The sequence below is a fragment of the Balaenoptera physalus genome (assembly GCF_965194825.1).
Source record: "Balaenoptera physalus genome assembly, chromosome: 17".
NCBI lineage: Eukaryota > Metazoa > Chordata > Mammalia > Artiodactyla > Balaenopteridae > Balaenoptera > Balaenoptera physalus.
The window spans coordinates 77,904,821-77,976,909 of NC_138895.1; positions in this window are offsets into that span (position 1 = coordinate 77,904,821).

Sequence of the window (72,089 nt, forward strand, 5' to 3'; positions counted from 1 at the left end):
CCGCGGTCCACAAGTTCCAATTTCTCCACATCCTCTCCAGCACTTGTTATTTTGTTGTTATTATTATTTTAGTCATCCTAATGGGTGTGAGGTGCCAAACTGGGTTTTGAGACATGGAAAGGAGCGAGAAGTGGTCAGGAACAAATTTACTCTGCACTGCCTCACCCCATCCCATTGTTTCTGGGCATCGGCTGTAATGGTGGGTGCAAGGGAGCCAAGTAAACTCTGCATTGCTGTGCAGACACAGGGATGGTAACCTAGGAGGGAGAAGGAGTGAGGATAATAGAGGCAAGATCTGAGTCAGGGTGGTTAATAGAGTCGGGCGTTTTGACTTTTTGGTCTCTTCTTAGTGACCCTTGGACCTACTGCACTACCAGAACCACATCCAGAAATGTACCAGGATCAGGCACTGAACCCCGTTGCTGTCCTTTTGTAACTGCTTGCTCCACACCACCCAGAGTGCAGGTGTGACTGGTTAACCTACTGAGAGTCACATCCTGAAGGAAGCAAAGGGCCCAGCCAGGTCACTGCCAGGGCCAACCTGGGCACACCTTGGCCCCAGAAGCAGAGGCTGGGGACACTCTAGCACAGAATGTCAGAAGACCCAGGAACAAGCCCTAAGCCTATTGCCCTGGGTTTCGGACTCTGTTAGGAGCCAGGATGCAGGGTGAACAAGAAGCTCTCTCTGCCCTGTACTGACTTGCAGTCTGGCCGCATAAACACACAATTATCAATATAAGCATGCAGTTCCTCACCATGCAGTCAGTACCGTTGGCAGGCAGCGGAGGGGAGCTGCCCTACACAGCCCAGGGATGGAGGTCAAGGAGGTGGAGGCTGGATAGATGGAGTGCATATGTGCCTGCATGTGTGTGTGAGTGTGCATGTGAGTGTGTGTGTGCGTGTGTTGGGGGGATGGGTGGTGACTGGAGAAATAGGTAAGTGTCAGGTCATCCAGGGCTAGGTTAAAGAGTTGTGTTTACTCTTATTTGCGAAGCACTGGAAGACTTGAACTTGACTGTACTGAATTTTGGAAAGACCATAATGGCTGCTTGGTGAAGAAAGAACAGCCGGGGGCTGGAGGCTGGGAGACCAGGCTGGACACTATTGCCATGGTCCAGGCAAACAACGCAGGGGCCTGATGCCGGGAGGTGGCAGTGGGGATGCAGAACAGAAGCCGAGAGCTATTCCGAGGGCCTGACTGATTTGAAGCTGTGACTCCCAATCCTTGATCACTTGGTCCCGCCTTCCAGAGAAATGATAATTCAGTCAGTTCATATGGGTTCACAAGGCATGGTTTATTTCTGGGTGTCTCACTCCAGCTTCTCCTTGACCCCTTTTCTTGATGTCAGTGAATTGCATTGTTATTGGGTGCATCCCATTTTATAAACACACCATTAGGTTGGGTAGCTGTCTTAGCCAGGGTGATTAATGTTAGTTGTTATAACAAACAACCCCATAATTTCAGTGGCTTAACACAATCAAAATTTGTTTCCCCCAACATTAAGTCCAATGGGGTTGGATGGCTGAATTTCCTAAGTCCAGATGACTCAGTAGTCCAGGTGCCACTTGGTCAAGGGCCCAGATGTCCCCAGAACCTTGGAGTCCCTCTGGAGCCTCAGAATCCCCTACTAGACCTTCTACATCCAGCTAGCACATGGTCAAAGAGAAAGAGCACGGAGAATCACGTGGGAAGTTTGAGGGGACAGGTTTGGAAGTGGCGTAGATCATGGGTACCCATAGTTCATAATTTAGAACCAGCCGTATGACTTGGATCAAAGAGTCTGGGAAATATAGTTAGACTGTGTGCTCAGGAAGAGGAGGGCGGATCTGGTGACCATCTGGCCAGATGCCACCATGACGTCAGAGACGTGAGCAGCAGTTGGATGAACTGGGAGGGGTTCACGTCAACCACATGTCCTTTCTTGAATCCAGAGTGCTTTGGTTTCTTCCTTCATCTTAAGTAACTCCAGCTCTTAAGCAAAGTGAATAGAATAGCAAGTTCCAGGTGTGTTTAAAGCTGGCCTCATCCTCTGTTGGGTGTTGTGTCAGACCCAGCGGGCGCTGTGGGGAATGCCAGTGGGTGCTCACGTTCACGGCAGAGGGAGGCCACGGGCTCTAGTGTCAGCTTAATCCATGTACCTATCAGACACAAAGACCTTGGTTTCCTTGTCTTGCCAATTGCTGGGCTGGTCCAGGCAAAATCGCTCTGTGATTCCTGGTGGTGTGAGTGGATCCTGAAGATCTCCACACCTTTCTGGGGGAAAAAAAAATGCTGTACAGGGCAAGGAATAGGAAGGCAAAAGAGAAAATTAGGGGTATGTGATGGAAGATAAAGTCGGTGGGAGAGGGAGGTTTGAAACTGAGCTTTATCCTTTATCAGTTAAGCGCTGCCAGCCTAAATTAGTTATTTCCTGTAGTTTATCTTCTCATTCACATGCTTATCTAAAAGTCCGACAGCCCTGTTTGGCTTTTGGAAAGCCCCTTAACCATTTTAAGCTTCTCTTTTCTTATTTCTAAGTCAGATTTGACGATTTCCAGATGCTGATCTTTTATGTCGCTGTAAAGGAATCCCGAAAAGGGAAAAAGTGAAGGAGAATGACTAAGAGTCACAGTCTCCATCTTTACTGGAGAACACGTTAGGCAGACTGGCATTCCCAGAAATGCTTGGGATCTAGTATGTCATTGATTCAACCATGGCCAAGGGATAAAACAATCTGTCCCAAGCCGATACCCCCAATCTAGCTAGATCACTCTATGCCGGGTGCCATGGTCTCTCATCTGTCCTGGCAAGACCACGTGGGTGAAAATGCTGGTTTCACAGTTACAAAGAGGAATCCTTCATTGCACAGGGTCGTGTAAAGGAGTCCTGGGCACTTGACTGCTGGTTAGATTTCCACCCAGGACTCGGGCTTCAGAAGGGACTGTGGAAACCACTAACGAGCGAATCCCCCTCTGTTCTAAGCAAGCGAAAGGACCTGTGATAAAGACTTGGCTCACCAACTGCTCAAAGGAGAAAACACTACCAGGAAAAAAGGAGCACCAAAGCTTCAGCATCAGGTAGAATGGGCACTGGTTGTTTCACCTGCATTTCTCCTTTCTTGTGAAAGAGCGCTCTGATTTTCCTGGAAAACTCCCCCTTTCCCCCTGCCATCCTCTTGGTTCTGGAGGGGTGGGGTTGACTTCATCCATTAACCCCAGCCCAAAGCCAATTACACTGGTCAGAAGGATTGGTTCTGAGGATGGTCAAAGACATGTCCTAGAGCTGATGGAAGCAAATGTCTCTTTGCTGGGGTTGCTTAGAGGCAGATGCCTGAGAAAGGAGCTATAAGAGAGGAATGCCAGCCAAGAAAGGAGAGAAACTGAGTCCTGAGGACCTGTCCAAGACCCCGAATCCTGCCATCCCTGAGTCTCGTATGCCCAGTCGACTTTTGATTCCCCTCCTGATTGAAGATATTTAAGGGGGCAAGAAGAGGGTCTGTTTCTTGCAACAGAAAGGGCTCTGAGTAATGCAAGGGGGCACAAGATTGCCCAAGCCATTGGAATAAAAGTAATTATAATTACATTGATACTAACTCCTCTCTGAGACGCTGGTAAGCACTTCACAAGTATTGCCTCTTTCTTTCTTAATAACTTACAAGAGAGGTATAATTCTTACCATTATAGAGCTGCAATCATTACCGTTCTGTTAGGTTGAGTGACTTGGCCAAGGTCGAATTGTTTGTAAGTGGTGGAGCAGGGATTCAAACTCACTTCTTTTTTTTTTTCTTATTTATTTATTTATTTATTATTTATTTTTGGCTGCGTTGGGTCTTCGTTGCTGTGCACGGACTTTCTCTAGTTGCGGCGAGCGGGGGCTACTCTTTGTTGCGGTGCACGGGCTTCTCATTGCGGTGTCTTCTTTTGTTGCGGAGCACGGGCTCTGGGCGTGCAGGCTTCAGTAGTTGTGGTGCACGGGCTCAGTAGTTGTGGCTCGCGGGCTTCATTGCTCCGCAGCATGTGGGATCTTCCCGGCCCAGGGCTCGAACCCATGTCCCCTGCATTGGCAGGCAGATTCTTAAGAACTGCGCCACCAGAGAAGCCCCAAACTCACTTCTGCTTATACCAAATGCCATGGGCTTGTCACTTATCATGTGGTCTCTCCTGTAGGGAGGGGCTGAGCAAACACGGGGACAAAGAGGAGACCCAGACCACAGAGTTCCTTTAGATATCCATGTTGTTGAAAGGATTTTCCATTAAAGATACGAACATCTAGGAAAGGAGTTACTGTTAGAGGAAAGAAAAAGATTGAGTCAACGAACAAATGAAAACAACACAACCGCAACAAAACAAGTGCTACTTGCAAAGAGCTCACTCCTAAATAGAAAAAACAGGAGCTAGCTAAGGTTTATTTTGTGCTTAACACGTTATTTTGTCTTTTGGTGCATGAAATAGAAACAAACTAGAACTAATGTGTTACAAGGATACAGTCTTACAGAGCCCGAGGTCCTGGATTTAGCTGAAGTTCAGACAAGGTTTGGAAGTGGGGAACAGAAAGACCTCAGGCTTCTAACTCTTATTTCTACTTCCCTCTGCTTGTCTGTTTTAGCCTTTTCTTCCTCTGTGGACAGGCTTCCCCTAATCTGCAATCCGTGGGGCAAGACCTGGCTGTCCCATGAGTTCCTGGTTGGCATGTTTCACAGAGACCCAGCCACCCCCAGAGGCTGACTTTCTGTCTCAACTCCCACTTACTGCCATGTCCAAATTTCTCCAAAGAGAGTGACTGATTGGCTTGGTGGAGTAAGCCGTCCACCTGTTCCATTCAATCCTGGCTCTCCATTGGTCGAAGTGGAGAGCAAGGAGTGCCAGGCCACAAGAGTTAGGACCCCACGTGGGAGGACCCTGTGATGCCCTGCCCAGGTGTCCCATCAGGAGTTGAAGACCTATCAGCCCCCTTCTGATATTGCCTCACCTGCAATCATGCCCCTTTTATGGGGAGGGGTTCCCCTTCCCCCATTTAGGTCATGTCTGAAGGCCACTCTCAGCTCCAGAGGTCTTTGTGGGCTGCCTTAGGCCTGTTTGGGTCTTGAATCACAGCTTAACTTCTCCCTCTCCTCAATTCTACGTCCCTCCCTTCTAGCCTGCAAAGGCACTCTTCAATAAATTTCCTGCATCCAAATTTCTGTCTGCATCTGCTTACTGGAGAACCAAACCCATGGCAGTTGGTTGCAAGAGTTGCCTGAGAAAGAACGCACTAAGGTGAGATTCTGGAGCTGCTTGTCTGGGGATGAGGACTCCATCCCTGGTGTTTGGTGGAGCACAGAGGCCCCCAACACCAGGCAAGAGAACATTCACTGCTGGTAAGCTGGGGCGGTTATCAGTGGGGGGGGGGCATGCACTAGTTGGTGTCATGTATCAGATGTTTTATAGATATGGGGCGAAGAGTAAATAAAAGGACAATGAAATGGAGTGGCCATTGCTAAGCTCAACTGATACTCTGGAAAACCGTAATGAAAAGGCGAGAGTGACTAATTAGCAAGTAAGAGCTAAGTGTGAAAGCAGGGACTCCTGATCAGCATTGCAAAGAGGCTCTCAGGTCCTGAGCAATAGGGCAGAGAAAGCTGAAGACTTATCAGAATACCTGAAAGGAAAAGTAATTCCCCACTCAGGCAGGTCTGCCATGCCAAGGTCTCCTGACTTTGCCTGGGAAACACTTGGGTTGATGTGTCCCCAGACCTTGAATCTCTAGATTCCCCTGAATCTCTGGGCCTCTCATCCTTATTGAGGAGTAACATCCCCTCTTTCTTTGCTTGAAGACGATGGAGTGGCCTTGCCCCTGCGAGGGAACATCAGCTGCTTCAGGGTCTACATCCACTTCTCCCCATCCCTAGCTGCTTGGCTAATAACCAGGGCTAATTCACATCTCATCTGGGGCCATGCCGAGAGGGAGGAAGGGAGCTGAAGTGGCTGCAGGGTCTAATCCGCCTGTGTCAGCAGGAGCTGGGGGAAGATGCACGAGACTGGGTTTTGAGGGTTGTGATCAAGGAGGAGTGGGAACATCAGATTGGATAAGCCAGGGTTTATTGATCTGGGAGCAGTCTCCTGGGAGACAAGAGTTAGAACTCTGGAAAGAACTCTGGGGGCTGCTGAGAAAACACTGGCTCCAAGAAGCAAGGAGAAAACAGTGGCCCCCATGCCCTGACTTGGGACAATGCTGAAGGTTTTTCCATTTTCCAGGCCCCCCGGGGCAGGGGCGTCACCAGAGACCTTGCTTGGCGAGAACTGCAGAGTAGCTCAACTTCTCCCTTTGCCAAATCCTGCTTTCTCCCTCTCTAATAAGTATTGATTGTAACAGCAAATTCCTAGGTACCTTAATTTTTAAAAAATTGAACTACTGTTAATTTGCAATGCTGTGTTAGTTTTAAATGTACAGCAAAGTGATTCAGTTATATATATATATATTTATATAGTATATTCTCAGTACATATATATATAAATATATATATATTCTTTTTCAGACTCTTTTCCATTATAGGTGCTGACAAGATATCGAGTGTAGTTCCCTGTGCTATATAGTAGGTCCTTGTTTACCTATTTTATGTACAGTAGTGTGTATATGTCAATCTCAAACTCCTAATTTATCTCTCCCCCACCACTCCCTGCTATTCCCTTTGGTAACCATAAGTTTGTTTTCTATGTCTGTGAGTCTATTTCTGTTTTGTAAATAAGTTCATTTGTATCATTTTTTCAGATTCCACATATAAGCGATATCATATGATATTTGTCTTTCTCTGTCTGACTTACTTAATTTCACTCAATATGATAATCTCTAGGTCCATCCATGTTGCTGCAAATGACATTAATTCATTCTTTTTTATGGCTAAGTAGTATTCCATTGTACATATGTACCACATCTTCTTTATCCATTCATCTGTCGATGGACATTTCGGTTGCTTCCATGTCTTGGCTATTGTAAATAGTGCTGCTATGAACACTGCGTGTAGCTTTTCGAGCTAGAGTTTTTTCTGGATATATGCCCAGGAGTGGGATTGCAAGATCATGCAGTGGTTCTAGTTTTAGTTGTTTAAGGAACCTCCATACTGTTCTCCATATTGGCTGTACCAATTTACATTAGGTACCCTAATTTTTATTTCAAGGCCTGTTGCCAGGGGAACCCAACCTGCTACAGGCACCATCCCTCCTGGTGGGGCAGAAGATCCCAGAGTATAGTTGCTGGACATCTGCTCCCTGGAGTGTCTCTCTGTCTATACAGGCTGGAAGAGCAAAAGATTTGCCCAAAGCAAATTAGTGCCACCAGGTTTCAGATCCAGCTATGTCTGTCTACAAAGCCATTGTTCTTCTTTTTACACCCTGCTGTGTTTTCCTATTTAATACATAATTTTAGAATCAATCTGTTGGCAAAGTGTCTAAATTTACAGGCAGAGCAAAACTGAGCTGATAGACATCAACTGTAGCGTGTAGTTGGAAACAGTTGGAACACTGTGTATAAGACAATGAGCTAGGGCTTCCCTGGTGGCGCAGTGGTTGAGAGCCTGCCTGCAAATGCAGGAGACATGGGTTCGAGCCCTGGTCTAGGAAGATCCCACATGCCGTGGAGCAACTGGCCCCGTGAGCCACAACTACTACTGAGTCTGCGCGTCTGGAGCCCGTGCTCCGCAACAAGAGGCCGCGACAGTGAGAGGCCCGCGCGCCGCGATGAAGAGTGGACCCCGCTCGCCGCAACGGGAGAAAACCCTCGCACAGAAACGAAGACCCAACACAGCCAAGAAAAAAAAAAAAAAAAAAAACGATGAGTTAAATGTCTGTGATTTGTTCATTCATTCTTTGTTTTATTCATGTAACAAGCTTTTTGTTAAGCCCTTACACTATGCCAGGCCCTAGGCTATGTACTGAGGATACAGCAAGGATTAAAGCTTAGATTCTGATTTCAAAAGTTATGGTCCAGCAGGACAGAATGCCATGTAAACAAGTAAGTGCAATAAATCATTTAAAGGCAGATAAAGAATGGTTAAAGCTTCCACTTATAACCTATGAGAATAACTGAGCATGGTGTTTTGACGTCAGAGGCCCGCAGGGCTACTGTGCCCACCAGGGTCAGTAAAATGCTGGCATCATCTCGTATAGAACTGGCAATTAAACTGATAACCCCATCTTTCCCTTGTGCAGCTGATCCTGGTGTGAGCCCAAATACCAGGAGCCGTCCTGTGTCCCATGTTACAAAAATCACAACCAGAGCTTTGCGTGTGGTAGCTCGGGCAGGTGTGGCTTACTGACAACTTTTGAGCAAAGCAGGTTGTATTGGAAACATTTTCATTTTAATTTACAAAGCCAAGTAGGATGGGATTCAGGATCCCTCCACTCAAAGATGGAAAGAGTACTATTGTGTTGGGTGCTTATAAAACATGAAGATGTGATCCACTTTTTTTCTAGCACTGGTTACCATATTTCCCAGTAATCTATAGCTGCCCTCCTACTCAGTGGGAGTCAATCAGAGCTTCCAATGGTAAAAGTTCATGGAAGAAGGGCAAACCCAGTGGTTTTAAAATTCAGCACAGTGGAGAAGGATTCGAGATAGAAAAAGAGGATGGAGAGGGAGACAGTTAATAATTAACCAACAAATGAGTACTGCTGTTTTCCATTAAAAATAGAAATGATAATATGCTATTAAAAGGCTTATAGTGGGAGAACAGATGAATGTGGCAAGAAAACTGACAAGAGGGGTTATAATCAAAGCTATAATATTAAACAAATGGGAAATTCTGGGAGAACAAATATAGGCTTTACTCTTTGCTACATCCCTAGCATCTAGCCCAGGGAGTAGGAGCACAGAGTATCTAGCACACAGTAGGAGCTTAATACATGTTTGTTAAATAAATTAATTAATGATTGACTGGCTGAATGAATCCCAGACACTTGACTCATCATCTTATATGTAGTGTTTTAATTGTTTCCAACTACATGTTTAACCTTTGGAAAATCATCCCTCCGGTGATATTTATCATCTTGGTTTTTCTCTACCTGAAAATTTAGACGCTTTGCCAACAGATTGACTATAAAATTAGGTGTTCAGGAAAACACAGCAGGATGCAAAAGGAAGCATGGTGGCTTTAAAGGAAGACATATCTGGGTTTCAAAATTGGCAGCAGTTCCAAGACCGGGCAAATCATCTTCTCTCCCAACGCTATGGACTGCTTCCTCCCACTGATGTTAGGACTAACTGAGATCATGTATGGATTTTCTCGTCGTTCCAAAGAAGAGAAAGGGGTAAGGGAGGGCTGATTTTTAAGTGTTTATGGACACATGAAATGACGTGGTTTAAACTTTGGCCATAACCCAGAGGTTGTTCAGATTTTGGCTCTATTTAGCTCGAGGGTTAGATTTAGATCCATCCTTGCCATGCAGACCCTTGATGGGTTATTAGGTCAGGTGAGTGGCCCATATGGAGGCAGCGGAACTAATCACAGCTGCCTTTGGTGACCTTTGACTATTCTATCAACCATATGCCACCCTGCAAAGCCCAGGGCCCACAGTAGCTCTTGAGCTAATTTAATCATCATCACTTTCCTCTGGAAGTATGATTACTTTTATTCCCATTTTACAGATGAGAAAAATGAGGTGCAGATAAATTCTTAAAGTTGCTCAAGACCAGACCTCTGGTGTGTGGAGTAGCCTGCATGTCAGGGCAGGGGTGCCTGCCTGCAAGGACATTCCTGATGTGTCATAGCCTTTCTTCTCTGCCTGAGCACTGGCTAGGGGGCAGGAGGCCGACCGCAGCCCTTTACAATCCCAGTTCCCCACAGAGGAGAATTCACCACGAGATTTACGGATCAAGACATCGGGCTTAGCTGCAAGATGAGGTGCATGGCATTCACAGAAAAACATGGGAGGACCATCATAAAAACAACTGTCACATTATAAGGAACACATCCTGTGATTATTATTATTGTTGTTGTTTTTGCTATGACATTTACTTGCACCCTTTAGCCCTGTTCTAAGCACTTTCTGTGTATATCTAATCCTTTTAACCAGTCATGATGTAACTTCTGTTATAATTTTCATATCACATAGGAAGGTACTGAGGTCAAAAAAGGAGATGGCTTCCCAAGCCAGTGAGGATATCTTATTTAACCTGGACCACACTGTCAAATGAGGAGACGGAGACTTCTAGCGGTTGAGTAGTTTTTCCAAGCCTCACAACCAGAAGGCAAAGAAGTGGGAATCATCTCAGATCCCTCTGCCCTGAGGCTGTATCTTCCCACCAGGCACGCTCCAGCTGCCACCCCACCATCCTGGAGAGGGAAGCGTGGAGGCTGCTTCCACAGCCCCTCAGGGCATCATCTACCCACCGGGTCACCTGCTCTCCTGGGTGTTTGGGAAGGGGTAAATGCTCTAATGCTGTAGTTCACGGAAGTGGACGCCGATTTCCAGGAGCCTGCCAACACCATCGGGTATTGGCTGGTGGGATACAGGCAAGAGGAAGTGAGTAATGTCCTCCAAGCCCTGCTGCGGTGCGTTCCTCCCATCAGCCCTGAAAGGAGGTACTGATAAGTCTGCACCCGCAGGTGGAGGATGTGAAGCTTAAGGCAGTCCCGTTGCCTCTGCCTGGTCGTCACGCTGGTGACCCTGGGAGAAGCAGCTTCCTCCCAGACCATCCTTCCCCACTGGCCTCACCATCAACACCACCACCTTCCAAGGAGCTGCCCGGTCCTAGCGACAAGGCTGTTTTCGACAGTTCTTGAAGTGTATGTGCCTCGGAAGTCCTTCTCAGTCAACGTGGACGTGGCATCTTCCTGATCCTAGAGCCCACATTCTTGCCTTTACAGCATTTTGCAGGAAAGGAAACATAACTCACCCTTTCCCCAGCTACTGCCCATATCCCTTCCGGCTGCCACGTCCTACTCCCGGCCAAGGAAGGAGGAGGAGTCTGGGCACAGTTCAGCCTGTGGGCTCTGTTTGTTAGCTGCCAGGGTACTTGTGGTAAAGAGTCAAAGCATCCACATGCCTTCCCTTCCATTCAACCTTCTCCACGTGCATAGGTGGCTGGAGAAGTGAGTTCAGGGTTGATCGTGTGCAGCTGAACAATGTGCTTCCTCCCTGTGCTCCGTCTCCCTCCAATGTGCATCTTCCGTGCAACCAGAGGTTGAAAGACTCAAGCTTTAGATTTCAGTGGGTGCAGGGGTCCTGTCGGCCTCAGGCGGCTCGTCTATGCTGTGGATTCGTGACAGGGACTCGACTTCCGAGTCAAGTGGTCCTTTGCCTTTCATTCTGCTATTATGTCTTGTGTCTACAGATTTCTTGGGATCCAGGGGAGGGAGAGGGGTCATTGGCAGGGCAGAATTCAGGCATTGATGGCTGTGTGTCCTTAATACTTAACAGCAATTTCATTCTTAACAGCCATGACGAGAGCACATGAGTAGAGGGAGAAAAACAGGCATGCAAAGATGGGCATGCCAAAATGCTGGCGTCCAATAAGGACTGGGCCTTGTGCCACCCTGGGCACACTCATGAGCTTCTAGCCTGGATGGACTTGTCCTTGTTAGAGCCAAGACTGCATGGGTCTTACTGCCATGCTTGGCACAAATTCATTGCTGAATTTAAAAGGTGATGATTATTAGTGTGGTTTAAGACTAGATGCTTAACAGACTGTTCCAAGAAGGTTGATCACAGATGTGACTTGGATGGACCCTGCCTTTTGGGGGGGCCCCAAACTGCTGTAGGAGGTGACAGCCGGGACTGCGTCTGTGAAGGCAGAGAAGGGGGCCCCTGGGAAGACGCAGAGCTAGTCACGCCAGGCTGGAGCCTTAGGAAACAGGGATGGTTTGGGCTGAACTTCTTCACGGCTGTGGGATCTTGGCCAAGTCTTTGCCTCTCTGGGCTTTCATTTCCTCTCCTAACTTAGGAATAGCCCTTCTCTCTCCATGAGTCTCTCACAAGCACTAAGTGATATTAATTGCTGTCTTTTATTGAACACCTACGATGGGTAAGAGATGGGATGGAGAGATGGGATCTATGAATCCATAAGACATCATCTCTGACCTTGAGACCCAGTTGAGTGGCAGAGACAGGCACCCAAACTTGTATAAATCGTATGTTAATGATGTAAATGGAAAGACCCACGGGGAGCTGCAGAAGCCCAGAGCAGGAGTGCCGTCCCACCGGGATCTCATTTCACCTTTGCAAATACCCCAGCGGTGGATGTGGGTATCGCCCAGCCTCATTTATGCAGGGGAGGCTCAGAGGGAAGTCGTCACCCCAAGTCACATCGCCAGGAGTGGCCTAATCAGAAATTGGACCCGCGTCTGCCTGGCCCCGCTTCTGTCTCCCTGTGTCTCACCCGTGACTGCGCTAGGCTTGGCGCTGGCCCTGCAGCCGCTGTCCCTGCTCGAGTCCCAGCGCTTTGCTTCCTCTCCTCTCTGCACCGCAGTCTCCTGGGATGTAAAACAATGTGGTTGGGCTGGACGGCCTCTGCCGCTGTGGGATTTCAGCTGCTCACCTCTGCTGCTCATGGATGTGACTCGACTGTCTGTTTCTTGATTTCCTGTCTTTCAACTGTACACTGGATGACCTCTGAGAAAGGTGGCCTCTTCCAAGGAGAGGGGAGACGCTGCTTGATCTTCAGTCCCTTGAGGAGATTTCCCAAGGGAGGGAAGTGAGGCCAAGGAGGAGGGATCTCTGAGAAGAGGCCACTTTGCTGATGGCCAATGATGTCAGGGGCTCTGAGGGGTGTGTGTGTGTCTCTGTGCCTGTGTGTGTCTCTGTGTGTGTCTCTATGCGTATGTCTCTGTATTCTGTGCACACATGTGCATGTGTCTGAGGCTCCCAGGAGGAGGGAATCACTCCCACAGAGAAGGAGGCTGGGATTGGCATTTCTGTGAGTCCTGGGCTATTGAGACAAGTACCGACCTGGAAAAGGATTTAGATACATCCTCTGAGAATAAGCTAGAAGAAGTTCCACCGCAAAGAGGAGGAGAAAGTGTCCACCATGGGGGAAGACGGCCCCAGCCTCCCCTCCAGCTTCAGCCCCCAGTGCCCCCTGCCTCACCCGTCCCAGTTCCGGATTTACCCACAGACCCGTGGTTCTCCCACACCCGACTCTTCCTCCGACTTTCCTTGGCTCACCCCGTTTCCCTTCCTGGAAGGCCCTCCTGTATCCTCACCTCCGTCTGACTAGTGCCCCCTCACCTCTGCAGCAGATGCTGTGGTCGCCCCGCTCCGGACCACCTTGGCCACGTCTCAGGTCACCTGCAGTGGCACTGAGCGGTCACAGCCGCTTCCAGCGGCCAGCACCTCCCGCCGTCTGCTTCTCTGCCCGAGGGCTCCCTTTGGCAGAAGCTGGCTCCACAGGGCACAAGGCAGGTGGGAAGAGCCAAGATTTGCACCTCTCGCCCTGGAGCAATCTTCAGTGAATGAGGGACAGGAGTGTGTGAATAAATGCCCAGCTTCGTAGGCCCTTGAGAGGACAATTCTGAGATGTCTTTTACACAATTGTCCCTCGGTCACAGGGTCACCTGCCCACAAATGCCCCTTGAATGGGTTTTGTCCCCCCTGGCATCACCTTCCCCTTGCTCTTGCTTCCTGGGATCGCCTGCCTCGTCAGCCACCTACTCCTGGGTCCTCGTCTCAGGTCTGCTTGGGTACTGAGACGCCAGTTAAGGCCCACACATTCCTCACAGCCTTACCTGGTGATGCCACCTGAGAGTTGGCGAGGGCCCCTCCTCAGAGCGCCATGGCATGTCCCCTCACCCCATGATTTCCCCTTCACAGCACGCAGTTCCAGGCATCACAGCAGCCTGTTTCCTGCCCTGTCTCCACCTCCAGACCAGGTATTCCTGGAGGGAAGCAGCTGTATCTTTGTCTCTCTAGACTCCCAGTGCTTGGCAAACAGGAGATTCTCAGTAAATATTTGCTTTTTAAATCAATGATTCACCAACCATGAGGTTCAGTTTCTCCCTTTATAAACGTGCCTATAATGCCCTGACTTTATGAGTTTCCGAGAAGACAGCAGGTGTCACATAAGGCTCCTGGCACAAGGGGGTGTCCTGATATATTACAACCACGTGTTATGGGCTGAACTGTCCCCACTCCAAATTCAGAGGTTGAAGCCCTAACCCCCAGCATCACAGAATGTGACTGTATTTGTGGAGAGGGCCTTTAAAGAGATGTATTTAAGGTAAAATGAGGTCATTAAGGGTGGGCCTTAATCCAGTCTGACTGATGTCCTTAGAAGAAGAGGAAATGGGGACACAAGAGAGCCACCAGACATATATGCACACAGAGGACACGGAGAGAAGATGACCGTCCATCTGCAAGCCAAGGCGAGCAGCCGCGGAAGAAACGAACCCAACCCATGTTTTAATCCTGGATTTCCAGTTTCCAGAGTTGTTAGAAAACAAATCTGTTATTTAGGTCATCCAGTCTGGGATATTTCGCTACAGCAGCCCTAAGAGACTAATACACTATGGTTATCTACGGTTATAATCATAGGTGTGGGAAGAGCATACCCCAGGTCCAGAAGAGCTAGCTGGCTTATGTTTCTTATATTTTTTTAAGGGCTCTAATGTATCTCAGATTTTTAATGATCTTTTCTAACCTGGCGTTTTTTTCTTTTTTTGGTATAAATGCTGCTTCTAAGGCAGGATTAAGATGTGATTAAAAACAATCTGGATCATCATATATAAACACACACGTGCTGGGTCTGCTCTCCTGATCCTGGAACCTTCTGCCCAGGCTGATGGGCTGAGTAGTGTAGCTACAATCCAGGCCTGCCGCGTATATCCTCCCACTGCAGCTCAGGGGGAGTGAGCGACAAGGCCAGGATGCGGCCTCAACAAAGCAAGAGGACAGGACAGGCCTACAGGGACAGAGGGTACCTTGCCTAACACAGTGCCCTCCTGTGATCTGTTCAAACTCGGTCAGCAAGGAGCTCACCAACACCGAGATTGGCCGCTGTTCCCATGCCTCCCACCAATTTCCTCTACAGATATTTCCTTACCAGAGGAAAAATAAAAACCACTTGGCAGTAAGATGAGCTGGGGGGGGAGTGTAGATTTTAGAAACTACGGCAATTCAGAGAACACCACGCCTTACCCAGACTCCAATCTCTAGAGTGCTTTGAGCACATAATATTTGAAACCCACTTTCAAAAAATTTTTTTAAATTATTATTTTATTTATTTTAAAGAAATTTTTATACAATTTTTAAAGGTTACTTTCCATTTACAGTTATAACAAAATATTGGCTATATTCCCCTTGTTGTACAATATATCCTTGTAGCTTATTTTATACCTAATAGTTTGTATCTCTTACACTACTACTTGTATATTGCCCCTCCTCCCTTCCCTCTCCCCACTGGTAACCACTAGTTTGTTCTCTATATCTGTGAGTCTGCTTCTTTTTTTGTTATATTCACTTGTTTGTTCTATTTTTTAGATTCCACATATAAGTGATGTCATACAGTATTTGTCTTTCTCTGGCTTATTTCACTTAGCATAATGCCCTCCAAGTCCATCCATGTTACTGCAAATGGCAAAATTTTGTTCTTTTTTATGGCTGAGTAGTATTCCATTGTGTGTGTGTGTGTGTGTGTGTGTGTGTGTGTGTGTGTACCACATCTTTTTTAACCATTCATCTGTTGATGGACACTTAGGTTGCTTCCATATCTTGGCAATTGTAATGTAAATAATACTGCTATGAACATGGGAGTGCATGTATCTTTTTGAATTAGTGTTTCTGTTTTCTTCAGATATATACCCAGGAGTGGAATTGCTGAGTCCTATGTAGTTCTATTTTTAGTTTTTTGAGAAACCTCCATACTGTTTTCCACAGTGGCTGCACCAATTTACATTCCCACCAACAGTGTACAAGGAAACCCACATTTCTTGATGTCTATGGGTCCCAGGTCCCCCTTTGGGAATCTGGTGACAGCTGCAAGTCCTTTGCTTCGACTGCACACATACCTGGTTATTGGAGACAACCTCAGGGATTCCTGGATCCCCTGAAACCCAGCTGGGTCACTCTGGATGGGGCCCCTTCCCAACTACATAGGGCTCCCAGGAAGGGGTGAGCTGCCACATCATAACCTACCAGGCACAAGCCCAGACACGCAACCAGGAGACCTGGTTCCCATCCTCGTGTTCCCTCTCATACGGTACATTCACTGACACCACCATCGCAGACATTTAACATGTATCCAGGTTCAGGGCCAATTGTATTTTAAAAACAGTTTTCTTGAAGTGTGAAATTGCATGGCATGAAATTCATCCATTTTAAGTGTACAGTTAAATGATTTTTCAAAAGTATATTTACAGAATTGCGCCATCATCGCCCCAATATAATTTTGGAACATTTTCATCACCCAGAAAAGAAACATCACATCCATTATCAGTTGCTTCAGTCTTCCCTCCACCTAAGTGACTTTCTGTCTCTCTAGATTTTCCTTCTCTGGACATTTCATATCAATGGAATCATGCAATATGTGGTCTTCTGTGTTTGGTTTCTTTCACTGAGCATTGTGTCTTTGAGGTTTATCTATGTTGGAGCATGTCTCAGTACTTTGTTCTTTTTGATTGTCAAATTGAATTCCCAGGGCTTATTGCTTTTAGTTATAGTGTGTGTGTGCATGTGTCTGTGTAGAGATAATAGGAGTTGGGGACATGTGGGGTGGGTGGGAGTGGCTTGTTATACCTTAAGGTATTTTAGTGTCTGTTCATTTCTAAGACGTAGGTGACCCGTATGCCGGGGCTCTGAGTTGGGCCGGGGCAGGGAAGGTAGTTGGTGGCTGTTTCTATCTCAGAGGCAAGGGCTGTGGCCACAACAACCTGTTTTCCCTCCTTCCCAAGGCTTTGGCATATTTCCTCTGTAAACAATAGAGATTCTCAATTGCTAAACTGTAGGACCTCCTCCCCCAGAGGTGAATTTGTTTTGTGCTTGACTCGCCTGATTTCAAAACCTCAGTCTCCTTGTTCTCATCAAGACTAAGGTCAAAAGGGCCTCATTATGCTCTGTCCTGTGTTGAAAGATCTGGGGCTTGAGCTGATTGACGAAACGCCACCCTGTGAAACACCTGCCAAAACCCTCCTGCCCCATGGGAGGCCTCATGGGAGGTGTAAGTGGTACCCAGGGCAGGCTCCACTCCATCCTCAGCCAGAGGACCCAGGCACTGCCCAGAGGGATGCTGACAAGTTGGAACTTATTCCAAAGAGGCCAGCCTGATAGGTCTGGAGACGACCATATTCAAGCAACATGTTCATCCGTGTGTTCAAATCCTGAAGGGCCACCATATGGGAGAAAGGATCTGGGCTCATCTGTTAGGGTCCAGAGAGCCAGACAGAGAACCGTGTGTGTGAGTTGCAGTGTGTGGATGACAGGAGGGTGACCATGGCAAGGGAAGAGTCACGTGGGCAAGGGGCTTGATGTCTGGCCAGAGCATCATTCCCAGTAGGTGATCTAGATCACAATTAGGGATTTAGATAGAATCCTGATCATGTCAACTGGGAACTCAGCTTGGGCTGGGAGAAGGAAGCTGCTGTTTGTGCCACGGACCCACTTCTTCTGCTGCTGAGGCTGAGGGCGAGGAGGTGCCAGGATTCTGCCTGCCTTTGGCCAGGACTGTTGAGTCACTGGGCACGGCTGACCCTTCTGGGAAAAGCCTCTGGCTACTGTCGAGCAAGTTGAGGGCAGTAGGGGTTAATTTCTTTTTTGTCACTGTAAGCGTTTTCCCTTTTCCTTGAGGTTAAATGGCTGGGGTTAAGTAAGAGAAGGAAGTAAATCCCTGAGTCATCCCCACTGAGGTCTGAAGCTCTATTTGTTCCCAGTAAGTCCTCCTTAACATTCCCAGGGTTATTGAGGCAGTTTAACGGCTCCTGTATTTCAGAGGGACAGCGAACGTGCCCGGCAATCATTTTTATAAGATCCTTTATGAACAGCAACAATATCCGCATTACGATTTTACATTCTGCTTTAATAAGGATCGAATCGCCATGGGCCATCTTGAATGAGCTGGTCTTGTCTTCCAACTGCGGTAGGGTCTTCTGCCAACAGGCCTGCTTTACTTCCTGCATCCTCACCAGATTAAATTAACTTTCTCCACAGTTCATCTCTTAACCCTCTCTGGGTAGCAACCCAGATGGACAGATCAGCGGATGGTCTAATCTCTGCTGGACACTGTCAAGGCTGGGCTTCCCTATTACAGCAGCAGGCAGCTCTTGTGCCCGATAGTTTCACAGAAATGCCTCCTTGTACTGAGTAGAGCGCACCAGGCAAAGGGGTCTTAGAGGCAAAGAGATCTGGGTTCAGTCTGAGTGCGGTGGTTAATTTTATGTTACTTGACTGGGCTGAGGGATGCCCAGAGAACTGGTAAAACATTATTCTGGGTGTGTTTATGGGATGTTTCTGGAAGAGATTAACACTTGAATTGGTAGGCAGGGTAAAGCAGATCGCCCTCCCCAATGTGGGTGGACATCGACCTGTTGGGGGCCTGAATAGAACAAAAGCGTGGAGGAAGGGTGAATTTGCTCTCTGTTTGAGCTGGGACAGCCATTTTCGATTGCCCTTGAACATCAGCACTCCTGGTTCTTGGGCCTTTGGACTTGGACTGGGACTTACATCATTGGCTCTCAGGCTCCTTTTATCTGCAAACCATACTTCAGGGGTAGTTATGATGATTCTTGCTTACTATGTGAATAAACCAAGGCTCAGAGAGGTTGAGCAACTTGCCCAAGGCCACACAGCTAGGACATGATATATCCAGGACTCGAATCCAGATTTGTCCAATTCCAATTTGTATTCTCTCCATGCATTAGTACGTTCTGTCCCTTAGGTTCCTCTCCAGCAGATGCTGAATTAAAACTTTTACAAATATGTGTATATTTTTAAAAGGTCCAAAATCAATAAATGCAGATTAATTTGACATTATTTTTAAAAATATTTCTCAGCTAAGGAACAAAAATCCTGCCTTGAAAATTAACGTCATAGAATAGTTACAGGGACACTCATAAAGCTCTTCAGTATTTGTTCCTGAACTTGAAAGGGAAGAACTATTGAGAGCTGCTGTAGATGATTGAAAAGGTGACCTGGGGCCTTTCCTGAGATTAGCTCAAAGCAGATAAGGATAAAATGTTTACTTTAAGGCTATTAGTGTTGGCTGGGGACACCACCCCTGGGGCACTTTAGCTATAAGGCGGAGGCATTTGACGACCACAGGACCTTAAGGCAGAGGGGTGTTCAATCTGTCTCTAACTCTACAGTGGATTCAGCAAAGAGGTCATCCTCCACTGGTCTACTTTAACATTGCATATGATTCATTCTTATTCCTTCCCAATGTCTAATGTGTTGCAAGGCATGTCACATGTCTAAATAAAAAGCAAGTAGAGATGAGAAGGGTACTAAATGGTGCCCAAAGGTTTGCAGTCCTTACACTGTTCCCTTAATAGGACTCTTACATTATGTGGGTATGTGTTTTTAGATAGTCTGGGCACGGCAGGTGATAGACATGAGAGATAGGGGCTAGATCGTGGGCGGCCGTGAATCCTGTGTTAAGATAACTGGATTTTATGGATAATGGATACCCTTTAAACTGGGGAGGGACACTGTCAGATTCACGTAGTACCTAGTTTTGTGGAACAGAAATGACATGAGTTCCTGTGTTTGAATCCATGTGTTGGCCACACAGTGGGTGCCTGGTAAGTACTTGTTCAAGGACTCCTGACTTTTCTTACCATCTTTTGTTTTTTTTTTTATTGGAGTATAGTTGATTTACCATGTTGTGTTAGTTTAGTGAACACATAATTTTTTCAGCTGCCCACCTCCCCCACATTATAAAAAATACAGTATTTTGCTGAGCAGTGTAGTGGGGTCTCTGAAGCTTGGGCCAGATGCTATCTCATCCCCTTTGCTGACAGAGGATGGAGATGTAGCTGTGGTCGGTGGTCCTGTGGATGGCTTTGGCCATCTGGCTCTGACCCAGAGCATGGAGAGTTCACAGAACCTTACCATGTTGTGTTAGTTTCAGGTGTACAGCAAAGTGAATCAGCTATATATATATATATATATATATATATATATATATCTCCAATCTTTTTTAGATTCTTTTCCCATATAGGCCATTACAGAGTATTTGAGTAGAGTTCTCTGTGCTATACGGTAGATCCTTATCAGTTACATATTTTATATATAGTAGTGTGTATATGTCAATCCCAATCTCCCAATTTATCCCCTCTCCCCACTGCCTTATCCCCTGGTAACTATAAGTTTGTTTTCTACATCTGGGACTCTACTTCTGTTCTTATCACCTTATCTGAACATCTTTAGGCAAGAAATGCAACATTTTGGGGCCTTGATTTTCTCGTTTATCAAAATGAGAGTAAGGACATCTATCTCTGTTTATTTAAAAAAATGAGAATTTGATGAGATCACTTACATCAATGCCAGGCACATGGTAGGCAATAAATGCTTATCATCAATAACTGGACTAACTTTGTAATGAATGTCCCCAAGAATTTACAGCAGAAAAGAAAAAAGGAAGGCAGCATCAAGAAGTCCCAGGTCCTTCCACGCACAGAAGGACGTCCCCCACACACATACATCCTTAACCTCTAATCCCTCCCCCACGTTTCCCATCACTTTCTGCAGCTGGTCACCCTTCAGGAGAGATTGGCTTTCTTGCTGGGAACAGTTCCCATGTATTTTCAGCTGTGACTGAAGCACTGAGAGGTAACTGAGTTTGTGAAGCTGCGCACGTGTCCAGCTGCGGTGCTGCCTCTCAGCAGACGCTGAGCCAGCGCCTCCTTCCTGCCTGTGCCGTTGACCTGGTACCCTCAGCTCTACACAGCGTGCAGCACAGAGGAGGTGCCCTGGGCAAGTCTGAGCTAAGGAGACAGGAAGAGAAGAAAGGAAGGGAGAACGCGAGGGAAGAAGGGGAGAGAGGTTGGCGTGTGTGTACTTTTGCTTTCTGTCCAGGCGCATTGGTGCCACTAGGTGCGGGTTGAAGGACAGCACGGGGCACGGGGGAGGCGTCAGAGCGCTCGTTGTCTGAAGCAGCCTCACACCTTTAATTTACGATAAACACCATGTGGTACCCCCAAATGTTGGCTTGGGATGGTTCCATGTGGCCTGCTGTGCCAGAATGTTGATCCTGCAGCTGTTGCTAAATTACCAGGGGATCCCGGCCACCTCCTCACCACTTGCCAGACTCTATTAATAGATGCGAGAATTCAGTGATCTTCTCACACATGGTAAGAAGCAATGACAACTCTTCCCTTGGCACAGCACTCTGGAGTTACACAACTCTCTCTGCAGACCACCACTCTCTCCTGAGCCACCTCCTGGATGTCTCAGCATGAATAAAAGGGATCACGCTGTCTCTCAGGTCTCTGCCTTGCCCCTCCTCCTGCACCATCCAGCTTGTCAACTGATAAAGCTGCTGGTGCCTGGAATTTGGGAGTCATCCCGGAGGCCCACATCAGTTGGTTTCAGGCTGACCTGGATTCAAATCCCAGCTCTGCCCCTTATCATCTCTGTGACCTTGAGCAGATGACTTAACCTTTCTGAGCCTCAAGTTTTCCCACCTGCAAAATGGGAAAGAGTGGACCTTACTCATTCAGAGCTGTTGCAAGGATGGTAAAGGGTCATGCTTGCAAAAGATCTAGCCTCGTACACATGAGATGGTCAACGAGACTTCTCCCTCCTCCTCTCTTCCATGGACGTGTCCCAGAAATGTATAAATCATCACAGGGTGGCTGTTTTTCTTTGTGTTTCTCTCAGGGTCTTAGTGCATAGTAGGGCAGCAGGTCTCAAACCTTAGTGTCCATCAGCGTGACCTGGGGCATGTTAAAAACACGGGTTCTCAGTCCTGCTTGTGATGATTCTAACGCCGTAAGGCTGCAGAGCCCAGGAGTCTGCATTTCTAAAGAGGGGCCTCGGGTGATGTAGGGGTCTCCCCTCGGGAAAGCCCCATTTTCAGTAAAGACCTGGGGTTTCATTGGAGCTCACCTGGCTGGCTGTGGGTCTGCAATGCAGAGGGAAAAGAAAGAAGGGGGATTTTTTTCAAAGGTTGAGGAGGACAAAGAGGGAAGGACCCTTCACAGCTGTCTTTCTCTAGATGGGAAAGGTTTACAAAGCTTCTGTCTCTTTTTGCCCATAAAATAGCTATTGTGCTTAAATGGGCAATGTTAAGTAAAAGAGGAATGCCACCTTGGCTCTGAGTGACTGTAATCACGGCACTCTTAATTAAAGGCTGCGGGCAGGAATGCCCTCCTGGCATTGGAAAACTCCCTCTGGGGTGACTGCCCAAGTGCCAGCAGATGGTTGCTGGAACTCTGGGGGGAGGGCTCCCTGGGGGTTCCTGGAGAACTTGGTTCTCGAAGATTCTTTATATCTCCTGATCGGCATCAGAGAGCTGTAGGGGGGAGGCCAAGGGGTTCTCAGCATCCAGATGCCCTCCAGAAGCCGCTGGAGGCCTTCAAGGACTTGTGTTGCTGAGAGGATAAACTGCCCTCCTTCCTCATCCTCTCTTCTGTTTGCACCCGAAGACAGTTTCCAGGAGGAGAAGAAAGTGGCCCAGGGGCTGAAGCAGAGGTTAGAGCTGCAAACACCAGTCCCCAAGCTCAGAGCTCATTTCGGTTCCTACCCTTGTTTCAGCGATTTTGTTTTTTCATGAGCCTTAAGGAAGTGACTGCAAAGTCCTACAAACAATTTCATTTGCTGCCTGTTTCAAATTTGTTTCACAGAAAGCTTCCGGAGAGAGGTAAAAAGAAGTTTTAAAGTAAGAAAATAAACAAGCCTCACTGAAACCTTAAAAAAAGAATCTAGTAAAATATGTAACATATACATACATAAAGAGAAATGTATTTACCTGTAGAAGAAATGGAACTTCACTGGTTTTCTTCAAATCCATGTGTAATCTGAAACAGTTCAATTCAAGGGGGAAAAATGAAGTTTAGGGAATATTCAAGAAGGGAATCAGCTACTTCCCCTGAACTAGATTGGGAGGAAATAGAAAAGTTAATCTGAGAATGAATTCTACAAAAACAATCTAGTTAAAGTAACAATTCTTTTGTTCATGTCAGCAGAGTTCTGGCTTCCCAATTAAATAGTGAATGGAGATTCCTTGATGTGCGGTCAGGGAGGCATTTGCCTATCTAATCCCTCAAAGTGTCCCATCCGTGAATATAAAGTGGATTGCAGTACACACACTTGGCTAAATACGTTGTGTGTCGTGTATCTTATTCTACGTTTGACCCTGTTAAAGAACTTAACCAGGTCGTTGATTTAGAGTACTTTAAAATTTTTCTCATTGCTATCACGTTTTTGTGATCAATATATTATTGAGAAAATACATATAATGTGCAAAGTGCCAGATTTAAAAAAAAAAAAAAAAAAAAAGGTTTGGGAGTGGGAGAGCTGGGTTTCTAGTCCAAGGCTGCCCGTGCCTTTCCTAAGGCTCTGCTGCAGGCACAGCTTTCCCTGGTCATCCCAGGTCTCCCCGCCGGTAACATGGCACTACCCACGGCTAGAGTTTAGGTAGAAATGAATCACCCTTTTTCTCTTCCAGCAAAACGACTCCAGCCATAACAAGTAATGACCTAGAAATAGAAAATAAGACAGGAGGATATACGTGTGTCGTTCCTTTCTGTCTGGCCCTCAATTGCTGTGTAAAGTGGCGTCTTACATACATTTCTGATTCTATCCGCTGGACAGTTCGATCCCTGGATAGCAGGGCGTGAGGCCCACTTTCAAGATTTCTACCCCTACCTTGAACACCTCCCTAAGTGGTAAGACATACAAAACCTTCTGGAAAACGTAGTTATTTATTTCAGAAATGGAGACATAATTGACATATAACGTGGTATTAGTTTCAGGTGTACGACACCATGATTTGATACGTGTATATATTATGAAATGAATACCACGACCAGTCCAGTTGGCATCCATCACGCATAGTTACGAAGTTTTCCTCGAAGTGGGAACTTTTAAGATCTACTCTCTTAGCGACTTGCAAACACGCAATACGGCCTCATCAACTGGAGTCGCCATGCTGCACATTTCATCCCCAGGACTCGCTTATTTATTTATAACCGGAAATTGGTGTCTTTTGACCGCCTTCACCCATTCATTACACAAGCTTTTTATTTTCATTTATTGTATAATTGTATCCTAAGGCTCAAGGTGTATTTTATAGATATACATATATATATATATATAAAATCTACATATATAATGCGTAAGTGTATATACATGTATATGCCCATACACATACACTTATAGGCACATTTCTATAAATACATATAAACACATGGGTATATATCTTATATAAATATGTACATATGTACCTATACACACATGCACCTATACCTACATATACACATGCACATACACATATACATGCATAAAACAAGGGTCAGCAGCTAATTCACATAATGTGTGTGCACATGCATTTATACTGGCTCAAAATAACGCATAACAGAATCTGTCGCCAAGTTACCACTTGGCCTACGGTACCAATCATTTTACAATTTAATGCAGGCATTTCGGTTAAAATTTTTTTTCTGATGCAGATGACTCTGACAAACCTATCTCAGCTACCCTAGGCCTCTTGTGACCTGCCTCAAGCTTCCAGTCAGGCATACCAAGGCCAAAGCAGCCTGAGTTATCACTGAGAAAGATGGGAGTGGGGAGCTGGGCTCTGGCGGGTGCTTTGTGGGCCCCCGAGAGGGGCTGCACCTCATCTCTGCAGAGTGAGCTCTTAGGTGGAGCTGGTTAGGAGCTCAGCTTCCTCCTCCATAACCTGGAGAGTGCCAGGCTTGTAAGATCAAAGGGACCTCTGCGGGGTTGGTGTCTGCAAAATCCCCAGGTTGTTCCTGGGACAGCGGGGACTTGATAAATTGGGGTCACGGGATCAGGTGCATAATTTGTGGGACCCCGTGCAAAATGAAAACGTGAGGTCAGCTTTTTCAAAAATTATTCAGTTTCAGTATAGCGACAGTAGAGCATGAAACCAAGCCAGGGCTCTACTAAGTGCTGGGCTGTATGTGGCTATACTGGTCTTAGACCCATGTGACCTGCCTGGCAGTCAGCAGACCTAACATTTGTTGAGTATTGACTGTGTGCCGGGCACCATTCTAAGTGCTTGCCATGTTTATATGTAATCCTCAAAGTGGATTAGCTATATTCCCATTTAACAGGTAAGGAAAATGAGGCAAAGAGAGGTTAAGTCACCTGTTCACAATTACACAGCTGGAGAGAGGCAGAGCTGGATTTGGCCCAGGCCATCTGGTCCTGAAGCCTTGGGATTTTCATCACAGTTCTTCTGGACTTGAACTGGGGGCTCAGTCTGACTAAGATGGAGTATCCAGAAACTCCCTGGTCCAGGCACAGAGGCCAGGACCAGGAACCTTACTTCCTATAACCCAACAGGGCCGGGCACGGGTGGCAGCACAGGTCTTCCCAGACATGCTGCCAGCCCAGGGCTGCACTGAGAGGTCTGGGACCCAGAGAGGAAGGGACGAGGGTTCACATGAGGACATTCAGAGAGGAGGGTCATTACTCACATTACAGCTTTGGGCTGACTCAGCACTTTCCGAGCCCACGCAGATAACAGATCCTCCCCATCTGATGTCTAAATTTAGAGTTTCCAGGGAATGGGGGTGGGGCAGTTTAGGAGACTTGAGGCTGCCGCAAATTCTCTTGCTTGCCTCTGTCTCAGGATTGTGATTTTCCTGTGGCTTCTCCTCCTGGCGTGGAGCAATGAGTGGTGACCAGTGCCTGTGTGGTCCCATCTTTTTCAAGTCATCTCAAGAATTTCGGATTTTACATTGAAAGAGAAAGGATGATGTGTCAATAATATTTGTGAAAATGTGAAAAACGAAGAAAAGATGTATCCCCATGTGAATGTTTCTCTTAGAGTCATGATTCTATTTTTGGTCCATGAAATAAAACTGGTGGTGATGGGATGATGACAGTAATAGGAATAACCAACGTATATTGAGCCCTTACAGTGTCCCAGGCACTGTGCTAAATGCTTTACTCAAATTAATCTCACTCACACGTGCCTGCTTGACATAGGTGTGACTCTGCTGTCCAAACCACTTATGATCTTTTTTCCAGGCATGCTAAATTACAGATCAGGAAATTTACATGCAATTAATCTCCTTAATTGAACCTTTATGGTTGGATAATATAACCATAGCATAGATGAATGGTAATTCATCCAGCTCCTCTGCTCAAGTTGGAACTCGCCTGTTCTAAAGGCATGTGGGGATGTGGGGATGCGGAGGGGATGTGGGGATGTGGAAGGGATGTGGGAAGAGAGGCCAGGGCTGGGATGCTGACCGGCTAGCAGGGACCACCCCTCCCCCGCCAACCCCCCCCACCGGCCCTGCCACTGCCCCCTTGACCAGCTCCATCCACACTTTCTTTTTTTTTTTTTTTTTTTAATTTTTATTTATTTATTTATTTATTTATTTATTTATTTATTTATTTATTTATTTATGGCTGTGTTGGGTCTTCATTTCTGTGCGAGGGCTTTCTCTAGTTGCGGCAAGTGGGGACCACACCTCATCGCGGTGCACGGGCCTCTCACCATCGCGGCCTCTCTTGTTGCGGAGCACAGGCTCCAGATGCGCAGGCTCAGTAATTGTGGCTCACGGGCCCAGTTGCTCCGCGGCATGTGGGATCTTCCCAGACCAGGGCTCAAACCCGTGTCCCCTGCACTGGCAGGCAGATTCTCAACCACTGTGCCACCAGGGAAGCCCCACACTGTCCTTCTTAAATGCTCTGTGCTCTTCAGGGTCTTTGCAAATGCTGTTCCCTTTGCCCACTGTTCTCTTCCCTTTGGGGAGGTAACACACACTTATCCTTCAGACCCTCAGCTTGGACTCTCATGGACCCTGGGTCCTCGTCTCTCTGTGTAGCTTTTCTTCAGCATCCTTGCCAAAGCTACAGATGGGCATTTACTTGGGGTCTTATTTGGCGATACTTCTCATGCATTAGACTCTTCACACCATGAGGACAGAGACTGTTCCTGTCTTATTCATTGTTGTTTATTATTGCATCCTTCCCAACTAACACATAGTATGGATTCAGCAAAGGCTTGTTGAAGGAATGAACAAACAGGATGTTTCGTTTGTTCAGGTCGTAGGTGGATTCGGGGGTCAGCTCCATGGATGTGGATGGTAGATTCATTCTGAGCTGGACCTTTGTTCGTACTTGGGGAGGGGGCTTGAGTGTAGTGGCCTGGAAGGGGAGACGAGCTGAATTTGGGGTGTCAGACTTCCCTGACTGTTCCCGGGCAGGTGAGAGGTGCGAGGCTAATGCCCCGTCCCTGACCCCGAGTTCTCTTCTGCCCGAATCAGGAGCACTGAGTCCTCCAGGTCTGTGCCAGAGGTTGGCAAACATTCTCTGTTAAGTACATACTGCAACCTTTGTGGGCTGTAGGCTCTCTGTTGCAACTGCTTACCTTTGCCATCATAGCACAAAAGCAGCCATAAAAAGTGCAGGAATGAATGGGCATGACTGTGTTCCACTAAATTTTACTTATGCTCATTGAAATGTGAATTTCACACCATTTCATGTATCACACATATTTTCCTTCTTTTGATGTTTTTCTTTTCTCCAGCCATTTAAAAATGTAAAAACCATTCTTAGCTCATAGGCTATACAAAAACAGACAGCCTGTTGGGTTTGGTTCCTGGGCTGTGTTTTACTGACCCCTGGTCTATAGTCTTATTCCAGATCCCAGGGTGTCTTCTCTGCTGTTTCCTAGATGGTGTTTCCAACTGGCTGGGCTCCAGTGCCCACTCTGTCCTTTACTCCTTGTGTGGCCTCGGGAGGGTCACTTCATCTCTCGGGGCCCAGGCTCCACGCTGGTTGGGAGATGCTGATGCTGGGGGTGTCTGCCATGCCCCTCCAGGCAGTGGGGTCTCCCCAGGAAGCTCCATTTGGTTTTGAGGAAGACTCTGAGGGTCAGAATAGGACCCAGGTCATAGGGAGCTATCCATAGCTAGGGAAGCAGATACCAGGTCCCCTGGGCTGTGGGTACCACCTGGGGTCTGGCTGTCTTCTCATTCACCTGGAGAGCCTCATATTCACTCTTAGAATTGGGTCTCCACCACACACTCATTCATTTTTCCCCTCTAGCAAAACTAAGCAAGATTATGGGGGAATCCATCCTTTCTTAAGCAAGATTACGGGGGATCCATCCTTCCCTTCACACACTTTGTTATCATGAAATAGGCTTTGACAGCCTTCAAGGCTTTGGAGATAAGAGTCTCCACAAGATAAGGGAAGTGGGTTACCTCATGTGGTGTGTGGGTGAAAAGCACAGATCACAGTTGATTTAAAACACAGGAAAAAAACTAACCAACCTGTTTTTGCTCTTATAACCTTGGTCTCATAAATGACCCCAGTATATATTCAACCTGGAAACCCGGGTTTACCCTGGACTCCATCTTCTCTCCCACACAATTAATCATGGACTTCTGTGCACTTTTTCCTAGGACCAACCACCCTGGACATCTGTGGCCTTTCTTGCACTATCTCCCTCACTTCCTCCATTCCTCTGACCCTCCTTCACCTGGACCGCCTTTGACCTCCTAAAATAATCTCCCTGCCTTTAGACACTCCCTGGATTTGGGGTATTTTTTTTCCATAAAATGCAAATCCAATCATATCACTTACCTTATAGAAATTCTTTAATGGCTTAGGGTGATGAAAAAGTTCTAGAGATAGTGGTGTTGATCACACAACAATGTGAATGTGCTTAGTGTCGCTGAACTGTACACTTAAAAATGGTTATAATGGTAAATTTTAGATTATGCCTATGTTACTACAACACAGAATTCTTTCATGACTCCTTATTGATCTCTGAATACCCTGGTCAGGCTTGCAGAGACCTCAGAGAACCCCACGTCCCCTGCCATGCAAATTTCATTCTCTACCCACCAATCTTAACCTTCACCAACTTGCCATCCCCATTTGCACCTTCTTGTCTCCGTTTCATCTGCCTGAAGCATATTTTATTTTCCCCTTTTTCCTACTTCCTGAAGCAAACTCAACCTTTAAGATCTAGGTCAATAAGGAACACAACCATCTCTTCCATCAAACTTTCCCTTTGTCTTTACTTCTTTCACACACGTAGAACTAAATGATTCATTGTTTAATGATAATATCAAGTACTAGATGAGAGGGAAAAAACAGACTAGTCATAAGCTGCGTGTCAGATAGAAAGAACCACAATAAAATAAACAGCCGTGTGTCCACCACTCATAGGCGATGCCATCACCTCCGCAATCTTCTGTATGTCCCTCCCCAGATTTCTTCTCTCCCTCCCCTTTCAGACTGGACTCCACCTGGGAATTTTGTATTTGTCTTTCTATTTATTTTCTTCATAATTTTATCATGCTCATTTGTTTCCCTGAATAATGTATTATCTAGTTGTACCTGATTTTGAACTTTATATAGATGGAATCATACTGCATATTCTCTGTGAGTTGCTTTTTCCCTGCAAAATAACATTTGAGAGATTGATCTACTCTTTTGTCCTTTTCTGTAATCTGTTCATTTTCACTGCTATATACTTTTCCTTTAGCTGAATACAGAACACTTTTTAAAAAAATCCATTACTGCTGGTGATGGGCATTTCTGTTACTTCCGGTTTTTGCTATTAAAAATTGTGTTGACGTGGCCAACTCTGTACAGGTTTCTTGGAGCAATTGCAAGCAACTAGTGAATTCTGCCACACCCTTCCTAATCAATCTAATGCTGCCTCTCCATCCCCCTTGACTCTATCATACTAGCCTGTGTTTTATTTTTAATAGAAAATATCACTGTCTGAGATTATAACCTTTTGTTGTTTGATAGAATAGAAGCTCCCTAAGGGTGAGACTTTGCCTGTTTTTTTTTAACCTTTTATAAAATCGAAGTCTAGTTAATTTACAATGTTGTGTTAGCTTCAGGTATACAGCAAAGTGATTCAGTTATACATTATCTATCTATCTGTCATCTGTCTATCTACCTGTCTATTCATTTTCAGGTTCTTTTCCATTATAGGTTATTATAAAACATTGAGTATAGTTCCCTGTGCTGCACAGTAGGTCCTTGTTGTTTATTTTATATATAGCAGTGTGTATATGTTAATCCCAATCTCCTAACTTATCTTCCGCCACTCGTTATCCCCTCTGGTAACCGTAAATTTGCTTTCTACGTCTGTGAGTCTGTTTTGTAAATAAGTTCATTTGTATCATTTTTTTAGATTCCACATATAATCTCTGATTTATCTCTGATATATCTGCATTTCCTATTACGATATTATAGCATGTTTGCTCTCATATCTAAAGCGGGTCATTGGTAGCAATATACACATGGGCCAATTCATTCATGTATTCATTCATTTAGTCATCTATTAATTTATTTTTTAAGCTTCCTCTGTGTGTCAGGCTCCAGTAAACACTGGGAGAATTAAACTATGGGTAAGACATGGCCTCCCAAGCAAGACTGATATGTAAATACAGAAATTAAACTGCGATACGAAACAACTCTAGTCAAGTCATGCATAGAAGCTATAGGGGCCTAGAGGGGAAACTGATTGCCTCCCGGGAGAAGGGTCTTCTTAGGTGGGGCATTGCAGTTGGGTCATGCAAGATAAGTAGGAGTTCACCAGATGAACAGGGCTTTTAACCCAGGCTTCCCCGTCTCCAAAAAAGTTAAGGAGATGCAGGACACGACCAAAGCAAGACAAGCAGCCTGGAGAGGCTCACTTCCTTTCTTCTGCATGAATTTTCCATGGTGCTCATAAGGCTGTGGTCTCTGCAGGTACTGATGCAGAGAGAGCAAAGTCTCCCGTCAGGGTCTCGGTGGATTGTGTCTGGGAAGGAGGAGGGAGGATGAGAGAGATGGGAGAAGGTGCTCAAGCAAAGGGCTGTCTAAGAAGTCATTATGAGCTTTTAAGTAAATTCTCAATTATAATTATTCTAATGGCTTTAATAAGTCTGCAATTTGGAACTATGATGTTCTAACATGTCAGCCATCGTATGCCTCAGTGAAAGCCTCTCTTTCTTTTTTCCTTTGAAAGCCAACATTAAGAGGTGAATTCTGCCAATTTCTCACTTCACAGGGGTTGGGACCTCGTATGGTACTTAAGCCCAACTCAGCCACCAGAGTGCAGCTCACAGCCCATGACACTTAGCGCCTTCTCCCTGGACTACAGCAACCTGGGGCCTCACATGACAGCAACAGAGAATGTTCCAAAGGGAATAAATGATTGTGTTAGATGTGGCTCAACAGATCTGGATTCAAATCCTACCTCTGCCTCATAGTAGCTAGGTCGCTTTAGGAGAACCAGTTCCCTTCTGTGTGCCTCAGTCTCCTCATCTGCAAAATGGAGATGGTAACAATGCCCATCTCACAGTGTTGGAGGAATAAACCATCCCATGTGCGTACAAATCCCTGCTTGCTATGTAATAGACTTTTCCCATTTTTGCCAAGCTCCATTTTTTGCAGATGAGAAAAAAGGATAAACTGGTTGTCCAACGTCACTTAGCTACAAAATTGCTCACACAGTGAGCCAGAAAGATGTGACCACAAGACCACAGAAAGAGCTCTTTTTGGAGCTGGAAAGAGCTGGATCAAATCCGGGCTCCGCCATCTGTCCTCTGTGTGACTCTCTGGCCACAGGGCTCTTTCACGTGCTTTCCCAGGACCTGGCAGCTCTTCCTCTAGATCCTCATGGCAAACACTGAATTTCTTCCAGATTCTGCTCGAAAGGCGACTTTATGGGAGCAGATTCCCGAGTCTCCGCCTCAGACAGCCCCTGCATCACTCTCTATCTGCCTCACCCTGCTTTGTGAGTTTTCATCGTGGCCCTTGCCATCTGACATAGCTTATTGTCTGTCTCCTCCAATTAGAATGTAAGCTCTCTGGGAACAGAGATGTATCTTCTACTCACTGCTGTGCTTCCACATCCTGGACCAGCACCTGGCACAGACCAGGTACATAATACTGTTTGTTGCATAGAGGTTGAACGAACATGTGTTAATTTCTCTAAGCTTCTGACTCTTCCTGGGACTAGAAACCCCTCCCTCCTAGGGTTATGTGGAGACAGCTTATATTAAGTGCCTAGCACGGGACTTGGCACATGGGAGAATGTCAGTCAGCAGTTGTGATTATAATGATCGGTCCCATCTGGCGCCCCGTGGCCGGGGGGCAGGACTTCAGAGCTGACCTTGCTGCTAAAAGCCTGTGTCAACAGAGGACGATTTGGGTCAGTGTTTCCCAAATCTGGCTGCGGCTCAGAATCACCTGGGGAGCTCTGAAAAAACACAGCTGTCCAGACCATGCTGTGGTTGTTCTAACCCAGATCTCTGGATTGGGTTGAGGAATCTGTGCGTTTGAAATATTGGAGTGGCCATTGCATTTCCCTTTCAGGAGTTAGAAAGGATGCAGCTCTGGAGAGAGATGTCGTGATGCCAGCGCTTCATGGGAGGTCATTTCACTATTATACAAGCTTCTTATACAAGGCAAGGACTCCATAGAAAAGGCACAGTTATAAGTGAGGAAAGGGGAGCGAACTATTAAACAGAGAAAACTTACTGGTAAGGAGCCGGCACCTCCGTCAGATGCAGAACCCGCTGCAGCGCCATTCATGCCGGACAGGTGCATTTCTGCAGGTGAAACCCACGTAGGTGATGTGATCATTGTCCTGTGGCCATTAGTGACACGGGGCTATGTAAATTTAGTTAAAAATTCCATTCCTTGGTTGCACTAGCCAGATTTCAAGTGCATATTAGCCTCAGAGGGCTGGGGCTATGGTATTGAACAACACAGATAGAGAACATTTCTAGCATTGCAGAAGCTTCTAGTGAACAGAGCTGAGGTCCATTTTCTAGAGGTATGTGTTTCAAAGAGATCACAGCTAGTGTCTGGAGATCTGCAACCTACGGTCTGTGCCTAATGAGTACTAAAGACCAGAAAAAAAAGGGGCAGAGTCAAAAAGGTGTGTCATTGAGGGCATTGAGTCTCCTAGCAAGTTTTTATAACTTTTTTATTATCTTGGATATTTAAGAAGAAGCTGTAAATTATTGATAGGAAAACACCAACAATATGTTGAGCAGATAATAAAAGGAAAAGTGACTTTGGACAGATTTTGGAAGTTTTCTCCCCAAAATGACTTGCTTTGTGCAGGAAGTGGGAAGATGAGACCTTGGATCTCCATCACCTGCCGTGTGAGGATGGCTGTACAACTCACAGCTCCTCCTGGAGTGAAGGCAGCGTGGGAAGCACACGGTTTGGGGTTAGTATCTGCCCTGCTCTTCCCTAAGAAAGACAACCATATTGAACTTGAGAATGATGGCTTCCTGAACTCACACTTTCTCTCTACTTCTCCCATGAAAGACAAGCGGGGGTCTTCCCAGGAGGACGGTATACCATGACATTTAAACCTTGGAACCTGGCATCAATAAGACCTGGCTGTGTGACATCGGCTGAGTTATCTCATGTCTCTGAGCTTTGGTTTTCTCATAAAGTAGGAATAATAATATGTCTGCTGGAGCTGTTTTAAGAGAAAAATGAGACAATGCATGCCAAGCACTGAATACACGTCCCACCTCATAACACACACATAATAAATCGTTTGTTGTAATGTGTGCACATGCATTTGTGGGTCAGGCTGTCCTAGGTGCCAGTCCCAGCTTTGCTATTCATCAATGGCTTGCTTCACTACATCTATTAATGTGTTTTGAGTTGATTTCCTCATCCATAAATTACGAATGATGCTACCTCTGTGTAAGTTTGTTAGGAGGCGTAAATGAAACAAAATACATCGAGGAGCAGCGATGTGGTTTGACCCATAGTAAGAGCTCCATCAGTGCTATTGCTTCTCTTCATCTAAGAGACATCCTTGGGTGCAAAACCCTTCTGGTTCCCAAGCTCCTTCAGTTTCCCTATTAAGGTCAAGACTGAGCTGGATCATGTTCTACTGCAAGTGGATTTCCCTTCCATCATGAGCTGTGTTTTGTCCAAGCATCCCTTCTACCTCCTGAGGATACGGCAGAGGGCTAAATCCTGTATCAGAGGGTCCCTGGGTGGCTAAGATTGCCTGCGTACTGTGGGCCGGTCAGTGGGAAGGAACAGAAAATGTCAGTGGGGCTGGTTGCTTGATTCTCACCTTCTTACCCTACAAGGCTCTGGCTTAGCATGATGCTGGCTCCCTGCAGAGCTGGTCCTGAAGTGGGTGCGAGAGACACTGGGAGAATAGCCTGCTTGAGCCTGCAGCACATCTGTTCTTCCCTTCACCCCTAGAGGACCAGCCCTGCGAATACCTGGGGCTTTTCATGACCCACTTGATGTCATAAAACCCCAGGCAAGCAGGCAGACAGGGCATCTCCTAACTCCACTGCCCATCGTGGGAAGCTGACCCCGGAAAGGAGGAAGACTTTCCAGAAAGGCATAGCTGCTCAGTGGTCAGGCTGGGCTGAGGGCCCAGAGGGTTGGAATCCTGGTTTTGCTTTGCTTTTTTTTTTTCTTTTTCTTTTTTCCCATTCTAGCTTCCTTCACGCTGTTTCAGAATTCTGTATTCTCTTCGGTCTTTCCCACCCTTCCCCGGTCCAACCCAAGCTGGCCTTTTTTCGCAGCACCTCTTTCTTCTCAAATAACTTCCATCTCACAGTGTAACTGAAAGAAATGTAATTTGATCAAAATAATTTTCTCTAAAGGCACAACGGCTAACACTTACCAGGTTTTGAAAGAAAAGTTTGGTTTATTCTAAACAGATTCCTTTATGATGAATTTCAGACACTTACTAACACAGATCCCGTGTCAAAGGCCACAGCCAAAGGCACAGCTTTGCCAACCCTTGGCCATGACATTGAGTTGGCTTCTTAAATCTGAGCCTCAGTCTTCTCGTGTATGAAATGGGGTCATTCAAATCTGTGCCTCCAGACTCCCTTTCCAGCTCTAGGCTTCTGAGACCCTTTGTAACAAAGGGAAGCATTTGAGACTCTAAAGAGGAGATTTTCTTGGTCCAGCCTCTTCCCCTCACTTTGCATAAGATACTTCTGGATTTGGATGTGGAGACACTACTGGATGTAGCGTGATCAGCTGCCCTTGACATTCTGTAGCAACTCTCTCTGGGGAGCTCTGGGGGAGCAGAGCCCAAGATTCTTCCCTCCTTGGAAATTCCTAAGACTTCTTCCTCCTTCTTTAGTCTCCTGGGGATCTCTCATCCCTTTTTGGACCAGGTCCAAAGATTTTCTACTGTTAAATCCTGAACATTTGTCTCCAGACGCTCTCTTTCTGCAAAGAGCCTGCACGATTCCCCTCAAAGCCAGGAGGCCCAGTGAATTTTCTGTCCAGAATTTCTTCGGGTTTTGCCACAGGCGCAAATGCAAGCTCGAGGCAAGGAAATCAGGCTGTAATGGGGAAGACAAACTACCTGTAATGGTGAGGATGAAATACACATGAATACTTGAGTCCTGCCATCTATCTGCATATAGATATGCCAGCCAGGGGCTAATGAGCACGATTCAGTACTCTTGAACCATTCACTGAGCACCTCCCATGCTAGGTGCATATTTGCAAATTGCTTCACGGTTTACAGAACACAGTTCATGCACTGAATTATTCACAGTTCTGTTGGTGGCAAAAATGTAAAACCAGGGCTGCTTAACTCAGTTTTAAAAAAAGTGTGTGTGTGTGTGTGTTTGTGTGTGTACGCGTGAGGGAGAGACAGAGACAGAGAGAAACAGAGAGATGGGTTAGGCATGGGGTAGAGGGGGTAGAAACCTGGGGCCCTTTGAATGAGTCAGGATCAAGAAGCTAGGTAAGCAGACATCATTTCTAGGTCTTTCAAAGGGAGGTTACCTGTGACATTTAAGGAATATATACTTGGTCTCTGTCTCTGGTTCCTGACACAGAGCTCTGAATCCCTTGGGATTTCCTGAGTGATAAGGGTTTTGCTCTAATGAGGTGACTCTGGGTGGGTTCCCAGACAGCTTCAGGATGGGGGCTGGTCACCAGAACGATGAAGCCATGACTGGTAGCTTGGAACTTTGAGCATCGTCCCCCATCCTCTGGGAAGGGGAGAGGGGCTGGAGATTGAGCTAATAATTGATTACGCCTATGTGATGAAGCGTCCATAAACATCCCTAAACTATGGGTTTCAGAGAGCTTCTGGATTGGTGAACACATCTGTATGCTGGGAGAGTGGTACATCTCAGCTGCATGAGGACAGACGCTCCTGTGCTCTGGACCCTTCCAGACCTCACACTATGTACCTCTTCATCTGGCTGTTCATCTGTATCTTTTAATATATCCTTTGTAATAAACCTGCAAACATACGTGTTTCCCTAAGTTCTGTAAGCAGTTACAGCAAATTATCAGACCTGGGCATTGGGTGGGGGTTGGTTTGTGGGAACCTCTGATTTGTAGCCAAGTTGGACAGAAATTACAGATAACCTGCGTCTGGCATCTGAAGTGGGTGACAGTCTTGTGGGAATAAATCCTTAACCTGTAGGGTCTGCACTCACTCCGAGCAGTTAGTGTCAGGGTTGAGTTAACTCATAGGACAACCGGTCAGTGTCCCCAGAGAACTGGAGAATTGCTTGGTGTGGAAGAACAGTGGCTTGTGTCTGCATGTATGACCTAGTTGGTTCCTGGGAAATTTTAGCCTGGTCAGCAAGAGCTTCCCCATTTTATTAAATAAGCCTGTTCTGATGAAAAATGTCACCCAGAACAATCTGAGTTACATGGAAAAGTGGGATTAAGATCTAATCCATGAAATCTCAACATGAAATGGGGAAAAAATATCTTACCTTTTTTTGTGGATAAAGCACAGATATTCATACAGTATATAAACAACTATAGAGTACATCTTTGGTATTAAAATCTCGTGGTGGTGCATGGAGATTAGGAAAAATATATTTACCTAAAAGGCTCGTTAGGCAGGCAGTAGTGAAATGTCCTCTGGTCTCTCTGGAAAGTCTTCTGTTGCTCAGGAGAGAGACATCTCCACGGGGCTAGGGGAGAGTCTGGGGGGACGGTAACTTAGCCTCTGACTTGAGAGAAGCACCAGGTACAGTGGGCCTGGCTTGGGCTTTGGAATTAGATCAAAGCAACTTAACTTCTCAGCTCTATTATTTCCTAAGCACATGCCCTTGGGAAGCTGGACCTCAGTTTCTTTAACTCTGAGTTGGGGGAGGTGATTTCTCCTTGCAGATGCGAGGGAGTTCAGAGTAATAAAGCCTGCCAGCCACAGTACCTGGTACATCTTTGCTGCTCCATGGCCGGTACTCACATCAACCCTATTTCACTCAAGGCCAAGTCTTGGAGCCTTCTTCTCAGTCCTGATTTTCACTTCATGCCCTCTCCCATCTCCTGACCCCGCTTATGTGCTTCGTGCTCTCCCTGGACTGGATCTTCCTTCAGTCGTTAAGACCCACCCACCAGGTGGGCACTCACCAAGTGCCCGACTTGCTTTGGATGCCCTTAGCACCTGTTCTGAGGGTGGATCAGCCCGTCTTGTCTGTCCCCGAGCCCTGTCCACTCACCTTCAGCCCTAACATCAAGGCCATCAACAATCATTGCCATGCTCCAGCCCACAGAAGTGGTTATCCTGGGCACTCAGGGACCTTCCTCCCCAGGGAGCCTCAGAGTCTGACGCTGCAGAGCCCATGTCTGGCTCCTGCCCCATCTGCTGTAACGCTACCCTCTCTCCATCCTCTGCCATGGGGCTGACCTCCCTTTGCAATTATGAAAGGGTGCGCTAGTATCACTCTCTACAAAAGCACTCGAGATTTGCCGCCTTCTCAGATACCAGTCTCTGCTTTCTTCGGTTCACCTCTGGATTCATCCACAGCCCTGCTTCTGAGCCACTTTGGATTTGTTTTTGTTCATTCACTCATTCATTCCCCCATTCACTCATTTAATCACTCAGCAAACATTTATGAATCACCTACTGTATTATTTGCCTGGGACTGCACCACAAAATAAGTGTCTTGAAATAGCAGAAATGTGTTCTCTCACAGTTCTGGAGTCTGAAAGTCCAAAATCAGGGTGTGGGGAAGCCCGTGTTCCCTCTGAAGACTCCAGGGAAGGACCCTTCCTTGCCCCGTGGTTGCTGGTAATCCCTCACCTTTGACTTGTCAACACGTCACACAGATGTATGCCTCTGTCTTCCATGGCTGTCCTCCCCATGCGTCTCTGTCTCTTCACATGACATTCTCCTCTCAGTGTGTCTGTGTTCAATTTCCTTCATTTTATGAGGACACGAGTCATTGAATTGGGCCCCCTTCTAATCCAGTATGACCTCATCTTAACTTGATTATATCTGGCCGGATCCTATTTCCAAATAAGGGCACATTCACATACATAGGCAGAGGGGTTAAGATGTCAAGATATCTTTAGGGGAACAGAAATCAACCCGAGTCTTGTGCTAAGCATCTCTGCCCAATCCTTAACGAAGGCTTGATGAGTCCACACCTTTAAGGTACACTCAAGCCCTCGGTGGGGGGGGTCATCAAACTAATTCTTTGCTCTGTCCAGTTATAATTCTCAGCCATAGCTGCCTGGATCTTGGCCTGTCCCTTTCCTCTAGAGCTAAATTTCCCAAGGCATTTTATTTTATATTTTTAATCATCATAATATCTGTGTCTAATCCGTAGGAAACAGAAAGTTTAGCTCAGGGGGATATCTGTGCAAACATCTTCCAGGGTGAGACCGAGCTGCTAGTTCAGGGTATAATAAGAAGAAATGGGGAAAGGAATTGAATTAAAAGGAACAAGAATAATCACCTGTCTCAGGTTCTGTTAGAAAAAAAAAAAAAACATTTCAACCATTTTCAGGGGAATCCTCTCTCCCAACTCAACAACTCTACTCAACTTTCCCTCCAGAATCTGGCAGATTCAACAGCTTTCCAGAAAAATGAGTTACAGGGAGGGATGGCAAATTTTTTACTGGAAAGGGACCAATAGTCAATATTTTCAGCTTTGGGGGCCATAGGGGTTTTGTCACAACTACAGCTACTTAATTCTCCATGGTAGTGAGAAAGCAGCCGCAGATGATATGTGAGGGAATGGACGTGTCCATATTCCGATAAACGTCTGTTTACCATAGCAGGTGATGGGCTGGATTTGAGAACCAGAAAGCACCTTGAGTGTGATCCTGTAGCAGATGGTAGAACCACCTCTGTGGCTGGCACACGTCCCATGATAAGGAGTCTCCACTTCTCCAGACTGCCTGCTCCCCCCCGTTCTATAAGAAAGTTCTCCCTCATCTTGACCTGCAAGCCATCTCCCTGAACCCTCCTTTGTGGGTCCTGGGGCCACATAACACAACCCCAAACTCTCACCCGATAGCCCTTTGAATATTGATGTCCCCTGAATCTTCATTCCTCCAGGTAAAACACTTTGAAAAAATTATTTATTTATTTATCTATCTATTTATTCATCTATTTATTTATTTATCTTGATTGAATTGGAGTATAGTTGATTTACAAAGTGTTAATTTCTGCTGTACAGCAAAGTGATTCAGATATATATATATATATATATATATATATATACATACATATACATTCTTCCTTATTTTATTTTTTTAACATTAATTAATTAATTAGGCTGTGCCAGGTCTTAGTTGTGGCACGCGGGACATTTGTTTCCACGTGCGGGATCTTTAGTTGCTGCGTGGGAACTCTTAGTTGCAGCATGTGGGATCTATTTCCTTGAGCAGGGATCGAACCCGGGCTCCCCGCATTGGGAGCATGGAGTCTTAGCCGCTGGACTGCCAGGGAAGTCCCTATACATTCTTTTTTAAAACATTCTTTTCCATTATGGTTTATCATAGGATACTGAATATAGTTTCCTGTGCTATAGGGTAGGACCTTGTTTAACCGTTCTGTATATAATAGCTAACATCTGCTAACCTCAGCCTCCCACTCCATCCCTCCCCCTCCCCCTTGGCAGCCACCTGTCTGTTCTCTATGTCTGTGAGTCTGTTTCTGCTTTGTAGACAGATTCATTTTTGTCATATTTCAGATTCCACATATAAGTGATATCATATGGTATTTGTCTTTCTCTTTCTGACTTAGTTCACTTTTAAGTTCTTGTGATCATTCCTCAGCCAGCATGGTTTTATTTCCTCTCCCTTCCCATTGTCTGAACATGTCCAGAGGAGCTGGTGCAGGAGGCTGGGAAGCCCAGAGCAGAAGGGAAGGGTCTGAGAGGAAACAGGCAAATGACCAGCTTGGAAACCTCAGCTGTCCTGGCTCCTTCTGGAGTATCACCCTTAGAGGGCCCCAGACCAGCTGTCCTAGGGCTGGACTTGTTCTCTTCAAGATTCAAGTTTTACTTCTTTTCCCTTTTGAGGTCCCGCTCATCTTGTAGGATGTTGGCTTCAGACAGGGAGTCCGTAAAGCAGAAAGACAGAGTGTGGTTCACCTTGTACCTTGGAAACTCACCTGCAGGGCAAGGTGATTGGCTTCTGGGAGACACAGGCTCTCTCACCTGTGGGAGAAATTGACTGCTGCTCTCATGGGCTTGCTGTCAGTGGGAAATGGAAGCTATTTGTCCTGGTGGTACCTGGCACTCAGCTGGTCATACGGCATCCCCCATACTGGCATAGGCACAGGCATACTGGTGCAACAGTGGTGCAGGCCACGGTGGTGTGAGCACCTGCTCGTGCAGCCGTCTGGTGCTGCACCTGCTTGGTCTGGATGATCCGCCACTTCTTTCTCATGAGAGCTGCCTGCTTATCTTGTCGAGCCTTATGACTTATTGGTTCTGACCCAGCTCATGATGGGTGGTTCTAGCCAGATGGTCACATGGCGTCTCCTGGCCATCATTCTGTCTCGACCAGAGACCAGTAGCACACAGGAGTTGTTTTCAACAGACATGAGACTCTACTGTAGACGGCATGGCCTTTGGTTAAAATCCAATGTCCTGCTGGGATCTACCCCTGGAGCACGCCACGCACTCCAGAGGGCGTCTCTTCCCACCACTGACACCTCTAGCAGCATCAAGTCGGTTGAGTGACCTGGTTCATCAGGCAGCTCCTTGTACTGCAGCCTGAACCTGCCACAGAGCCCTCTGCACTCTGGTCCCCACTCAAAGCTGGCAGCCTCTCATGTCGCTCCATCTATGTGTCAGAGTATTATCCTACACGTGCCAAGTGCTCCAACAAGAACCTGGAGAGGCCCGCCAGATGCTGAGCGTCCCTGTTTGGGGAGGGAGATGCAAGATGAAATAATTTCCCTTTTACTTTGAAGATGGTGTCCAGGCATGCCCCTGGCCCCTGGGTCCCCAGAGATCCAGGACCACTGAATCCCTGAACAGTCTCTGTATGTGGCAGAAACTGAATCTCCGTAAGGTTTCTCTGTCACCCTCTGAAGCACATGCGTCTTACCGAGGTCTCCGGTGTGCCAGCTGCCCCTCGCTCATCTGGCCCTATCGGCACAACATCACCAAGATAATACGTCCAAGTGAAGTTCTGTGGCATGTCTGGCTCATCCCGATCTTTTTTGACAGTATTATGAAAGTGGACAGGAGAGTTGAAGTGTATAGTGTTGCCCGTTCCACGTGTATGCAAACCGTTTCCGATCCTCTTTTCTTCCTGGATGCAACAGACATATTTGCCAAATCAGTGTCGGTATACCATGCCCTGAGGCTGTTTCGATCTGCTCTAGTTAAATACTACGGCTGGGATGTGGGCGGCCATCCGGCTTCCACTTGGTGAGCTTGTGAGAGCTGAGAGCTGTCCTCTGTGATCTGTCTGGTTTCCGGAGGAGCCACCGAGTGAACGGAATAGAAATATGATGGGGACAACGCATGCTGCCCGAATCCTTAGATTCTTAAGAAGAGTGTTTTCTCCCCCGTCCCCACCAATCAGGGATGGTTATTGCCTGTTATTTACTGTCTTGGCTGGTGTGTGTGGACGGGGGAGCAACTTTAGAAGTTTGCACTTGATCTTCCCTACTATGATAGCTCTCATCCCCCAGGGCAGTGTGGAACTTGAGATACCCAACTATACACTGACTACTCCCTTAGAACACGAGTTTCCAATTTTCCCCTATTTGACCTGTAGATGTTACATGATTTTGGTACTTATCCCATGTATAGCTCCAAGATTTTACAAAAGGATGTGTATGAGTCTGACTGATGTCCTTGGTGCCCAGGTGTCAAGAGCACCGGGGGGCTCCTGAGAAGGTTCTGAGGTCACGAGGGAACCAACACCCATGAGATTGTCAAAAAGGTCTGCAGAGGGCCCATGTCTCCCATGAGGCTGTGTTTTCAGGCTCCCATACCCATCCTGATGATACTCACTCTTCTTTTCACTCTTCTTTTCCCAAGATGTGGGTTGCTATGGTGACAGAGAATGAACTGTGAGGGTCTATGAAAATAGGGTAATTGGGAAGAAGGAGTTTTAACCAATATAAATTGTTTTCCAAGTTATTCCTTTCAATAAATCTGAAAAATCACATCACATCACCAACAAAGGTCGTAATGAAGTCAGTGAAGGCAGACAATCAACAAAGGACCATGGGGACATATTCACCTCTGTCTATCTTTGGTTGTCCTGGTGAACCCTGGGGCCCTGGGCCAGGATGGGATTCTAGGTAGAGGAGGGATGAACCAGAAACAGTAAAGTCCCTTAAGAGTAAACAGTCTTCTAACAAGGACCCACTGTATAGCACAGGGAACTCTGCTCAGCATTATGTAGCAACCTAAATGGGAAAAGAATTTGAAAAAGAATAGATACATGTATATGTATAACTGAATCACTTTGCTGTACACCTGAAACTAACACAATGTTGTTAATCTACTATACTCCAATATAAAATAAAAAGTTAAACAAAAAGAATAAACAGTCTTGTGAAAATTACCGAGTAGATTAGGGCCTGCTAATCCCTTTATCCGCACAGTGAAAATGATGTGAGGCTGGCAGGGAGGGAATCAGGATCCCATCTCACAGAGAGAGGAACAGAGGCTCAGGGAAACGCAGTGAGTTGCCCAAGGCCATATGGTCAGGCGGAGGCAGTGCTGGGGCCATTCCCCAGGTCCCCAGGCTTGTCGGTGCTTGTCTGACTACCAGGGCATCCTGCAGGCAGCTTCGGGCCAGAGCCAGGACCCGAAACCCTTCTCCTTGGCATCGTTCTTTTCCCTGCAATGCGGAAACAGTGAGGGCGGGCACCCGATGCCTTCCTTAGCAGAATCCTGAAGCTCATCGGTGGCAAACAAGGAGGAAAGAGCAAGTCAGCGCCAGCCCCCTCTGGCTTCAGAGAGCACAATGTGCTGTTATCTCGAAGAAAAACGGTGGGGGAGGCAATCTGTGGCAGACACTGTGTTATTAGCTGCCAGGCAAGCTCGGGAGGAAGGCTGCCCAAGAGCCGGAAGCCTATGGAAGCAGTGTGGTGTGTCCCCAGGCAAGGTAAGCTAGGGACGGTCCAGCAGGGCTGACCCGGCTGCTGAGCCATTAGGCCCACCTGGGTCCCTCAGCTTCCTCCTAGACGCCAGCCTGGCAAGGATGAAAGATGGAAGAGATGGCCGGTCCAGAGAATGGCACAGACCCCAAGGGACTTCCCTGGCGGTCCAGTGGTTAAGACTCCGTGCTTCCATTGCAAGGGGCACGGGTTCAATCCCAGGTCGGGGAACTAGGATCTCACAGGCCGCATGGTGCAGCCAAAAAAAATACAAAATTTAAAAAATAAAGTTAAAAAATAAGACAAGACGTATTATTAGAAATAAAGAGAGAGATCTGAAAAAGAAAGAAAGAAAATGGCACAGACTCGAGAGAGGAGTGGCCGGGCCAAGGTCACACAGCATGTTAGCTATTAAGGTGGAATTAGAAACCGAGCTCCGGGTTCCCAGGCCGAGCCCAGTGCCTCTCAAGGAGCCCCCCTTCCCCCCAGCCCGGGCTCTCACTTATCATCCCATCCCCATCCTCCCTTCCCTTTCCAGGGGCAGCACACACCAGCCTCCATCAGCCCCTTCCCCATCATCCCTCCTCAGCTGGCCCTGGACGCCCACCTCTGGCAGGTTCTGCTGACGGTCACCAAGGCTGGGACCCATGCTCACCTCTCCCACTTTTCAATCCGGTCATCATCGAGCCCTGGCAGCCTGTATGCAGAGACAGGATATGCTCGTATCCTGCATGGCTATATTTTCACGTCCCCATCCTCTGTCCCCCCGTAACCTCAGCCCACCTCACCTGGTCGCCTTCTTTCCTCCATTCGCACCCTCCTTTCAGCTCGCAGACACCATCCTTTCATCTACACATGCAATCATTTATTTAACCAGTGTTAGTTGAGGACCTACAATGTGTAGGGCATTTTTCGAGGCTTCGTGGATAAGGCTGTGAATAACATGAACAAACCCTGTCCGCATGAGGCTTACACCCCAAAGGTGAGGGTACAGACAATAAACAAGCAAAGAGATACAGTGGGTCACAATGATAACAATGTTACATAGAGGGAGATGCACATGCACACGCATAGACACACATGTGCACAGAAGAGGGATGGAGTGCCTGGGGTGAAACATTTTGGTCAAGGAGCACCTTAGGAAAAGGGTTTGAACAGACACTGAAGGAGTCCAGGTGGGATATCCGGGGATTACATTCGAGGCAGAGGAAAGAGAAAGTACAGAGACACTGAAGCAGGGATGGCTTGGTGTGTCCAAGACACACAGGAGACCAGTGGGGCTGGTGTGAGAGGGACCCACGGTGAGACTGGTGGGAGAGGAGGTCAGAGGCGTGACGGAGACCTGGTTCCGGAGGCTGGTGCAGGGAATGAGAAGGAATTCGGCTCTCTCCCCGAGTGAGATGGGAAACATCTGAGTGTTGGGAGGCCAGGGTGGGCACGATCCGAGTCAGGCTTTGAAAGGACCCTTATGGCTGCAGCTTGGGGAGCAGGTCTCAGGGGCGGAGCAGTGAGCCATTCTCAGGCCACTGCAACAATCCAGCAACAGAAGATGGTGGAAGGGCCAGGGTGCTGCAGGGGAGGTGGTGGTTTGCGGTCAGATTCTGGATGTGTTGTCAAGGCAATGCTGGAAGACTTTGCAGCACTCTGGGTGTGTGAATGGAAGGGAAGCGGCAAGGTGTTTGGCTTAAGGCCTGAGAAGCAGGGAGGGACAATTTATTGAGAAGGAGAGTATGTTGGAAGGAGCAAGTTTGATGGGGGAAAAGCAAAGCGTTTGGTTTTGACACCATCCAAATAATGCATATTCATAAAGCATTTGTTTGTTCGGAGCATTTTCATCATGTGTTCTTTCGTTGGATTTTATCCTTAGAACAATTACAACAATCTTGTAAAATAAGCAGGAGTACACACACACACACACACATTTCTAAATGTATTAGGATACTTTTCAGAAAGGGGGCAGAGACATTTCAGAGGGGCAGTTGTTTTCATCTTGTCACCTTCCTTATTGCAAAATTATAGAAGTTCATTTCTCTCTTATATAACAGTGCAGAGCTAAGTGTTCCCAGGCAATCTACCATCCTCAAGAGCTGGTGTTCACCTCTGTGTCTAAAACAGCTGCTCCACTTTTACCTGGAGGGGGAAAGAGGAGGGCAGGGCGTGCCCCTTCCTTTTAGCGGCTCAGCCTACAGTGCTCATGGCACCTCTGCTCTCACCCTATTGGCCAGAAATTGATTATACAGCCTTTCCTGCTGCCATAGAGGCTGGGAAGTAGGGTGTTTGTAGCTGGGTGGCCACGTTCCTGGCTACATCTCTGCCCCACTCATTCTCCCCCATCCTCATTTAACTTAGAACTTGACCTCAGCAAGATGACCAGTTTCCCAAATTATCAATCTGACTGCTGATGTCCAAAAGGATAATACATTCCTCTACTATTTTTTTCCAGCAAATGTTGGCAAAAGGAAAATTACACCATATATTATCTTAGAGAGCTTCCTAACTCTTCCTGACCCAACATCTCTCTCCTCCAAATCTCAACCTCAGTGCTGTTTATAAAGATCATTTTAGCCACTGTTGACCTTTCCAATTCCATCACAATCCAATCCCCAATTAGCAAGCTAAGTCCCAGTGTCTTACCATCACTGCAAAGAGATTCTAGCACAGCAAGTGGGAGAAGAGGAGTGTGTGTGTGTGTGTGTGTCTTGTAACATCTGGGTGGACTCCTAACCTCCTGAAAAAGTTCCTCAAATCTCCCAATATCCATACAGTTACAGGCTGTCTTCCCTACCCCAATCCTCAACATGCAGACATTCTTCTATGTGTGTCTTTGCCAACTACGAAAGGAGGAGTATCTTTCAAGAGTCTCCCACCATCTCATTGGTGCAAACTTCATGCTACCTCTCTCATCACTCCCTCCCCCTGCCCTCAGGAAGAATGTACACATTTCTCCCTTGTGTTTTACAGTCAAGTTCCATCCCCAACAAGGAGACGGCAAAGATAAGGCCGTATCCAAGGATGAGTAAGAGTTTGCCAGGCAGGTGGGTATATGGCATTCCAGCATCTCAGAGCAGTGGATGTGCCTCTGAGGTCTTCTCCCACCTAAGCTTCCGTGATCTTTGAGTGAATGCATACATTGTTTGAGCCCATTGAACGGCTTCTTCCCTCCAGCCCTTCCCTCCTGTAACAATCCCCATAAGAGGAGCTAAAAACTCTATCCATTTTCTGTTTATTCCTGATGTGTTTTGGATCCCTGCCCGAGGGAGAACTGTGCTGTTGGCCGATTGTGTGCCGAGGATGACAGAAAGCAACCCTCGGACCAGCTGGAGCATCTACCTTGAGGCCATGTTGAGGAACACTAGGGCTACTTGAGGCACCCTATTGCAGAAATGAGCCCCAAAGTGCCAGGAGGGCATGGGTTTGGGTGAAGTGGGTTTGTAATCAGGGTTGGTGCAAAGGGGTGTTGACCAGGGATAGGACTCCTGACTCAGAGTGGTGTGAGGGGCGGCAGCTTAGTGGCAAATGCGTCACGGAGTCTGAGCCCACTTTCTGGCTCTGTCACTTCATCCCCCGTGCCACCCCTGCTCCTCTTCAGACTGTGCCCTCCCCTGTCTTCTTCTGCCACTGGCTTATAGGATCTGCTCCTGTCTCCCCAGACTGATGGCCCCTTCTCCCTGCCAGGGCTGGTCAAGGCAGGACTAGCTACAGAATTCGTGGGGTTGGGATAAAACATTTACAATGCAGCGCCCCTTATTCAGATAATGCTTACTGTTCCAAGATGGCTTCAGCAGAGCATGGACTGATGCACGGACACTCTAAGTGCTAACTGCCTAGGTGACACACCAAGAGAGCTCTGGAACTCCAATGATTTCAGGCACCCAAACAACAATGACAGTGACTTCACAAGAGAAGACTCTGCCGTTCACAAGGAATATGGGTGTCCGGATCAGGGACCTCACAGTAACTTTACGGTTATGATGGACCAGAAGAAAACACTCTCAACTCCCAAGGTGCCCAAAGAATTTAGGAAAACTTTCCAGAATTTGCTCTGCCACCCTCTTGTTCATCTGAAACTCCTGCTCATCCAACAAGAAAATGGTAGCACTTTTCCAGAGTATCCACTGAGCCTCCTGGTCTAGGCAAAAATAAGTACCCCCTCATCCGTTGCCTTTCTGTTTTATACATTTATGTACTCAGTATTCTTTTCAAAAAACAAAAGTTCAGAAAGCAGTGTCCCCACCCTCCCCATTCCCTTCATTCATATATTTAACTTTTGAGTTGTTTGAAGATTATTGTAAATGCCTACAGGAATTGCCTGAATGTTTATTAAGAATCCTAGTCTCCTAATACAATGTGTCAAATACAAATTTTACTAGTTTTTTTGCATGAAAAAGCCAGAAAAAGACTATCTCCTGGAAATTCCATACCTCAACCATGTTCCTGTTTTAATCCTATGTCTTACCCTCTCTTTTCTGCGGCTGGAGATCCAGAGTGAGACCCTCATGATGTCCTGGACTCTATTTTATGGGGAAGAAGAGATGTCTGGGCAGACTGTCCGTATACATCGACAAAGACCGCAGCCCAATTTTTGATGAGGAACAAAAACACTCTCCAAGCAGTTCATGTACAAACAAATTGTGTACTAATATGACAGGCCAGGTGCAATGGAAAGAGAGCTGAGACATTGAACTTGTAGTATACGGAAGAAAAGGAGAGGAAGAAGAAATAAATTTTACCTGGCTGTGCCTGCACATTTCCCCAGAGGAGTCCCAGCAGGAATTAGGGATCATGGTACCTCAGACTTAAACCATTAAACCATATTGTAGCACAAAGGAATAGAAACCCAAACCAAGATTCCTCCTTATTCCGCCTTCCTCTGGATGTGCCCCCTGGGATGTTATCTGCGAAATCAATGGGCTACTAGGGGAGGGGCTTGGCACACTGACTTGAGAAATTCTTCTTAGGGGAATGTGGTTCTTTTTATTATACAGGGAGATATAAAAATGTACATGAATGGGCAATTTTATTGCTTGATTTGAGCATTATATTTTATTAGCGTAGTAGGCGTGTTTTGTCATACCCATTACCCACTGTTAACAGTGAGGATCAGAGCGTATTTCGAGTTTGCATGAGGAGGAGTTTCAGAACAGTGTGCTGGGAGCCGCCTGCAGAATTGCACTGGTTCTCTGAAAGCTCCAGTCTCCCAGGTGGCGGTTATTTGCTGCTGCGTCTAGTTCTGCAGACACTACAGGAAACAGTGGACTCTTTGAGGGCAGGGACCGCCTCTTACGTGACTCTCTATCCAGCACATTGCCAGGCACAGAATCCGTGCTCAATAACTATCTTGATCTACATTTTCTGCTTTTGATTCTGGTTGCCGTGTTCTCACCTCTGCCCTGCGCTGCCCCGAGAGATGTAACAGGCTTTTTGTACCTCCTCCAAAGTGTGCGCCTCCTCATTCACCAAAATGCATCCCCCGTGTCCAAAGTAACTGCTTTGTCTCCGAGGATGGCCTGTGACCATGCTGAGGCAGGAGTCCCTGGAGAGATCCAGCTCCTGTCTGCTGCCTGTAAGCAGGGCCATGGGCGGATTGAGTTTCATCCTGGCCCAGGAGATTTTTGTGTCATCAGCCCAGGAAGTGGATTGGCAGGCAGGTTGGAAAATGCTGCAAAATGAATGGTGCCTGATAACTTGATGTGGAGTTGGAGCCAGAGCCCGCCCAGAAGTGTATCATCAGAAACAACAGCGCCAGGGCTGAGTGAGAGGTTCCCAGAATGCTGGCTTCTGGGCTGAGAGCTCCGTGTTAAACTCTCCCAGTCCCTGCAAGAGTGATGTCTGCAGTCATAGAAGATGTGGGGAGAGATCATGAGTTACGGTGGGGACAAGCCCTGGAGCCAGGCTAACCTGGGCTCAGATCTGACCTGTCCACTTACCCGATGGGCTTTGAGAAAGCTGCTTGGGGTCTCCAAAGCCTCAGTTTCTTCATCTGTAAAATGGGTATAATGACACCTCATTTTGTGAGGGGTACATGAGTTAGTAGAGATACACAAGTAGTTGTGCTCAGTATATAATCTGTTGAATGAGTCCCTGAATATAAATTGACTTTCCTAGTGTCTGTCCCTTTATTTATGCTTTTAATGAATGAAGAAGTGAGTGAGTGAATATACATTTCCTACCATCGTGCATGGTATATAGTCTGTTGTTAAAAATAAAGTTAGCACTTCAGTGAAAAGAAATTCGTAAAAGAATGGCTTTTAATTTCTCTATTAACATCGCAGGGAGATGAACCTGCCCACATGTAAATCTGGTCAACTGGGAAAGTCAGTATCAATGGCAAAAATGGAGCCATTGGTCTACCATTGCTCCAAGTCTATAGTAATTAAGATTTCCCAACTAACTCCCCTCATTCCAAATCAATGTTGGCAGCAATTGTCAGATTAGTAATATGGACCTTGGTGTAATTTTGTTTCCAGAGAGCACATGTTCTACCCAAGAAATGCACACATTCTGGTTTTCCTCATAGAACCTGGTCACCGTCACCTGATAGGTGAACATTCTGATTTATACATTGTAGGAACTCAATCAGTATCTGTTGAATAAATGAATGAATGAATATCAGTCTCCAGAGGATTTGTTAATTGTAAATTAATAATGAGAAACATGTCATCTCTTGACACACTAGTCAAGCAGGATTCTGACTTGAAGATTAGATCACCAAGAAGACTCCACCCTTTTGTTTGTAAAGGAAGCACACAGACAGCCCCTTTTTCTCATGCCTCAATATGTTACACACAATTTAATACGTAATTGTACACATTTAAAAAGCCATATTGTAATTGTTGCCTGTATACTTATATATTTCTAACTAAACTGTGGACTCTTTTTTAAATTTAATTTATATTTTACATTGGAGTGTAGTTGATTTACAATGTTGTATTAGTTTCAGACATACAGCATAGTGATTCAGTTATACATATACATATAACCATTCTTTTTCAGATTCTTTTCCCATATAGGTTATTACAGACTATTGAGTAGTATACTATACTACTGTACTATACAGTAGGTCCTTGTTGATTATCTATTTTATATGCAGCAGTGCGTATATGTTAATCCCAAGAACCTAGAGATTATCATACTAAGTGAAGTAAGTCAGACAGAGAAAGACAAATATCATATATCACTTATATGTGGAATCTAAAAATCTTATACAGATGAACTTATTTACAAAACAGAAACAGACTTGTAGACTTCAAAATGATTACAAAGGGGAAAGGTGGGGGGAGGGATTGTGGACTCCTTTTGAGAGCAAAATCCTCAGGCCACTTTCTCAAGGTGAAGCACTGGGGTCCTTGCCCTCTACTTTGGCTCATTCCTCCATTTTCATTCATTCAACACTAATCTCTTGAGAGCCTGCTGGGTGTCAGGTTCTGTGCTAGGTTATTTGAAATCAAGAGGTAATCTTTCTGTCTCAACATTCTCTCCTCTCATTTTCTCCTGAAGTTGTCACAATTTGGGGACTTTGGCCTCCAACTCATGTAAATGTACCTGACAAGAAAAGCATTGACCTCCTTGTGGCAAAATCTAATGAACACGTCCTTTTATCACTCTATGGGGCTTCTCTGATGCATCTGATTCCATTTACCACTCTTTTCTTCTAGAAATCCCTTACTTTTCTCTATCTTCCATGACACCATTATCTTCTTGTCTTCTGCACTGTCTTCCTGGAGCTTTGAACCAACATATCCAGTTGTATCTCCATTAGAATATCTCCTCAAGCATTGTAAATTCAGTGTGTCCGAAATTAAATGTGTCATTAGGTTTCATCAAAGAATGGTACTGAGGATCGAGGAGGGCTTTCTGAGTGTGGCACTCAGACTGGGGAGAGAGGCAAATGGTCATAGTCTAGGAAGGTTTTGAAGTTCAAGGTATTACTACTCCAAAGTCAAGTGGCAATGCAAGAATTTAGATGTCAAGTGAGGCCCCAAACTGGAGGAGACAGCTCTGAAAGTAGGAAGGCTGAAGAAGGAGGAGCTGCTGAGTGGGTGATGGGAAGCAGCATAAGAAAATTATGATGCTGATAAGCAGTGATTAGTGAAATAAACTCTAAGCTGGCTTGAGTGATGCATGAAGTTCGTTTAAATGGGCAGATTGTTTGCTTTCAAATCCCATGCCCTTTTAACTACTAGAGATTTCAGACAGGGGGAAATAATATGGTCAATGGGAATGATGTCTATGGGGACCTCAGTGGAGCCATCCTTGGAACAGACCATGCAAACCCTACGGCGAAGGAAGCTTAGAATTCTCAATGCAGAGAGAAAAGCACATTATTGACCATGCCCATGGTCATCTCTTCTTTATTTTTTTTTTTTTAATATTTTAATTAATTAATTTATTTATTTATTTATTTTTGGCTGTGTTGGGTCTTCGTTTCTGTGCGAGGGCTTTCTCTAGTTGCAGCAAGCGGGGGCCACTCTTCATCGCGGTGCGCGGGCCTCTCACTATCGCAGCCTCTCCTGTTGCGGAGCACAGGCTCCAGATGCGCAGGCTCAGTAGTTGTAGCTCACGGGCCTAGTTGCTCCGCGGCATGTGGGATCTTCCCAGACCAGGGCTCGAACCCGTGTCCCCTGCATTAGCAGGCAGATTCTCAACCACTGCGCCACCAGGGAAGCCCGGTCATCTCTTCTTTCTAAAGGAGTTTAATTCAAGTGTGGAGGTCCTCCTAGCCATCTGCAGTAGACCTCCACGTGGTGGACTCAAGGAAGAAATTGTGTCAAGAATTGTCCTGAGTTTTTGCTGAGAATGAGAGAGCGAGCCATGCAGCTGTGAAAGGTTAATTAGTATTTAAACACACAACTGTGTTTTCTCTTTGGTCTGACTGGGAAAATAAATTATGTTTTTCAAAGCACAGGCATGCAGGCTATAATTGAAAATGGGCATGGTGAGTGCAGCTCAGCCAATGTAGCAGAAGAAACAAAAAAGAAATAAATGGAAGCAAGCAGAGGTGGCCTCCCCCAGCCCCAGCCTGGGGCTGAGTGACAAGGAGGGAAGGGGGCTATGGGGACAGAGAGAGCTGGCTTCTTACTTTGTCCCTGTCCCTGTTGCTTTCCCATGGTCACTTTGGGATACTTTGCTTGTCTGAACCCCTGGATTCTCATTTGTAAAATAAAGGTAATAGTACTTTTTCTCAGTGTGTTGTTAGGAGTTAATGAGATAAAGCTTGGGAGAAGAACTGACATAATGTCGGGTACAGAACAGAAGTTCAATAAAACACATCTCCAATAAATGCTTGGTTAGCCTACTTTAGTCTCCCTCTTCTCTGAATTTCTATGATATTTCTCTAAAAGCCAAGAAAACCAGCCCTTAATGAGATGGCGTCCTCTATTGTGTTCTAATTGTATCGTGTTGAGATTGCCAATCCAATCTAATTTCATTTCGTTTACTTCAATTAGGGAATATTTGTTAAGAAAGGACCATCTTCTTCACGCAATACTAAGGAATACAAACATACGTAAGAACCAGCACGTGTCCTCCAAGGGCTTAAACCACACTGAGAGAAATATAAATCATAGCTGAGGGGCCTCAGATCAGCATCTGGACACCTATTATTGATCAGCTGAGAGCTCCTACAGGGTGATCATGTCCTTTACCGTATCTGGTTTTCATAGTAACCTCGTGAATTGGTGATTTTTGCATACAAGGAAGCTGAGGCTCAGCGAAGGTAACTAACTTGTTCGAGGTTGCACAGCTCAGAGGAAAAGATGGAGCTTGAATCCACATCTGGTCGCCTGAGCCCACTCCGTGCTTTGGTTTTCCCCATGGTCCGCCCCTCTCCCCTACCCACGCCTGTCTGGCCTGGCTCACCTCTTACCTTACAGAGTTCAGTTGTGTCGTGTGTTAAAGCTCAGCCATTTATGACCTTTCGTGTTAAAGCCATGGGGAGAAGACGTGTGTCACATCAGGTATGGTAATTGCTAAGGACAGTGGAATTGAGATTCTCATCAAGAAGACTTTCTAGTGGAATTGAGATTCTCATCAAGAAGACTTTCTTTTTTTTTTCCTCCATGACCAGCAGGGCCCTGTTTACGGTTTATATGCACCTCCTATTTCTAGAAAGAAAATCTGAAGTGGGTGTCTCAGCATTGTCAAAAATAACCATAGTTACTGTAAGAACACATTACAATTTAAATGAATAAATCCACGTGTCAAGAGACTTTTCTGTCTTGTTTTTTTTGTATCATCCGTGCATAGAACAGAGCTTCCCACAGAGCAGGTGTGCAATATATACTGTGTGATGATGAATATTTTTATTCTTTCTTTTGTTCATATTTATTTCCAATATCTATACACAACTAATCGTTTTTCTAACAAGTCTAAGTGTACTCTTTATCTCAATTATTATCTCAAATTATCTCAGACACTTTACTTATTAAATATTCTATATCTTTCTTGTTATCATTTTCAATTCTACCATCTTAAAAACACAAAGTAGTCATTATTATCAATTTCTTAATTGTTAAATATATTTAGCAATGTATTTTACCAGTTTCCGTGTTCACTTTTGTTTTCTCCATCCTTACCCATCGTCCTGCAGATTTTGTTTTCTATCGAGAGCCAATGGTTGGTGAATTCTTTGGATGTCTGAAAGTCTGTATTTCACTCTCATGAAATGATTGTTCTGCTGAGTACAGACCTCCAGGGTGCCATACTAAGTGCTCAAAAGTTGATAGCTATTATTTATTTTTCTTTTTATTAGATTATCAGTCATTTTTCCTCAGCACTTTCAAGATGATACTTCCCCTTTCCTGGCATCTATTGCTGGGAAGTAAAGTCTACTGTTAAGTTTAACTACCATTCCTTTGTTGGTAAGCTTTCTTTTTTTTTAATTTATTTTTTATTGAAGTATAGTTGAACCACAATGTTGTGCTAATTACTGCTGTACAGCAAAGTGACTCAGTTATACATGTATATTATTTTTCATATTCTTTTCCATTGCAGTTTATCACAGGATAGTGAATATAGTTCCCTGTGCTATACAGTAGGACCTTGTTGTTTATCCTTTCTATATATGCCAGTTTGCATCTGCTCATCCCAAACTCCCACTCCTACTCTCTCCCACCCACCTCCCCCTTGGCAACCACCAGTCTATTTTCTATGTCCCTAATTTTGTTTCTGTTTCATAGATAGGATCATTTGTGTCACATTTTAGATTCCACATTTAGATTTGTTCTTTTTTATGGCTGCGTAATATTCCATTGTATATACGTACCACATCTTCTTTATCCATTCATCTGTTGGTGGACATTTAGGTTTTTTCCACGTCTTGGCTATTGTGGATGAGTTTTAATACTACCTAATTTGAACTTTGCAGTGTCTTTCTTGCAAGTCTAGGTGGTGAGAGGAGGGGGTACTGCTTGTATTTGCCCTGGGCATGTGGTTGGTCCCTCCCATCTGTGGGGTCCTGAGGGGCACGTTCCCAGCACTCCCATCTGGAGAGGCCAGAGCCGTCAAAGGCTGCTCTCAGCTCCCCGAAATCTCCTGACTGTCTCATGAGCCATGCACCCCCTTTCCTCAGCCACACTGAGAGAGGCACAGTTTCCACCTGTGAGTCCTTTCACTGATTCTCACCAGGGCCCCGGCTAGGGTGAGGTGAGTGAGGAATCCGGGGTGTAAAATTTAAAGAGGCCATCACCCTCAGGTGCCACCCCTGCCCTTGGACAACCCTACGAATTAGGGCTGTCTTAAACTGTATACCCTGGGCACTTAGCTTGCCTCACCCTGGTCCAGGACTATTCCTCACTTTTTCACAGGCTTATCTCTAACCTGGAAGGTGTTGTTGTGACAGTTTTATGGGTCAACTTGACTGGACCACAGGCTGCCCAGGCATTTGGTCAGATATTATTCTGGGTGTGTCTGCGAGGGTGTTTTGAGATGAGGTTAGCATTTGAATTGATAGACTGAGTAAAGCAGATTGCTCTCCCTAGTATGGGTGGACCTCATCCAATCAGTTGAAGACCTGAATAGAACAAGAAGGCTGACCCGCTCACGAGTAAGACGAAACTCCTCCTGCCTTAAGGCTTTGATCTGGGACATGAATCTTTTCCTGCCTTTGTAATTGAACCAAAACCTTCCTGAGTCTCAAGTCTGCTGGCTTTCAGACTGGAACTGACACCACTGGCTTTTCTGGGTGTCCAGCTTACCTACTTCAGATTTTGAGATTCCTTAGCCTCCAAAATCACCTGAGTGAGTTCCTTATAATAAACCTTAATATCTTACTCTCTCTCTCTCTCTCTCTCTCTCCAGCCTATTGGTCCTGTTTCTCTGGAGAACCCTGACTAATACATGATTTTTTTCTGCTTCTGTCTTGAGCAGACTTTAAGGTGTCCCTCTAACCCCATCTCCCAGTTTCCATGTTCTTATATAATCGCTTCCCCTTGTGTGTGGGCAGGGCTTGTGATGACTCGTAACTTACAGAATATGGCAAAGGTGTTGCTGTATTGCTCCTGTGATAACATTATATCATACGATCATGTGAGTCTCTTTAATTATTTACCCAGAATCTAGTATCACTAATGATCCCATGACAAATCACACAGTAACTACTACTTCATAAAGATTATCTTCTGAGAGAAGAAATGAACTTCGTGCCTCCAACTTATCTTAGCGCTCTATGATAGTATGTTATTCAATGCACGTTCCTCTTTGTGTGTGTGTGTGTGTGTGTGTGTGTATTTAAGAGCTATAATCCAGCGCAGAGCTCCATCTACACCACTTTCCTCTCAATAGACACCAGCTTCCCTCTGTGATTCTGGAAGAAGCATCAGGGGCTCCGAATGCAAATAAAGACTCCACAGTCCAAGCTTGCAGGGTATCGGCCTCTTTCAGGGGCAAAACTCCACTCCTCCTAGTTGACAGAAAGTCTGTAGCCCCAGCAAATTTCCCAGGGGCCTTTATTCGATGCAGGAGTGAAACTCAGATTGCAGCCAGCCAGCCAAAGAACAGCGGTATATGATGCCTTCATTGCTAGTTAACCCTGCACGTGCTGTAGAAGAAAAGGGAAAACTGGAAGCCTCTCTCTGCCTGTCTCACGCCTGATCCATCTCCAATCACTGTGGCAACTATTCCTGCCCCATCTCAGCAAGCAGGAGCTGGATGCCCACTTATGCACGGGGATGTTAGAAAGTATAAGGACTTCGGATTCTGATGGATCGGGGTTTAAATCCCAGTTTTGTCTCTGACAAGCTGTGAACTCCTGGGCAATGCATCTAACTCCCCACTGCTTTGGGTTCCTTATCTGCTAACTTGGACGTCCACAGCTCCCTTTCTGGGTTAGTGTGAGGATTAAAACACAGTGTCAAGCTCCATAAAGCTTGGTTATTTATCTCACAGCTTCTGTCCCATCATTCATTGTGGTGATGCAGCAAGCCTGCATGATTGTTAACCATTGACCTTTGTTCCTCTACCTGCGGTGCCTCCTCACGCCTACTTGGTGCTACAAGATTCATCTTCTTAAGGTTCAGTTTTGATAACGTGGGTCCCCTGCTCAATATGCCTCGGTAGCCTCTTGCCCCCTTGGTTATGTTCCGATTGTCTAGCGTAGCTCACAAGCCGGTCTGTTTGGGAGATCGGCCCTTCTTGAGGCTCTTCCTAACCCCAGCTAAGGAGAAGCAGCTTGGCTAAGCCCACAGTCTCTGGTTCCAGCTACTGGGATTGGTGGGATCCATCTCTGAACTCTTCTACTTCCTAGCTCTGGGATTTGGGCAAGTTGTTTAATGATGATGCCACTTTAAGAAAGGCATTTTGAGAATTGAGTTAGCTCTATGTTAAGCACTTAGAACAGTGCCTGGCACGTGCTAAGTGCCGTGTAATGCTTGCTGCCAAGCTAGTCTCCTTGCCCTGAAGTCCTTGGACACAGTTTATAATAAACATTTTTTTTAACTTTATGTCTAACATTCTAGATAATTGCATGTTTCAAAATCTTCTCTTCTTGACTCTAAAGTCTTGAAGGATAGGAACAATGTTTTGTTTATTCTCCACAGCACCTAACATAGAGGCTCAGGCTAAGACAGTGTTCAGTGAAAGTCTCTGAAATTGTATTACTTATTATATTAGTTTGCTAGGGCCACCATAACAAAGTACCGCAGAGTGGGCAGCTCAAACAACAGAGATTTATTTTCTTACAACTCTGGAAGCTGTAAGTCTGAGATCAAGGTGTTGGCAGGCTTAATGTCTTCTGAGGCGTCTCTTCTTGGCTTGTAGGTAGCCATCTTCTCTTTGTGTCTTCACGTGGTTTTTCCTGTGTGTGTCTGTTCTAATCTCTTCTTATAAGATGCCAGTCAGATTGGATTAGGGCCCATCCATATGACCTCATTTTAACTTAATTACCTCTTTAAAGACCCTGTCTGCAAACACAGTCACATTCTGAGGTACTCGGGGTTAAGATTTCAGCATATGGATTTTAGGGGGACACAATTCAGCCCATAACACTTATCAGAAGACAATCTGAAAAGTGTATGTTCGGCTCTATCGGGTTGTGCTAAAAGCGCATTTGGATTTGTCAGTCTTTTTTATTAGCTCAATTACTCTGCCCTTGGTTATAGTGTTGAAGAAACCCGTGTGACCTTCACAGGAATATTAAGAATAACTGAGGGCTTGGAGTCAGAGAGTCCGAGAACATCAGGGCCAGATGAGTCCGCAGAGAAGCTCAGATCCACACCCCATATGCAAATAGGACACCTGAGCCTAGAAATTCCAATAGTTGATGCAGGATCGTGTATCTGTCCAAAGCAGAACAGGGCTCCCTTTCTGTTTCTAAAAGTTTTCCACCAAAACGTAGAAGTGAAGGAGCAGATTTTCTGCCTACTGCAAGGATTCTAGAATATTACAAAAGGAACTCACTCAGTTTATACAAGATGTGGCCATTACTCCCTGAGTGGATGGGAGTCAGAGATCCATCCCGGCCGGTGACCCTGAGTTGGCTCATTCCATAACAAGAGTCCTATTTTATTTTTAACTCTTCATTTTTTTCCTTTACGAGGCTTAGGATAAAAGAGCCCCTTTATTTAGTGCAAATCAAAACCATGCTGCCATCCATACCTAGCACAGTTCAGGTGCTGACCTGAATTCTGGGGGGGTGTGAATTTGGACAGCTGTTTTGGAAAGCGCCTTGACAGTAGTTATCAGGACTCTTCAGGATCTTAATTACTTTGTTCCAGTAAGTTTACTCTGAGAAATTTACCCAAGGAAAAGAAGGGAAAACGTGGACAGGATATGTTTACACTTGAGTGTATATTTGTGCACGTGTGTGCACGTGTGTGTGTGTTTGGAGGATGAGTTTTCTTGCGATAACAGCAAAACATGGCAACAACCTACTTCACAATAGTGTGTCATTAAAATAATGACAGTACGTTCAAAAAATGGAATATAATACAGTCACTGAAAATGACATTTATAATGAATGTTTAATGACGTGGGAAAATTATTGCAATGTGATGTTAAGTGAAAAGGCAGAATATAACATCGTATATGTATTTGGATCTCATTTGTGTTTTTCGACATGTGCATTTGTTTAAAATATAGTTTTTCACTGAAAGAACAGGAATTAGAATATGATGGTTTTAGGTCAGTGTTTCTCACTGGGGGTGATTTTGCCCCCTCCTGAGATATTTTGCAACATCTGGAGATATTTCTGATTGTCATGCCTTGGGGAGGAGATTGCTGCTGGCATTGATTGGGAAGGGGCCAGGGGTGTTGCCAAGCACCTTACCAAACACAGAACAGCACCCCACCCCCCGGCAAATAAAAACAAAGAAGTATCCAGCCCACATGTCAGCAGTCAGTTCAGAAACCCAACTCTAAGTTCCCATCTTTCTAACTCCAGCAAATTTCCTCCCTCCCTCCCTCTCTTTCTCTCTCTCCCTTCCTCTCTCTTTTTAACACTTATTGAGATTTCAGTATATGTCAGACACTGTTCTAAGCATTTTCTGTGTATTAACTAATGTTAACACACAACAATCCCATGAGGTAAATACTATTACTGTCATCCTAGGTGAAAAAAAATCGCTTCTGTTTTGAGGTTTCAAAAAATAACTCATCAAAAGTGCTTAGTACATAGTCTAATAAACAGATAAATAAATAGAAGTTTAGATAGACAGACAGATAGATGTATATTTATATGTGTGTGCATATAAATTAGTGTGTGTTGTCTGTATACATTATAGCAAAACTGTAAAAATGGCTAGTTTTGTATGATGGGATTAGAGAAAATCTCCTATTTTCTTCTTTATGCTTTCCTTTATATTTTCTAATATTTATACTTACCTATAGCTCTATGTTTTCTTTAATATCTATCAATTACTTTTGTTACCAAAACAACCTAACATTGTATTATAGCCGTGGAGAACTGAAGGGCTGGCTATGGACTTAGTCCTTGTTACACGGGAAAGCTTACAGACACTCTATTCCCATTTAGCCGTGTGACATATTTTACTAAAACACAGCACTGGATCTCCTTGCCAAAACAAAACTTCAGTTCTTCTGATCCAATACAGTCAAAATTAGTGCCACAGACCCTGCTTGTACTGGCCAATGTGCTTGCTCTATTTTACTGTGGCTAGCTCCCTTGGGATTAATTATTTCCTATTGATCTTATTATACACTAGAAAGCTGCTTCATTTTCCCTTTGAATGACCCTTCTCATTTCCTCTTACACCAATGATGCTGCTCTGGGGAAGACACATCTTAACCCAGTGGGTTTTGTATCAGATTTATCTGGGGAGCTCTTAGGAAATACAAATGACCCATTGCTATCCTGAGAAATTCTGATTTCTCTTGCCTGGGGCTGGTTATCATTTTTTAAAAGTTCCCCAGAGCTTTAAACATGGAGCCAGATTTAAGAACCACTGCCTTAGGCAGAATCATGCCCTGAACTGGCCCGAGGAGGGGGGTTAGCATTCCTCAGATGCAGCCTGTGTCAGGGCAGCAGGGTGACTGCAGAGGCCAAGTACCCAGCAAATCCTTCACCTCCCACTGATGTTTGCATTACGTCAGAAGCATCCCATTTTCAGGCAGTCCTGACCGTTGGAAGCTCTTCACCCAAGTGCAAGCCTTGAGGCTTGGAGTTTCTTCTACGTGCCAGGCCGTCAGCTAGTTGGACCACCTACAGCTTTCCCATGCCAAAAGCTTCCAATCAGGGCATCCCTGAAGCTTTCCCTTTTTTTCTGTTATGAAGCTTTCCCACTCCTCTGTCTGCCTTTGAGTCTCTGCAAAATGCATCCTTTGCTTATTCTCATTTGTTTGGTCTTTGTTTATTTCCACACAACATACTGAACATGTCTGATGGGGTGAGCACTGAAATGTATCCCTATTGTAGCAGCACCAGAGAAGTAAATATGGTAGTATATGCCCTGCTTCTCTTTCCAAGGCAAAAGTTACATGAAGACAACGCACCAGCCTCATGCAAGTTCTGGAGTATCTTCAGATCTGTCTCTCATGCCTTCAGCTCTGCCACCATGTGGTCAGACACCCACCCTCCACCTGCTGCCTCATTGCTGTAGGATCCCTAAGAAATCCAAGATCATTTTACTCCTTAGTTACTTTTCAGACTTAGGCCAAATTCTGCTGCCGACAATGCAGCTTTTGTCCTTTTATATAACTTGGGAACAGGGCAGTTTTCACAGTTCAATGAATATGAACCTTTGAAATACATAACATAAAGAGAATGAAAACTTAGCCCATCAGATTTGGCAGCTCCACAAAACTGACCTAAACCTTCTCGTGACTCTTGGATTCTGGTTTCCAGCTTGAGGCGGGGAATGGAAGACACTCTAATGTATTTAATACTCATGAGAACTGCTGGAGGGTTGGAAAGGGAGCCCAGAGGGAAAGCTTCGATGAAGAAAGAGTAGGTGAGAAGGGGAATCTTTCTGCCCTCTGGAACTTAACATTCAGAGGGAGATGGATATTTAGTTTGGAGCTATTCTGTGTTTCTTCATGAGCCATACTAAAGAAAGAGGTTTCAGTTGCAGGGTTCAGGATTCCCTGAAAGATAAGAGTGAAATGCTCTCTTGTATTGGCTTCCTCTGTCTACCCTGCTGCCACCACCTCAAGGCAGCCGTCAAAGGATTGCTCTGGGGTCCTTCAGGTGTCCATCACCTGGCCTGTACCTCTCTACCTTGATCAGGTAACTCTCCTCTTTCTTCCATCAGGGCTGTGTGTAATTGGGAAGAACATATCTGACTCCAAATTGGATCTGTTTCTTTTACTTTAACCTTTGTATTCTACTGCATTTGCTACAAGTTAATCTCTAAAGGGATGTTGCCCATAGCTTAAAGTGTATTTAATAGCTCATCTCTGGGAACCCTGACTCCCATGCCTGAGCATTAAGCTAAAATACCTTAGTTTAGCTCACAGGAAACAGGCCTACCTGTGAATGGCTGCAGGGGAGAAGAAATTAACACGTCCCTTTCACAGTCTGGCCAGAACTAGGAAATATTTGCAACAATTTATTACCTTTTTTGCTTTCCCTCCTCACCTCCCTCCCCCTTTTGCTCGATAAAAGAAACTAGAATCCAAACCCAAGCAAGATGGTTCTTTGGCACACTAGTCTACCACCTTCTCGGTCTGCTGGCTTTCTAAATAAAGTCATTATTCCTTGCCCTAACAACTGGTCTCTCAATTTATTGGCCTGTTGTATGGCAAGCAGTATGAGCTTGGACTTGGTAACATGTGGACCCAGTGAAATGAAAACTCCTCGGCCTGATATCAAGGCTTCCCAAGCTGTGGTCCCCACCTGACACCCCATCACAGCTCCAGCTTCTTGCTAACAGACATTAGCAAATCCGCTTTCCTCTCTACATCTGTGCTCTCTTAAAATGGAGACATAGGATTATTGTGAGAATCAAAGGAAATAATAGCTATAAGCATTTGTAGATTGACACGTATTAAAACAAATTGCTATGGTTGCTATTATTATTACAAGAACTCAGTGATACATGTGAAAATGAGTTTCCTGGTTGTACAGTTAAATATTGGAAAAACGACTTAAGGGACACCTGGAGCCTCTTTGAGTGGATCATAAAATCAACCACCTAGGAAAAACCTGCAGTGGTGATTACAAACTTCACCATGAACCACAGCTTTATAACCAGTATCAGCACCTTGGTGTTAAGAACAGTGCTCATATCTGTTCTAAGGACACATGGAGTAAAAAGGAAGTTGAAGATCCTTCAATCTGATCCTAGTGATTCAGGGATGGAAAATAGAGCCCCCCCCAAAGCTGAATGGTTTGCCCAAGGTTGTTCAGCTAAAGAAGGTAGAAGTACAACTAATAATAATACTTCAATGGTGTACAGCTTACAGTGAAGACACTGCTCATACGTAATTCCACCCAGGCTTCAGAAGCATTCAGGGATGGACAACATCTATCCCACCATAGTTTTTCAAGGACTGATTTTTCAAGCCAGGCTCTGAAGGTAGGGGTTCTTAATAAAAAACAACTATTATAGTTATTTTTCCCCATCAAACAATGAATATTTAAATGCTCTAGGAACCCATTTATTGCTTTCAGCCATTTTATAGGTTGGGGTATTGGTAAAGATTTCCTTTGAAAATAAGCACTCTGCTACTGAAAATGCTTTAAAAAACCATTGACCTAGAAGAAAAATAAAATGCTGAGGGTGTAAGGATAAAATTGCATGTGGGTGGGTTTGCGTGAGTGTGTGGAGTTTTGGGGTGTATTAGGATGGGAGCAGAGGAAAAGTGAATTCATTCATCAAATTCTCCAAGAACTCAATGTGTACAGGGGTCACCCATGGAAAATGGGCTTTCTGATTCTCCCAGAGTCTACTAGGAGGTCTTCACTATATCACTGTCCGTTATTAGAAATCGCTCTGAAGGCAGGGACTCCTGTCCTCATATAACCGAGTCACCTCCAGAAGGCACATGGCTCTATTCTACAGGGACAGATTGCTCCAAACCTTGGGGAGGGGCTGTGAACACAGGCTGGTCTCTATGTTCCTAAGGATGATGCAACTGAAGTGCTCTTATGAGGAAACATGCCAGGGAGTGTTTTTTTTTATTTTATTTTATTTCATTATGTTAAAAGCCTTCATAGAAAGAGAAAAGAGAGAGTTACGGATAATTCTAGTCAGTTGGGCTCCAGTATGTTCGATAAAGAAGGGCTTAAGTTAGTGTTTTTAAACTGCCCTGTCCCATGACTTACTGTAAAAAATACATTTGACATCATGCTCCAATATGCACACACATACACAAATACACAAAATGATATATACAATTGAACCAAATATATACACAATACTTACCCTTACTGCATGCAATGCACTCATTTTCTTTCCTATCCTAGCCTATCATGAGGTTGGAGAAATTAAAGAAATCTTCAGAGGGCAAGATTGATGGGACTTTTTGACTGATTGGATACGACAGGTGAAGGAGAAGGACGGATAGAGATGACTCCCTGACTTCTGACCTAGGTACCAGCCTCATGTGGCTTCTATTACCTGCATTAGATGACAAGGACAAAGGGTAAGGAATGACAATGGGGGATATATGGCATGTGAGGTGCTAATGGAATATTTAGTCTGAGAAGCCCAACAGGAAAGTAAATATACAAGAGACTGAAGTCAGGCAGGAGCTTTGGACTTGGCATTAATTGGCATGCCAGTGGTAATTAAAGTCATCATTTAGAGAGCATATAAATAAGAGGAGGCATATAGATAAGAGGAGGTCCAAGAACAGCATCCTGTGAATCACCAACCTTTGGAGAAAACATGAGTGCAGGAAGAAGGCGGAGAAAGAACACGCAGAGCTACAGATCTAGGAGAGTAAGGTCACAAAGGCCAAGGCAATAGGGATTAAAAAACATGAACTGGGAAACCATGAGATCTTAAGGGTCCATCCACTCCCTTGCAGGTTGGGTTCCTGAAACTCTCACCGTGGGAGAAATTGTGGTTAAGGAAACATGTAAAATTGAGCTGGAGGGGCAAAGTCATGAAGGAAAGTTTGACATCACTAGAGATTTTGTTTTAGCATTTACCAATGAAACAGCACTTTATGGAAAATAATTTGCATCTTGTGTTAGTAACAATAGTGTGAATTTGATCACTGCTTTTTTCTGCTCCACGACACTAGGTACTGTCATGTATTAAAAGATATTAATGATTTCATTCAATACTTAAAATAACTCTAAGGAGTAAACACTATTTTCTGGCTGTTTTCAAATGACACACACACACACACACACACACACACACACACACACACACACACACACACACACACACTGCAGAGGCTTGAAATAGTTAAGTGCCCAAGGCCATGAGTAAGTAGCAGAGCCAGAATTCTAACATGGATTTGTCTACCACGGACCTGGGTTGGTAGCCACTGCCCTGGGCAGTATCAAATCCACTGTGTGTAAATATCTAGGTACAGATCCCTCTATCACTAGAAACTCTTCAGGGTGTACACGTCTCCGAGTCATAGCAAGATGATGCTCACACATTCCGTTCACTGCAGAGAACTCTCAGAACGAAACTTTAGTTTCTGGTTTTCTGACTGTTGAACACCTTTGCGCTTCACCATTCATAGTTCTATATTTTTCATCCTAAGGGACCTCGAGGAATGCCTTGACATCTGCATAAACTCAATCAGAAACGCTTTACATAAACGGAAAGTCATCTGTATAGGCTACAATTACATTCGAGAAGTATTTGAGGATGAGGAGGGGTTGGTTGCAATATGTTCTAATTTTCAAGTATAATCATTAGTCCATCTTGTGGGAAGGAAAGAAGCCCAGTTGCCTCATCCTACAGTAAAGATGATTATGTTTTGGAGCCGTCATTTTCCTAGAAACGGAGCACGTGGATTACAGCCTCTCTCCCCAACATGAACATTGTCAGAAAGTGGAAAAGACAAACCTGTTCCTCATGGTTGGCTTGTAGGCATTCTCTCTGATCTCTCTTCAGGTTGATAAGACACTGAGAAGCAGACCCTTTGACTTCATTTTTTAGAAAGAGGGAAAGGATTGTATCACTTTATGACGTCTGTCAGCTTGAAAGAGCGATGAATCACAGCAAAATGGCATTTTATATTTAGTAATTCGTTTCCGGTTCAGATCAAGGTGACAGATCTTGTGCAAAGTAGCTCCCCGTGACTCACATCACCGCTTTTTAAGATTTTGGTAACAAAGTTTGTGGAATCATTATCAATCCAGCTTTGAGGGTGCATACAGTTTATCTCGGTTATAGATAAGGTATACAGTCTTCATCTGGCTCAGAATGTAATGATTATTTCTCTCCCCGGCATACTTCTCGCAAAAAGAGAGAAGATGTATTCCAGACTTGACAGAGTGCTCTTGAGCCATCTCAGAAGCAATGCTTCTCGATTCTGCCACATCTAGAAATCTTAGGATGGATTCGAGGTGGAAGACAAAGGTGAGACATGTAGGCAGAGTTTATTAATATCAAAATTTATATCACAAAAGATGCAAGAGGCTGAAGAGCTACTAATCATAGAGAATGTTCAGGATCACCCCATTCTTATTTCCTGTGACTAGTGCTTGGGTTTTATTCTGTCACGGTCCTGCTCAGAAACAGCATTTTTTAGTTTTGCCAAATCTAACCTCTGTCTTTAATTAGTTAACTTATTTTCAACCAAAGTTTATTCAGAGAACACATCAGGCTCTGGGTTATGAAGCTGAATGAGGTCTGGTCCCTGGCTGAGCAGATGCTCACAGCCCCGTGGAAAAGTCCATAATGTTAGCAATTACGTTATGATTCCATGTAGATTAGGGGAGGCATGTGGGCCACAAAGAAGAGACTGAACAATTTTGTGTGTCAGTGGGTCCAATCAGATTTCAGAGAGAGGCAGGCAATTGATTTGTGGTATAGCTCGGGAATTAAAGCATAGACTTGAGAGCGTGTGAGGCCTGGGCTTGAGTTCCATGTCAGCCACTTGGACGTGGTGTTTGCCTTTCTGTGCCTCAGTTTTCTCATCTGTAAAATGGGGATAAGATAGCACAGCACTCAACCCCTCAGCTATGTTGAGAGGACTGAATGAGGCTATGCATGGGAAGCCCTTGGCAGTGTGTTTGGGAGAGATCTGCCTTCCAAGTGAGTAGATGGATGTCCGCTCTGGGCCAGGCACAGGCTTTGATATCCCCTGCCAAGCATGAGCTGGAGGAACAGGTGGATTGGAATGCAGAGCATGGGACCCCCATTCTGGGTAAGCAAATACCCCTCTCCCTGGAGCCCACATACATATGTATTTTGGCTCAAACTGAGGTGGCTTCTTCACCTCCTTTCTCTCCTGCCCAACACCCCCCAGTTATTTGTGTCACCACCTATTTGATTCTCACCTGTGTCAGTTAAGAGTGCTTTCAATGGCAAGTAGAACACCTAAGAATTTGTCTCCTATGAAACTCTGTTGTGTTGGCAGCCATTGAGGAATAAGCCCCTGCCATCTCCCTGTTTGGTGTTGTGATTTTATCCCTATGGTCATAAGAAGGCTGTTGCATCTCCAGGCCTTACCTGCACCTCAGGCAGGAAGAAGAAGGGAAGGTGCAGGAGCAAAAGAGTAAATGAAGTGCTGAAGGGCATGCTGGCGAGTCTTTTAAAAAGTTCCACCTAAGTTAGAGTCTGTCATACAGAGTGAAGTTAAGTCAGAAAGAGAAAAACAAATACAGTATGCTAACACGTATATATGGAATCTAAGGGAAAAAAAAAAAAAAAAGGTCATGAAGAACCTAGTGGCAAGACAGGAATAAAGACACAGACCTACTAGAGAATGGACTTGAGGATATGGGGAGGGGGAAGGATAAGATGTAACAAAGTGAGAGAGTGGCATGGACATATATACACTACCAAACGTAAAATAGATAGCTAGTGGGAAGCAACCGCATAGCACAGGGAGATCAGCTCTGTGCTTTGTGACCACCTAGAGGGGTGGGATAGGGAGGGTGGGAGGGAGGGAGATGCAAGAGGGAAGAGATATGGGAACATATGTATATGTATAACTGATTCACTTTGTTATAAAGCAGAAACTAACACACCATTGTAAAGCAATTATACTCCAATAAAGACGTTAAAAAAAAAAAAAAGTTCCGCCTAGGGACTTCTTACATTCCATTGCGCCGGCTGGGCCAATACTGACTGCTATCTACGAGGGAGTCTGGGTAGGGAAGCAAAGGGAAAAGGAGTTGGGGATGGCTTTGGGGTTACCCTGACACGGTGTGTACAGCACTACCATCCTTCAGGTCCTAATTTGACTACCACCTGTCCCATGAAACCTCTCTTGACAACTGCCATCTTCATTGTTACCCCTGAATCATGAAGGCCATGGCCTTTGTACTCTGTTCTCCATTGTTAAACTTTTAACACTAACACAGGTGATTCCATTCCTGAGCATATCACCTCACAGGCTACAACGTACTTTGTCCTGTAATCTCCGGTGAACTCTGTCCACCATCCAGTGAGGCATCCTTCATGAGGGTCTGGAACAGAACTAACCCAACCTAACACAGCAAGATGGTGATGTAGAGCCAGAAGAAGAGATTTTTAGTCCTAGCTAGGTGATATTTTGGAATGAGGTGGAACATAATTGATCTTAGTTTGGTTACTTATTAGCTGTGTTCACCTAGGCAATTTTCTGAACTCTCTGAGCCTCGGTTGTATTATCTGTAAAAGGGGGATAAAAGCATGTACCATTGCAGATTGCTATAGGGATTCAGTGATAAAATACTTAGCACAGTAAAGTACTTAGCACAATGCTTGACCTATAGTAAGCCATTAAAATATGGTAACTATTATTATTGTAACTGATAAAAAATAAAATCTATTATTATTCTTACTGGTTGCATGACCTTAGGCAAGACAAGTAAACTCTTTGGGGCTCAGTATCTCTAAATTGGAGAGATACTTGAGGATTATATAACATAATATGTAGGATGGTCCCAGTGCCTGTATTTCTTAATCAATAAATAGTTAACTGTAAACTGAATGAATAAAAATCCACTGATTCTTGGTGAATCTAAATTCCATGTGTTATGTCAAGACCAAGAAATCTGGAATATCCTCGTCAGTAAAACACTAACTGTGATGATACCTTGTTAGGCGTATGCTCTGTGCCAGGTACCACGTGCAGTGGTGTCATGACCCCATTTTGCAGATGATGCAACTGAGGATATGAGTGTTTGAAAGCCTCGTCCGGATCAATCAGCTTGGGCTGGAGTCCAGGTTCCTCTAACTTCTTAGTTCACACTCTTCCTCAGAAACTCCGCTGTCTTCCAATGCCTGCGGGGAAGTAGATAAGAGATTTCAGCCTTGATGCATTGAACAATGGGTACAGAGATGGAAATACAATGGAGCCCCAAAGCACAGATACTAAGTATATCTGTATAATCCAGCTTCATCTGGCTGACCACGAGAGACGAACATCCCAAGACGTAAGTGCTTTGCTCAGCTCACCCTGCAAGCCATGAATAAGACAGAACTGGAACTCAGGTCCCAGAATACCCACGAAAGGTCTCTTTCCAACACACCCTTTGTAAATAAGCCAAGCCAGCAAATGAGGCCCACAGTTGTCTTTTCAGTTTTGTTCAAGGGGAGATATTGGCTAATATTAGCCATTTGTTCAGCTTCTGCAGCTGCAATGCCAGAATTGGGTGAGCAGTTAAGAATACAATTGCTAAAGTACCTCTCAGTGCCCAGATGCTGTGGTTCTCTGGCACAATATACTGGGTTTGTTTTTCTTCTTTCTTTTCTAAAAGCCAAATGTGAGTTCACTTATTCATTCATCAGTCAACATATATTTATTAAGCACCTACTATGTGCCAACCATGCTGGAAAGCACAGGGGATGCCACGGTGAAAGCAAGGGACCTAGTTCTTGCTCTCGTGGACCTTAGGGTCTAGCACAGAAAGGGACTAACAACAAACAAGCAGGCACAAATAAACATGTCATTAGAAACGGAAGAGAAACATCAGGAAGGCAGCCCATGTTACAGTGGGAGAGAGGCACTGGGGCGAGCCATGTGGTGAAGGTCAACAAGGAGACGATATTCAGCAGAGACCGGAGGTATGAGAAGAACAAGGCATGGCCCTGTGCCTCTGCTCCCCCCTACCCCTGCCCACCCACAGGGTGTGGGCACATTGACTGCAGGGCTGGGGCAGCAGCCGGCTGGGCACTCAGGGATCCAGGTAACCCAGAAGGTTCCTGAGTGCAATTTACTTCCACATCTGTGTCCCTGGATGGAGGGAGTTTCTCATGTGTAAGGACCATTTTTAATTCATCCAACAAGTATGCACTGAGGAGTATCTATGATCACCATCCTCATCTGCATCTCCCCAATAAATACATCCTCCCAATCAATTCCCATTGCAGGGAGCAAAGGGCTAAGACTTCTACATAAATTATCTCCTTTGAGTCTTAGATAATGCAGTGGTGTGCCAACCATTCCCACTGTACACAGGAGCAAAGGAAGTTCAGACTTTGCTAGAGAGCGAAGAGCTACAGTCGAGCTGACATTTGCACTCAGGCCTGACTCCAGAGCGCATGCTCTGACCCTGCAGAAGACCACCTGCGCCCCGATAGAATGCATGTCTCTGTAGCTCCTGGGACACTATGTCTGGTAGTACAGTACCAGTAGTAACAGCAGCAGCAGCAGCGACAGCAGCAGTAGTACTAGTAGCAGCAGTTGTAATAGTAGCAGCAGTGGCAGAAGAGTAGAAGTAGTAGTCGTAGCAGCAACAATAGTGGCAGCAGTCGGAGTAACAATAGTGGTAGTTGTAGTACTAGTAGAAGTCATAGCAGCAGTAGTAATAATAGTAGCAGCAGTAGTAGTAATAGTAGCAGCAGCAGTAGTAGTAATAGTAGTAGCAGCAGCGACAGTAGTAGCAGTAGCAATGGCACAGTAGTAGCAATAGCAGCAGCATAGTAGTAGTAATAGTAGTAGCAGTAATAACAGTAATAGCGGTAGTAGCAACAGCAGTAGCAGCAGCAGTCACAGTAGTAACACTTTCTGAGCATTGCCTGTGAGTCAGGCACTGCTCTGTGTGATTTACATGAGTTAACTCACCTAATTTCCAAGAAATCCTTAGAGATAGGTAGTAGTATGTCTCCATGTTTTCCCTACTGTAGCTGAAGATCAGAGAGGTGAAGTATCTCATGTAAAGTCACACAGCTAGTTTGTAGCCATGTTGCTTTTCTGTCTCTCTCCACTCTGTCTCTTTCTAGATTTTCCAGTGGGCTCTCCTCATTTTATAGATTAGGAATAGGAAATCGTAAAGGAGACACATAGGGCTGTGGTTACAGGCATGTGGGCCCCTGTCTGAATTCCGTTCTACCACTCATTGGACAAGGCGCTTAGTCTTCCTGAGTTTCCGTGTCCTCTTACATAAAATGGGGAAAAGAGTAACTAATTAGGCCAGATGAAGATTTTCACAGAATTTTCTTTTTTTTTTTTTAGTTTTAAAAATCACCCTTGTTGAGGTACAATTTACATACAATAAAGTGTTAAGTTTTAGATTTGGCAATTATATAAGCCACAGTCAAAATACAGAGCATTTCCAAAAATTTTATTTCCTGCCACTTTGCCTTTAATTCTCCAGACTCCTGTCCCAAGCCACTGGTTATCTGCTTTCTGTCATCATAGAATAGTTGTCATTCTGGAGTTTCTTATAAATGGAACCACACAGAATGTACTCTTGTGAATCTCCAAACACGCTGAGCTAAAAAAGATTTTCACAGAATTTAACATGTAATTGGTCAGGAACCGGGTGGGCCCGACCTGCTGTGCAGCTCCTGTCCCGAGGCTGCAGAGAAATCCCCCTTGGTCCTGGCGGACACTCACAGCCCCACGCAGGCTGACGAATCTGCATGGCCCAGGCTGCAGGCCTCCCAGGTGGGAGCTCGCTGAGCCCCAAGGCAGCTTATCCTCATGCTAATCTTCCAGAACTCTTCTTCACAGGGCTTTAAACTCCCCCTCGCTAATCTCTACTCTTTGTTCCCGGGATCCACACAAAACCAATAAATGCCTCTTTCAGATGTGGGAATCGCACTGGTGTCCTCTGTGGTCTTTACTTTCCAGGACAGAGCCCCCAGGCCCCCGACTCTGCCCACCACTCCGATCTCCCTCTCCCAAAGGGCAGACAGCCTCTCCTTTCCCTCCGGCCGCCCCGCCCCGTCCCCGGCAAAAGCACCTCTTGGGTCCTTGTGCTCTGGCCTCTGTCTTGTCTCCAGTTCCCTTCCTCCCCCCTCATCCCCTTGATGAATGGACGAATGAATGACTAGCTAGAAGAAGGAGCACATACAACAAGGAGAGCATTGGAAGAACGCAATGGGTGGAGGGGCCGTTTGCTGGCTCAGCCTGGGCCTTACGAACCCCCTTGGAGGTCCTGTGAGACGACCCTCCCCAGGCAGCTCTGAAAGGCTGGAGTGGGCTTCCCGTCATGGGCCCCCCCCCTCCCTGTGATGCCAGCCACCCAGCGCTGCTGCCAGGAGGAGGGTGGCCCTTCTGTTAGACGTCAGGGCTCTGGCTGTCGTGATGTGTGTAGCCCCAGCACTGCCAGTCGTCACCACTCAACTGCTCACCACGTCCTCTGCAGGAGCTCAGCCTTTCCGGAACCTTCGCTCCTACTTTTCTGAGGCTACTTTCCACCAACAGCTGCAGGCTTGTCCTCCATCCGTCCAGC